Here is a 72,089-nt window from a genome sequence, read left to right as displayed (position 1 = left end):
ATCTTTTATCATTGCGATAAAGCGATCACAAGATCGCATATCGCAATGACATAGAAAACACAAATAAGTGACATGTGGGTTCCTGCCGATGCGAAATCGCTATCGGCTATCGGCGATACTTTATACGCAGTCTTAAAGCACCTTAATCCATTCACCTCGATGCGATGCGATATCGCAATCGGCAATCGGCAATATCCTATGCACAATAATAAGGTGCCCAGGTCATACCCCCGATGCGATGCGATATCGGCAATCGGAAATCGGCGATACACTATCTATGCACATTGTTATGCCCATTCACCCCGATGCGATGTGATTTCGCTATTGGCGGTCGGTGGTATGCTATCCATATGTTTATATAACACCAATTCTCCCGATGCGATGCGATATCGCTATCGGCGATCAGGGTTTCAAAATTGTCAACATAAGGATTTAAGTGTTCGTGACGCCCAATTATGATATAGCGTGGATTTCAAAAAAGCCGTTAAATGGAGGGATATTACGATCCATTCATATTTAAAGCTTGATCTCTTAAGTAATCGATCACCTGCACTCAACCGCCAAAATATCCACAGCACGCTTAAGCAGGCCATTCGACCGAATAATGGTATAATGAGCATTTAAGGGGTGGCAGGTCTTAAACGGCCATTTAATGTAATTGTAAGATCTTCCCATGGATTGTATCCGCAGCCATTTTTAAGAGTTAATCTCTCAGCACGCTTTTATCAATATATCTTTCCCATATTGGATTTTCATTAGCATATCTCTGTGTTACGTTTATTTTCGCCGCTGTGCAGAATTCATCCATAGAAGAAAGTTCAAGCAAGATGGGGAAGAAATCCAAGAAGACCACAGGTGCTTCCGCTACACCAGCTACAGGACAAGCTATCGTGGACAAAAAGAAGGGCTTGATATCTGATACTACATGTACGGGTCTCATCAGAGTTAATTGGCAAGGCACTTACAACCTGATTGAAGCCGAAGAACCAGCAAGGACAATAGTAGAAGCTACTGTGGATTTAACTCGGAAGTCTGAGAGTACTCTCAAGGATTTAGCCGACTCTTTCCTTCACAGGATAGCGGCCAAGGAGCAAATTCTCCCATACACAGACGTCGTGCGGTAGGTGATTGAAGAAATCCCAATCTTGGATAGAACTTTCAGCACCAGAGACGGGAGAATTTTCGGATCGTTCAGGGCGGATGATCTAAGGAAAATGTATCATTTTCCTGAGCCAGAGAAGATATATAATAAGGCGTTCCTGGAGAAATTCGCAAACGAAAATGAAGTTGAATCTGAACCCATCCGGGATTGGAGACAAAATCTGGCCAAGCACAAACACGAATCTTCCGGTAAGTACTCGGTTGATTCTCTGGCTTCTCCTTATTGCTATGCTGGAATAATGATGTGTAGATTATGGGGATTGCATGACTCTACCAATTTTACCATAGAAATGGTTCCTCTAATGGAAGCAGCATGCAACAGTATAATTATGGATTGGGCCACCATCCTTTCTGACAAATTAGCACAAGCTGTGCTTGAGTTTAGAAGCAAGACCCGTATTTCTGAAAGGGTAATTCCCCCATTTTACTACAGTGCCTATATTCTAGATACCCTCTATTTTAACTCTGAATTCCCCGTACTCGGTGGTGGGCTCCAGTATTGTAGCAATAATGCTACAACTCCTGGGGCTTCCTATCTCTAATTTTATCAACCCGGTAGTTCGTACAAACTTGGAAGCGACGGTGCTGTATGCACAAGTACTAGCTCTTGTCGCAACTTTCACTTGGTCAGCTGGCACAAGTCCGCTAGGGCTCAATCCAACTTCTATATGCTCTCAAGAGAAGCTTGCTAAATGATGGATGAGGGCTATCTCAAAGGAAGTTACTCTACTTTGCAAAAATGAACTGAAAGCTAACCAAAACATGGAAACCCTAGTAAACCCTAATCTGACTAGCTTAACCTCTATGATGCAATGGGTGGAGTGAAAGTGTCTGGAAATGATGCCATTACTTCTAATGATGTGAAATGCATGAACTTAGACTGCTTCTATTGAAAAGAACATGTTTTTGTATTTTTGCTTAAATAGTTGGAGTGATGATGATTTTGTTTCTTATTAGGGTTTGGTTGTGCAGAGGTGGTGCGAAAGGAAGGAAAGCTTGGGAAAGGTCAGGGGGGCTAGGAGAGGTCCCAAGGGATCCTTAGCATCAGTCCACAGAAGTCCACAATGTTCGGATGCTCGGCAACCAAGTTTGCAGGCTTCTACAGGATGTTTGCAAGGGATCCTACAGGAAACTCAGGAATTCTACAGGAAGTCTGCTAACTTCTACAGGATGCTCTACCATGGGAGTTTTAGGTGATGGTGAGGTGATGGAGTGGTATGGGTGGATAGGTAAGGTGGAGATGGAGCTGTGATGGCTCAGGGACAGAGAAATAATATGGAGAAAGAGTGCATGAAGTTGGTTGGTGGATAGAAGGATGGAAGCAACGAAAGGTCAAGAAAATAGAGTTACATGAGAAGTAGATGGGTTGGAAGGCTAATGAGCTGAACAAAGGTCGAGAAAGTGGCTTCAGGTGTGGTTGAGAATAAGAAGAACATGATAAAGTGATGCTATGCAGTGTAAAAGAAACAAATCCTCTATATCTTGCACAAAACCGAGAATTCCATCAACCTATTCTAACTGTGCTATTAGACCAATGAACAACAATGCAAAGTGTGGATAAAAATCGTGCATGGTGTTGGAATGAAGCAATAGTGCTCAAGAGCGGAGTGCATGTATGGATCTACAACTGAAATGTCTGTGTGGCAGCTTGCATGAGAGCATAAGACTGCGTTTTTGGTGGTTGGTACAACCCACACCCCCAATCTCTAAACAGAGATGGCAGCGAGTGCTCTTTCAACCTTTTTTGGATCTCCACTGAATTACAATCCTTCTACTCTAATATAAACAACTAAAAGCACTTGAACTGTAAACTAATCCTACTCAATCACATAAAAGAAATCAAATCAGCGGACTGTAAATTCTAAATGCATATCAAAACAGAGGAAATAAAGTGCTGCAAGGAAACAAGTAACAATACAAGGAAGAGGAGGTCTATTACTCTCAGGTTGGGCCCTAACCTGAGAGCTATAGCTCCCTTAAAAACTTAGAATTGAATCCAAAGCTGCCTACCTTTATTGAATAATCATGAGTCTAACATCATGCCAAAACTGGCTTACAAAAAGACTAACTGGCTAACCAAATTGACTAACTACTAGCTACAAAAATGACTACCAACTAGCTAACCAAAATGAGGCCCTAAGCCTTCTTATTTATACAATTTGAGGACCCAACAGTCCTCCTAAAATTTAGGGACTTGGCTGCCCAAGACTTGTAGTTAACAGCAGTCCTACTTGACTTGCTTGGCTACCCTTGTGCTCATTGATTTGGTGGCCTTTGAACTCCGAGCTGATGGTGGAGAATTCAAGGTAAGGGCCCATAAATGAGGGGGACACCTTCCTACAAATCCTCTAGCTTGTTCTCCCACGAATTTGGCTGCCAAGTGCTCATTAAGACCTTCAATTTTGTCTCCAAGTTGACCAAAAAGGCTACACAAAGCACCCATTAGACTTGTTGGCATAATGACTAACCAAATTCACTCTATTAACATAAATATAATCAAAACATGCAATAAAATAATGAGAATGGTGGATTAAGTCAAATTAGGAGGTGGAATGAACCCAAATAATTGTCCATTTTTGGGGCTCATCACTCGGCTGGAGGTGGACTGCACAAGACCCCACGCCTATTCATATATATCATCAGAAATTGTGGAAATCTTCTTATAAACATCATCTATACCAAGTCTATAATGGCTTTATGTTGCCTATTTATTATTCCATTTCCGATAAACCTGCTCCCAAGATTTCCTATCAAGCCGGAATTGATTTAACTGGAATAGGTAGATGGTTTGGAGAGGAGAGATTTACCTACATAAGAGTTTTTGGTAGCCAAGCCAGACCGCATGTCCTCCCTTTGTACATACCGGATAAACTACTAGCGAGGGAAATTTCTTACCAAATCATTGCAAAGAGTGTTACACAAACGCTCAAGAAAAATAAGAAGCAAGGCTGGCCCTCTTTTCCTTTGAGGTGTGGTGTATATACCCTGCATGACCTCAAACATGCAGAAAAGGAAGCCACAAAAATTCAATCCTTGACTCTGGCGACTCTCCCAAATAGGCATTTCGATCCAAATAAAGTTGCCTATAATGCATTAGAACAGGCCAAACTGACAAGATTTGATCATAAGGAAGATATCTTTGACGACCTGTTCTCTTCAGCTGAGTCAATAAATCAGGTTAAATCATTCGCCAAAGCGAAATATAATGATGAAGGGTTGACTGAATTTAATAAACTTAGAGAACAGAGGTTGCAAACTCTGCCTCTAGATTTACTAGCAACAACCCCAGCGACATCATCAAGCGAGCCTGGTCGACAACAGTCAAAGGAACCTCCAGTTATAACAAAGGATCATAAGAAGGAACAGGAGGAAAGGAAGAGGAAAGAACAGGAAGAAAAGAAAAAGAGAGCACAGGAGGAAAGACAGAGGAAAGAGAAAGAGGAACAACAAATGAAAGAGCAGGAGGAGCAACAGAAGAAAGAGCAGGAAGAAGTGCGGAAGGAGTCACAAGCCGAAAAGCAAAAACAAACCACCTTTGATGTCAATATAGATACTCGTATTGACCCTAAATTGCTCCAGGAATGGAAGCAATTTGACTCTATCATCAGTGGGTTGGAATGTTCAAAGGATACAGACACTTCCAAGACAAACGATACACAGGACATCACTTCACCTCAGGTTCTAAGTGGAACCAGTGGCCCACCCATTTCTAAGGATGTTGAGGTAATACCAAAAGACCCCTCTGACCAAATCATTCTCCAGGTAGAAGATATTCCTCCCCTGGATGTTTTCTACAGCCTGAGGTATAAAGCAGTGGTAAAACGACAAAGGAAAAGAAGGAAGATTGATCAACCTTCCCTTTTCCCAGAGCAAACTGTTACGGGCAGCGTAGTTTGGAAGGAGGAATTTGACCCCTTCGATGACCTGACAAAACTGTCGCAGTATGTGGGAGCCTATTCGGCAACGACAATCGATAAGGCATCGGAGGTAAGTCTTCTACTGAAAACCAAGGATCAAGAAATTTTCGCATTACAGGCAGAGTTGGCTGAGACAAAGCAGAAGGCAGAGCAGCAATTGTTGGCACAACAGCAAGTGAACAGTCAATTAACTCAGCAATTGCAAGCAGAAAAGCAAAGGATCGACCAAAGCGCGATCCAGAAACAGAAGGAATTATCAGAGGCATTGGCACAATTAAGGGCAGCAAACGAGCAAATGATGAAAACAAAGGATGAGCAAATCGCTCAATTGTCATCGAAGCTCGAAAAAATAAAGGGCGCTCCACAAGTGGATGAATTCAAAGCAGAAGCATTACAAATAAACACTGCATCAATATCCCATATTAAGCTCCCATGTCAACAAATCGCTCAGGCTGAGCCACTGTGTGAGTTAACGACATCCATAAATCAGCAGGTAGAGAAGGCCACAAATGAATTAGATCAAGCCGAAGAGATCATAACTGCATTTCTTGACTGGCAAGATTCTGATCAAGGGAGAGCAGCAAATTTGCCCAGGATCTTAGAAACACATAAAGATATACTCTTCACAGAATGGCAGTCTCAGATGATGAAAGCAGAGAGGGCAGCTTCAAGATGTAAATCAACTTCCAGCAATCTAGTTGAACTAGTTAACAACACTCTCTACTTATCAAATATGATTTCCCAATGTACACCAGGAAAGTTGACAACAACAAACACATTGGAGCAATCATGTTATCCTGATTTAGAGGAAAAGGGGAGATTAATCGCCGGGATTAACAGTTTAACCTTCGAGGCATATTGGCTCTTCCTGATTAAGCCGCATACACAGAGAGCCGCCCTTAAGTGCCTAACAGATGCGATTGGGTATATAATTCCAGATATTCAGGATGCCACCTATGCCGCCCAGCTCAGTTCGCGCCTCAACAAACCTCCTGAAGTAGAGCCAATGCTTGCAATAACTCAGCTCAGATTTAAAGGCAAGTAGCCCACTTGATGAATCATGTCGCCGATTGCCAGATCGCTGAGGAAAATAGGATCAAGATTTATTGATACCGATTTAGTAGGATTTCAGTTTAATAGATATTTAGATTAATTTAGTATTTATAGACCCTTTCATTGTTTTGGAAAGGGTCGTAAAGTTTTGTACCAGACTTAAAAGACTGAAGTTTGCACTATTGTGCTTCAGTCAATATTCTTTTATGAAACTGGACCAGCTGTTCTTAATTCGACAAGGAAGATTTTTATGCAATTGTGCACTATTGTCTTTGTTGAGAATGTTTTTGCGTTGAAGGAAGAACTACAAGTAGCGATTGATATTGGGAATGTCAAGCAGCTCATATGGTATTTCTATCTATGTCTGAATTCATTCCTTTCATATGAATTGTTATGTGATTATTCTTGCTATTATTGATTATATGCATGCGCTTTGACAGCAGATCTATATTCATTCCACTATTGGATGTTTTATGATGTGTTTTTTTTTAATCATATATATGTCAATGATATAAATGATAAGTGTGGTAATATTGCTTTTATCGCTTTGCTTAACTATTTAAGCACAGTAATCATGAATGAAATAATGTCCCTATCTGTTAGATGGAGTCATCTATATGCCTGTTTATAGACACAGATCATCAAGCGCTGCACTTTAAAGCTCAATAAGTTCCCGAGATAGATAATAATTTATGTATTCTTGTTAATAGTTTAGTTATTTGCTCACCGCTAGCTTAGTTTATAAATCATCCATTCATCCCGTTTATCCATTTTTGGGAAACTGGTCCCATTATCCCCAGTCGGAGCCACTATTCCAAACGGAAAAGGAGCTGTACTAAGGTCCGGACCGGGTGGTTATCCCCAATGTTGTTGCAGTGATTTTCGAGGCATCAACAGGAAGCAAGAGCTCATCCCCAGGGAAGGTAGCACAAATTATAGAACTACCATACAAAGGGGGGAGGGCAACCCAAACTATCCCAACAGCCAAGTCTAGAGACATCCAGAAGGCCAACTGTTGAAACGAATTCACCCAATCCAGATCGTCGTGGGCTGTAAACTAAATCTTCATGACGACATTGCTATAAGGCAATGTACACAAACCCATCATCACTATATACAACTCATAACCTTGCGCTGGGTCTATAAATCCAACTGTCGTAGGAAACATATGTACACCTGCGATGGAGTTGCGATGAAACCATTATGGACATGGGAACGTCGTGATATTAAGCTTTTACTTGCGACAAAGAAGAAACTTAGGGAATGAGGGTCAATTGGCAGCAACAGAGAGCATTTTCTTAATCTTCTTATATCAGTGGGAAGATATGAACATTTTTATTTGACACATGACACAGTAGAAGGACTGAGATGAGGATAGTGACAAATTACTATATAATAGCTGCCCCCTAAAGTGTGAAGCCTGAGAGAGTGGGAGGGGTGAAATGCTTTAAGAAACTGTCTAAACTAGAACCACCTTGAAGATCCTACAGGCGCAAGTACAATTGATATCTGTGATAGTGAAATATATATAGTCTAGTCATGGCCGCAGCCATCCATAAGACATATGAAACTTGGTTTGTGGTATGGACACAAACACCCAAGTGATAAGACCATAATAATGACAAAGGTATGGTCACAGCCATCCATCAAAGAGTCATATATGTAATCACGAACCAATCCACGTAGCCCGAACATATGTAATCTTAGTTCAGGGTCTTGAATCCCAACCAATCATAGTACAAATTCTATCATGTGAATAGATGTGCTAAAGTCGAACATGATAGAAAGTCGCTTGATTAACGGTCAATGATGAAAACCATTAACAAGCGCAAGAGAAGCCATCAATAATGCCAATGGCTCTCAAGTTACTGCCCAGTACAATCCACTAAGTGTGAAAATTGAGCTGAAGTCGAACACCCGTGGAATCACCCAATCAAAGACCAATGAGGAAAGTCTTTTGTTAGGCGCGAAGAACTTTCCATTGAGGCATGCAAGTTCCAAGGTACTGAAGAGGATCTCTAGATCAATCTCCTGGATAATGAGCTGGCATCGAGAGGAGATGATCTGTCACAGGAGGGCCATGATGTTTCCCCCATTAATGACATGAGATAAGGAACAAGTGGTAGATGGTGAAATAGAATATTCAAGGAGGTAAGGATGTGAATTGTAGAAGGATTACACTCTTGAACATATCGGCGACACGACACCGGAATGTGGCATCATTTTGGTACCAAGGGATCAGAGGCTTGATGGAGGCAACACGGATCAGATGGAATGAGGAAAAATGGCAACCCAGAACCACGAAAGGCCAAATGACGATGTGTGGATATCCGAACCCGACAAGAAGCAAAAGTGTCGATGTTCAAGAGTGACTAGCTGCCGCAGATAATCAATGATGATTTCCAAATTTCCCCCCACCATTGCTGGAGGGTACCCTAATTATTTTTGAAAACAAGCTTGAAGGGGATAGCATATGCTTGTAATATAAGTTCAACCTTTGGTCGAATCCAACCTAGTAATAGTTTAACGAGCCCTAGGGAGGAGAATCTCGAGTCTCGTCATGGTGACGAGTCCAATGTCGTCAGGGTTTAACGAGTCCAACATAGGTAAAACTCGGAGTCTTTTTCATGTTTAGAGAGTTTGAAAAAGACACGGAAAAGAAAACTCTAGGGGGGTTCTTTTTCATAGATTTGTGTCCCTCGAGCCTGAAAAAGTATAAAATAATACTCGAGAGAACCGCTTGACCATTACGATCAAGGAGTACTTTTCGTAATTAGTGATCTCGATCCGAAAGAGTATAAAAGCGATTGAAGACACATCGTTTTGTAACCAATATCAAACTTGAAATGGAAAAATTCTAGCAATATTTTCACGTTCATACAGTTGGAAAAGAGCTCAATGTGGACCGCCTCTTATTTTGTTTAACGAGTCAAAAGGAATAACTCGGCAATCTTTTCATCTTTTAAGTTAGAAAAGAGCTTAAATAGGAATTCACAGGAAATACAAACCAAATGTATATGGACCGTGATACGGGCCAGCCATCGCTATTTCTGCACAAAACATTGCATCATAAGATCCATTTGACATAAATAGATTATATATGTGGAAATTAGGTCAAAACCCAAAAAACCTTATTAAAAAATCCAATATAAACAAAAAAACCCACACCCTATAGTGTAATTTCTAATTTTTCCAAAAGAACACTATAAAAAGGCGGTGTGGTAACTCTATTTTTTACATTTACATTGTGCATTTTTACCTTTAGCATTTTGGAGCACAAACCTGAGTAGACTTTTGAAGTCAATTCCGACATCAACGGTCCACAGTTTTGCTTGAAACTTTCTCCAAGTAAGTAAATTCCTCCCTGCGCTACATTTTAGTGGCTTTTTCATGAAATTTGGTGTTAGATAGGTGGTTTTAGGTGGATTTTCAAATCCGAGTCCGCCTCTCGGTTGTCGCGGAATATCTTCTCGGGTTAGCAACAATCGAGCATGGTAACACGTACCACCATCTGGATCGTCGTGAGAGATAGATGTACTCTCGCGATGATCACAGGAAAAATGAACTATTGAGCTCGATCCGTCGCTGCTGTTTGGAAAACGGCCGCAATGGCATCGTAAAGTTGAATTTTTTATAATTTATGGATTTAAACTTATGGAAAGAGTTCTAATTCATATTTCCTTTGATGCAGGGCAACATAGCATTTGTATGGCAAGAAAGAACTCACGATATCAATGACGAACAAGCATTCAATGATCTGGGGTGCCGAAGAGCTTTACTCGATTGCGGATTATTAAAATTCTTCCTCACTCCACATCTTCAGGCCCAACCTAACTTGTTAGAGTTGCTAATTTGCACTTGGAACCCGACGGATGGAAAGTTCGTCATTTGGGGCAAAGACATTGAGTTTGATGCTACGGATATATATTTCCTGACTAGATTGTCTCGTCATGGTGAGAGGCCGATCTTAGAGGGCCAACGAGTCACCAGTGAATCACTAGACATTTTGATAGCATGGGTGTGTCTACGGGCACGCAAATCAAACTGTAGCATGAAATTGCAGATCCCAACAGTAGAGGACTTGATTCTCCACTCGGTTTTATTTATGGTGACAAGAGTAGCGGGCTCTCAAGCCCAACACAAGGCAACAAAGACCCATCTTTGGTTGGCTTTTGATTGCCTTAACCTGACCATGCACAACTGGGCTGAAGCAGTGGCCTGTAACATGAAAAGGCAGCTCATTAAGTGCCATCGCGGGGAGGTGAAGCAATTCAGTTACGGGTCTATTCTGATCCCGCTCATGCTAGAGCGAGTGTTTTCACTTCAGTTATAGGACATTGACTTAGACAGACCTAGACTGCAGGAGACCTGGATCACTCATTGGGCACATGTCATGCCGCGAGGGGGTGGCAATCGACCAATGTCATTTGGGACACTATTCCGAGAGTGGCTAGATCGCCAGATGATCTTTGTCGAGGATTAGCCATACGCGGGTACAGATTTTCGTGGGGACCCTGACATGATGCTTCCTACTGGTGAGCAGTGGGATGATGGAGGTAAAACACTTGATCACACTATTTTGTATTTTGTTTTTTATGATGTTTTTTGGAATTTTATCATGCATATGTCTTAATGATGTATCTTATGTTACTTGTAGATGTGGGACTAGCTCCCGAGGCATGGACGGATCCAAAATGCATCAGAGTGTTGGCCTTGGTTCCCCCAGCTAGCAGTTTAGTGGAGACAGTAGCCCGTAATCTTGAGGGCCTGACAGAGGGGATCCCATATTACGGGGGATCGAAGAGGTCCCCATAGAGTATCAGATACATATAGTAGGAGTGATACCTAGGGTGCATAGACTCTTGAGACGAGTCACACGAGTAGTGTTTTGCTACAAAGAGCATAACCCACCATAGTAGATTCTTAGGTTTTATCTTCTGCTGATTTTTTGAGAGACATGTGTCTCGGATGTACACAGACTCTATTTTTTGCCATATACACTTATTTTTTGAGTGCCTTGGTGCACCACACGACATATGTATATATACATGCTATCTTATGGTTCATTATTGTGTTCAAATACTTCTATATAATTTTTTATTACATGCTGTGTAAATGTCTGTCTAATAAATTATCTGCTAATGCATCAGTTAATGTGTTTAATCTCCTTGGAATGTGTTGATATGTAATAAAATCAAAACTTCTTTCCAATAATTTAACACGTAAATACAACCTTAAAATTCGATGATCTCTGATGGAATAACGCTCGTTAAGTTGGTGGAAAACAAGTTGAGAATCCAGGTTCACAACCAATGCACGAATACCGAGGTTAACCGCCTCGGTTAGCAATTCAATAACAACGCTGTATTCAGTGACATTATTTGTGGTGCAACCCAAAAAAATGGCCTTAAGGTCTACTAACTCACCGTGAGGATTGTAGAACACCCATGTCGTAGAGGAAAGATTCCAGGTACTACGGCAGGCACCATCAGCGAAACCAACATAAGGTGTAGCACACATCTGCAGAAGAAGTAAAAAAACACAATAAGTGGCGATTTCGCCTACACACCAAGCCATACAAGAAAACACACACTAAAAACACACATGCTGAAAATGCAAGTATGTACAAATTAGATGCACGAGATTCATGCATAATATTTTTTTAGATAAAGCCCATTTCGGGGCTTATCTAGTGGATTCCCTTCGTAATCGATCAGCTCATAAGCCCCTTTTTGCAAAACACATTTAACAATGTAGGGCCCATGCCACATAGGCTCGAATTTTCCTACCCCCAACTTATCATTCGCTTGATCATAGAGTAGGACTAGGTCTCCTTCAACAAAAGAATGAGGACGAACAATTTGGTCGAAGTGAGTTTTCACTCTCTTCTTTTGTACTTCAATGACTAGAGAGGCTAGTCAATGGGTCTCGTCTAACCATTCTTGGTAAATAAGACATTCTTCTATCGGAGTAGTGTTCGGAAGCAATTCGACGACTAATTTAAGTGAAGGGATTTCACACTCAATTGGAAGAGTGGCCTCCATACCGTAAGCTAATTGGAATGGGGTGAACCTGGTGGCATCTTTTGTGTAAGTTCGGTAGGTCCATAAGGCAGAAAACAACATTAGATTCTAGTTGGACTTGTGCATGCCAATGGTGCGTTGAAGCATCGTGACCAAAACTTTGTTGACAACTTCTACCTGGCCATTGGCCTGGGGATAACACGGTGTCGAACTATCATGCAGTAAGCCCAGCTGGGTTGTTAACTGGGTCATCAAATGATTACGGGAATGAGAACCATGATCAGTGACAATAACCTGAGTGACTCTGAAATGTGAAATGACATGATTAAATAAAAATTGCACCGTTGTTTTACCGTCATTAGACAGTGTAGGCATCACCTCAACCCATTTCATGAAATAATCAACGACAATGACGATATACCCATGCTCCCCGGCCGAGGGAGGTTTACAGGTCATATAATCAATGCCCCATTTGGAAAAAGGGCCGACGGTAATGACAGGGTGCAAAGGAGCAAGGGGCACACGCACCTTCTGTTGGTAGATTTGGCACGCATGACAAGAGCAGATGACGAGAATGCAATCCTTGAAAATAGATGGCCAAAAATAACTAGCACGAAGGATTTTTTGAGTAGTAGCATACCCAGACATATGACCTCCACAGGTGCTAGAGTGGCAATCATTCAAGACTCATTCGGCCTCTTCGAATGTCAAGCAATGATGGAGAACAGAGTCAGCACCGACCCGATACAGGCTGTCTCCGATAATGCGATAAGGTTGAGAATGATGGTGAATACGTCGTCGAGCATCCTTAGATAAATTAGAACGAAAGGAGGGCATCTGAAGGTAGACAATAATATCCCCGTACCATGGATCGAGGGTGCTAATAAAAAATAGAGACTCTTCTGGAATATGGTCCTTTGATTGAGAGGGCGTAATTGGAGATGGTAGGGAGCAGAGCAACTCAACAAAAACTAGGGATTTCTTGGACTTAGCTGTAGTGAACTCCAAGTCAAACTCTTGAAGGATGATAATCCATTTTGAGTATTTGCCCCCTAGTAACTGACGTGACAAGATGTACGTCATTAGGTTGCAATCAGAAATCACCATCGTGGTGTGCAACAATATATAGTGATGGAAACGTTGGATGGCATGAACAGTGGCCAAGGCCAACTTCTTGACATAGGCATATCGAGTTTCCATATCAAGTAGATTGCAGCTACGATAGTAGACAACATGCTCAGTACCATCATCATTGTCTTGAACCAGAACCATGCCAATAGTGCTATCGGTGGCAGCTAAATAAAGAGTATAGTCATGGTGATAATTAGGCGGACATAACAACAGAGTAGAAACAAGGAGCACCTTGAGCTGCTCGAATGACTCTTGTGCAACAACATCCCAGACAAAAGGGGTATCCCATTTTAATAACCGTGTTGTTATAGACATTTTTGTGCCTTACAGCTATAAGCATGAAATGTCCATAAACCAAGGGATCCTAAGTCCCTAAAAGTGTTGTTCCAGCTCCTAAAGAAACAAGGTCAACAAATTACAGCTTCTCCCAGAAGTTCTCCACCAGAAACTGCTCAGAACTAGTCAAATCAGGATCATTTCAGCTGCTCCACTAGCTAACTGCGTTGCAAAGCACCCAAATACACTGGCTAGGTGTGTTGCAACGCACTTGAATGCACTACCAGGGTGCGTTGAGCAGGAAATGACAAGTGGCAGAGTCATTCCACGAGGTGGAGAGACAATGGAAGCTTCCAGAATCTTCTCCAATGACACTTGCCTCACTGAATTCGACCTGTGATGAGTAAGAGGCTCTCAGTCTCCAAGTGGAAGCAAGAACTGACAGAGAGAGGCCACTAATCAATTCATGAGCTGACTCATCCTCTTTGCATACATCTATATATGGATCCCTCACCAAGAGATCCAGAGGCTGGAATTTTGTACATTGCAGAGAATTGTTGTTGGTTTTGAGATAGATATCAGAGTATTGGGTGATTTATGCTTTGTTGGAGGTGAAGAGGGGATTCTATGTTGGAAGGTTGATGCTGGATCAGGAATCATCGGTTGTAACTCCTCCTGGATCTTCTTGTTTTATCAATAAAACTATTTGAGTTTCTCCTACATGCTTGTATATCATTGATGTGTGTTATATTTGTATGTTTAGCTTAAATCTGATCCTAAGCTTTTTATGAACATAAATCCATGTCTTTGTGTAGTTTCCTTCTTCTGTGATCTTGCAGGAACTTGGTGACGATGGGCAAGTAAGGGAGCAGGTAGTTGGAAGCTGTCAAAGAGAAGAGAGATTGGATCAAAGGACTAGCGCAAGACACAGGTTGGTTCATCCTATTCCTCTTCGTTTATAGTTCATAAAGGAGAATACAAGAGTAGTTTTCCCTGTTTGTTTCTGAGGTCTCTGTCACAACCCAGTGGGATAGGGTTGTTCTGAATAGACACTTTTCCCAATAACAAAATGGCGACTCCGCTGGGGACTGTGTCTAGTTAGTTTGTTTGTGTTTCTCTGATTGTTTGTTTCATAAACTTAGAAGTAGCGAATCGAACTGCATTTGCCATTTACAAATGCAAAGTAGACATCTGCTACTTCAATCCATTCACTGGATCTGTTTATGATTTGAACAGATGATTCACAAATGATCTGATTACCCTTTGTGATAGCTCTTAAACCTCTTTTAAATCAATCCTCTGATTGTGTATTACTGATTGCTTTTACCCGGCCAAAAAACCATATATTAAACTGCAAACCGTGACCCAGAACCCAGATAGAATTCTCGTTTCTGCCCCAGCGCAGGTGCTGTGAAGAGTTCCTGCATTTCAGCGCAGTTCCCGAGAGGGAAACCTGCGTTGCAATCCAGTTTCTCTGTGTACCAGGTGTGTTGATCAGCCTAGCCATGTGCAGCTGAGGTTCTTTGCTCATTTTTTCCAGTTTAGCCTTTAATTTTTTGCAGCCTGTGATCAGTGTGTGTGTCTATTTAAAAGCCCCTTTTCTTTGCCTTAATTCCACCTCAGTTGTATAAAAGGAATTGTATTTGTTTTTGTGTGTTTGTTACGTCATTTACAGTTTCCCATTGCAAAAGTAGACTAGTCATACTGTCGTCCTTGGATTTAGATCTATCGTAAGTGTCGATTTTGATCTTAGGAGAAAGTTTATTTGCTGTTGACAGTCGATTATGCTTTTACTTTTGCCTTTGGCTTGAATTTGTGAATTTCTAGTGTCGAAACAAGTGTTTACTTCAAAATCATAAAGTGTCGTAATCGTCTCTACCTTTTGATTTCGAAAAGAAGCTTGTTTGTTTTTTTCACTTGAAAGCGAATTCAAATTTGTACAACAACTTTCTTTTTAGGCATCAATATTAAGAAAGTGAAAAACAAATACATGCACATGTGCATTTGCATATTGACAGTCTGTTTGGCTTGATTTAGGAAAAGTGCATTTACAGTGTGCTCTTTTCTCTTTGAGAAAAGATTGTGTCTTTCTTTTCCCCTTGTAGCTATGATTTTCATTGCTGAAAAGAGATAAAAGCTTGCTTATCATATTTAGATTGCATTTTAGGAATTACATCTACATCTCGTGGTGAACCCAAAAGGAAAACTTCATAAGAAAGATCAACCTAAAATAAATTCAATGAACTTAACAACGCTTTGTAACTTAACACACAACATTTAGAGGTCTAGGCTAGAGACGTATTCCGACGTCGTAAAGCCTGGTAACTATTGTCCTCACTGTGGTTGGGTGATTCCTCCACTTTGAGACGATAAGTGCCAGTACGGACTTGTGCTCCCACGTACCATCGAGTATATATTGGGAGACCCCTATAGGCATAAAACCTTTATCCATAGGAAGCCGTGTCGGCCGCCCTACTGATCGCAATGCAACGAACACAACATTCGGGAAGATTGATTGCCGTACCGTAAAAAGTATTCTGCAGTTTTGTGATTGGTTTGGTACTCCCTCTACCTAGACCTCTAGAGCAGTCCCTTTCGTTCCTTTTCAGACTCCTTAACGGAAAAGGTCCATCTGAGCACTTGTCACTTCAGGCTCATTAAAAATCGAAGGAGACTAGAGTCATCTTTTGTTTTTTCTCGACTCTTTAAAATTGAAAAAACAAGTTGTGTCAAAGCATGTTAAAATTTATTTTAAGCAGAACATTCATCCCCTTTTCCTACATTGATCTTTGGGTTAAGAAAATGGAGCATACCAACCGAGGAATTCCCCTTGGTGGAAATCCTAGTCCCTTCTTCTCTTGGGGAGATGTTGGTGCGCCCCATATGGCCACATTGTCGCTTCCAGGACTGACAATTGGCTTGCCAGTATGGATCTTCTCAACCAATGTCATTCAGAACACCACTATTCCTGAACAATCGAATCGACAATTAGACAAGTCCAGAGTTACCCACCAGCCTTCTACTTCCTCTAATTATTCCTCTCCTCCTTCCTCTTCGCTTGACGGGATTGGTAAAGCTAAAAACCAAGTTCCTAAGGAGAAGAAGGAAAAGAAGAAGAAAGAGAAAAAGAAGAAGGAGCCAAAGGCGAATGGAGCGAAACGAGTGTTGTCCAACGAAAATCCACACACAGCACCGACCAGGCCTAAATCGCCATGTGTCATTTGCAGAGGAGACCACTTTCACAGAGATTGTCCTTGCATCCCCCGGATACTAAGGGACTGGTCTCCTCGTTTGCACAATCCGGTGTCATCAACCTCTGGAGATCATGTTGAAAGCACACCATCAACTAGTGAAAGTGAAGCCCCAAGACAAAAAGGGAAAGCTATATTTCCTTGTAAACTGTGCGAAGGCGACCATGCCCTCCACCATTGTCCCTTCTTAGACGAGGCTAAAATAGTTTTGGATGATCGTCCGGTTTCACTGTTATGATTTCCTCCTGGATATAAAAAACTCTTACCGAGTCCGTCACTAGTTGAGAACCCAGCTGGCCCACTCAAGTGGTCGGCTGAAGTGTCTATCATTGAAGATAAACCAACTGAATCCATACCAGACGAAAGTCAAAAGGTCGAGGCAGCAGTTGACCCGGTCTTGCCTTCAAAGGTTTTATCTTCGAATGATACCGTCACTGAAGAGAACAAGGATGACACCATCCAAATTCTCTTCATCAACACAGACTCCGATGAACATGGGGGCAATCCACCCATTCCTTTACTGCGTGAAGGAAGTTCGTCAGAGCCATACCCGGCCGTCTACTCGGTCCTACCTCCAAGCAACCTAGTTGTATCCTTCGACTGGAATCAACTAGGCAGACCTCGTTTGCCAGCAAGCATACCATTCCGAATTATCGTTAAAATATATAGAATGGTCATGGCTGGTACCATCATTGATGAGGGGGCCTCTGTGAGTATCCTTTCCTCTATTTCTTGGAAAGCGCTTGGTTCGCCATCACTGTTGCCTGAAATGAGAAATCTGACAGGCTTTGATAAAGGAACCAGTCGACCTTTAGGGATCCTTCCCGATGTGCCCAAAACATTGAGAGGGAAGACAGTTCGCATGAACGTCATGGTCATTCAAGGACCCTTGGATTATAACCTACTCCTTGGACGAGACTATATTTATTGCATGGGAGCCATCGTCTCCTCGCTCTTTAGAGTAATGTGTTTTCCGCACGAAGGAAGAATGGTCAAGCTCGTGGACCAGCTTTCATTTCCTGGATCACGCATAGAAAATAGTCATATACCATCCCTAAATGGTCTCTTCACGCAAGAAATGTCTCAATTCCCAGTCCGTCCTCCCGATGAGTGCGAGTAATTCGGAGGGATATGACTGAAACCTAGGGGGCATGCGTCCTAGTCTGCTTCGGCAGGGAAAATTTGGGTATAGGGTAGGTTTCCGCGGGAGAATATGACTAGTCTGTACCCCGTCCGTGATTGGAAGAGGGGTTATTCTAGAATAAGATTCTCTTGTCAAAGCTATGTCAGGGATGGTCTCACTATATCATCCGTTCACCTTTGTTTATCTCGGTAGACATCGCCGAGGAAGTGTTTTGTTTGCACTGCGAATAGAGCAATCTTTGGGTAACCTGTAAGAGGTAGGCCTCTCCCGATAGAACAAATTTTTTGTCTGCAAATTGAGGGGTAACTTTGAAACCATATTTTATACCTGGGGGCATGCAAACCTTTTGGCATGCAAGCGAAAGAGTGATTATTTATCTGTTTTTTGGATTAGTCATTTCCTAACTTGCATTAAGAAAGGATGTGGGGTAAAAATCTAAAAGTTGTCGTTTTTATATGAGACATTCTTATCATATGACTGGATTAATCGAGCAGTGTTTACCGCGAGGTTCAAGCTCGTTAAAAAATAAATCCGGACCAAGAAAATGTTTCCACCCACGTTTAAGCTCGTTAAAAAATGAACTATCCCCTGGTAAATAACCACCGTGAATGTAGAATTTCAGCCATTAAAGCCTTGGTCGTGTTTGCACCATCACCTCCACTTTTCCATTGGCCGATCATTCACCTCCATTTGTTTGTTTACCCATTTTGAGGAACAGCTGCGAAGAGTGATTTCACTAGCCATCCTTGTGACACTGCCATGATTGGAAAATTCCAAACCTTACCTGGAATCAGCTGCTACCCATTTTATCACTCATTCCTAAAAAGACGAGTCTTCTTTAAGCTCTTTTCATCTGACTCGTAAAATATGAAAAGATTGCCAAGTTTTGGCCTTCCAGCTCGTTAAAGCGACCGGAAGTGCTATCCCTCCTCTAGATTTTAATCTTTTTGGACCTGAGGGATTATTGCACAAAAGGATCGAGCGCTTGTTTTGTTCGGCTCGTTAAAACTATCGAAAACTCATCCCTTCTGTATTGTTTTATACTTTTTCGGACTTAAGGGATTAGATGACGAAAAAGGAACTTTGGAGTTACCTTTACGTGCCTTTTCAGACTCTGTAAAAATGAAAAGGACTGAGTTATCTTTGTCGTTAGACTCGTTAAAAAGATTAATAACAACAAACTTGTCTTTAGGCGAGAACGAGTTTCACTATCGCTAGGGTCGTTAAAACATAGCGATGGGTTTGCCCGAAGGGAAAATTATAGAACAAGCATATGTTATCCTCCTCAAGCTTGACAAAAATAAAGAGGTACTAGTCAGCAATGACTGGGGAAAAATTGAGAAGAAAACTCAAAGAAACTTTATTGGTAGCAAGTCGCTCTTGAACATGACACTTCCACTCTGTGCCTGAGTCGGGTTGGGTTGTTTCATTCATCAGTCACATCACCATGGTCACACCATACCATCCACATTTGGGGTAAATGCTACCAATGCATCACATAAGTGTCGCCGACATGTTCAAGAGAAGTCATCCAGAGAAGTCACTCGTGTCCCATCCACTACCATACATTATACTTCATTCTTTCATGACCGCCACCCTGAACCATATATCACCAGATCGTTTTCACCTCCATCAAAATCATTTGCTCCGTTCCGTGTCATTGATGTGGGATTCATTAAGGCCCTCCTTTGACGGATCGCTTCTTGTCGACATCAGCTCATTATCCAAGAAGTTGATCTAGGAACAACCCCTTCAGTACTTTGAAGCTTGCATGCCTCAATGGAAAGTTTCTCACTTCCGGTGACAGGTATACATCAATGACCTTCGACTGAAAGATTTTGCGTGGTGTTCGACGCCAGGTCCTTTATTCACACCACGTGAATTGTACTGCAGTACCTTGAGGGTCATTATCATTATCGGTGATTCCTCTCGCGCTTGTTAACAGTTTACATCATTGACTGGTAATCAAGCGATGTCTTTCCATGTTCGACTTCAAAACATTTCTCACATGGATCGAATTGTACTTCGAGTGAAGATCGGACGAGATTGAAGACCCCAGATCTAGTTTCATCCATCCGGGATGTGAGATATATTCAGGAAAAATAAAGACATTGAAATGTACAACATTGCAGCACAGATAATCATCCTACCAAAAGGATGATGACTTCATCAGAATCATCAGTCTACCATCAGACGATTGTCTGTCCTATGTACATGAAAATGAATTTATAAAGCTGAGCATGGGAATGCCCACCTCAGCTAGATCATGAAAACAATATGAAGATAATGTATTGTATTGTATCTTATTACAGGTCTCCTCCCAGCATTGAAAGAACTTCAGATCCTCCTAATAAATCATTTCACCCGATAAACGGCCTCATACTTTAGGGGGCAAATGTTAAAGAAATTTTTGTGACTTATAGCTATAAGCATGAAATGTCCATAAACCAAGGGATCCTAAGTCCCTAAAAGTGTTGTTCCAGCTCCTAAAGAAACAAGGTCAACAAATTACAGCTTCTCCCAGAAGTTCTCCACCAGAAACTCCTCAGAACTAGTCAAATCAGGATCATTTCAGCTGCTCCACTGGCTAACTGCGTTGCAAAACACCCAAATACACTGGCTAGGTGTGTTGCAACGCACTTGAATGCACTACCAGGGTGCGTTGAGTGGGAAATGACAAGTGGCAGAGTCATTCCACGAGGTGGAGAGACAACGGAAGCTTCTAGAATCTTCGCCAATGACACTTGCCTCACTGAATTCGACCTGTGATGAGTAAGAGGCTCTCAGTCTCCAAGTGGAAGCAAGAACTGACAAAGAGAGGCCACTAATCAATTCATGAGCTGACTCATCCTCTTTGCATACATCTATATATGGATCCCTCACCAAGAGATCCAGAGGCTGGAATTTTGTACATTGCAGAGAATTGCTGTTGGTTTTGAGATAGATATCAGAGTATTGGGAGATTTATGCTTTGTTGGAGGTGAAGAGGGGATTCTATGCTGGGAGGTTGATGCTGGATCAGGAATCATCGGTTGTAACTCCTCCTGGATCTTCTTGTTTTATCAATAAAACTATTTGAGTTTCTCCTACATGCTTGTATATCATTGATGTGTGTTATATTTGTATGTTTAGCTTACATCTGATCCTAAGCTTTTTATGAACATAAATCCATGTCTTTGTGTAGTTTCCCTCTTCTGTGATCTTGCAGGAACTTGGTGACACTGGGCAATTAAGGGAGCAGGTAGCTGGAAGCTGTCAAAGAGAAGAGAGATTGGATCAAAGGATTAGCGCAAGACACAGGTTGGTTCATCCTATTCCTCTTCGTTTATAGTTCATAAAGGAGAATACAAGAGTAGTTTTCCCTGTTTGTTTCTGAGGTCTCTGTCACAACCTAGTGGGATAGGGTCGTTCTGAATAGACACTTTTCCCAATAACACGCGTATAGCCTTTAGCCACTTCATCATAGTTTGGAATAAAACGACGTAAAAAATTTTCTTTACCTTGCAAACTCTGTAATTTCTACAAAGAAGCAGGGGAGGAAGATTCAAGATGGCTTTGACTTTAAGGGGATCTAAGTGGATGCCCTCTTTGGAGACAACAAACCCAAGAATTCTGTTGGATTCAATGGAGAATACACATTTATGCAGATTAAAGCGAATACGATAGTGTCGACAACGAAGAAAGATTTCGTGAAGGTTTTTTGGATGGTCTGAGCGCCTTGCTAAATGAGCTAGAAGGTCATCCAGGTAAGGCTGTACAATGTGCCGAATATCGTGGAACATGTAAGACATTTCACTATGGAAGGTAGCACCAGAATTTTTTAGACCGAAAGGGAGTTTCTTATAGGAAAAAGTACCCCACAGACAGATAAAGGCAGTCTTGTTTTGATCTGCGGGTGATATATTGATCTGGTTGTAACCGTTGAAGACGTCCATAAATGAATAAATCTCACTCCCAACACACTCATCAATGAGTTCGTCAATGAAAGGTGTGGGGAAATTATCTTTGGGATAGGCATGATTAATGTCGTGATAATCAACACATACCCTAATAGTGCCTTGTTTCTTGGTCACAGGGATAATATATAGAAACCCAATCTGTAAGTGGGATAGAATAAATAAAAACAGCTTTAAGAAGCTTTTCAACTTCTGCTTTGATAGTTGCAACCTTTCGGGGGTGCACGGGGCGTAAACGTTGTCGAACATGTTTAGCACCCGGATACATGGGTATTTCATGCACCACAATGCTAGGATTGATGTCGGGCATCTCTTCATACGACAAAACAAAAACATCATGAAATTCTCGAAAAATATCAGTATAAAGTTGAATCTCCTTTAGAGTACAAGTTACTTTGACATGGATGTGCTCGACAATCCTTGCATTAATAGAGATGGCGATAGGTTGAGTTTGCATAACGTTCCCCATATTTCCCTCAGAAAAAACTTCATGGATTTGAATAGTAGTCTGAAGTGGTTGGGAGGGGACACAGGAAGCAAACTGCTCAAGACAAGTAAGCATAGCTCAATGGGTAGGGAGAAATGAGGAATGATAGTGATGATCAGACCAGGGGGGTTCCTCAGAAGACATAGTCTCAATAATCGCCTCATCCGAAGGGAAGACTTCCTGTAAGGGATTCGAAGAAGTGCCATCTCCAAGCCAAGGGGGTTGTACATATGAGTCGAGAGCCTTACTCAAAGGAGTAGGTTCAGAAAATGAAGTCGATGCAGAAACAATTTCGACGTAGTTGAGCTCAGTAGGACTCAACGGCATAACATCACCCCAAGGTTCTATTCAATCAGTGGGAGGAAGAACCCACGAATCGGAATGAACAGAAATCATATTGATGGGAGCGATGTTTGGAGGTGGGAGTGAAAAAACACCCATGAGGGCAGGACCTTTAAAAATACCAGCACCCACACTCTCATATGGAACAGAGATATGCTCCACAAAAGGCACGTTGCCATCGGAAGAAGAGGAGGTGAAGAAGGACAGCTGGTCTACTATGACAATCTTTCCTTGATGGGGAAAACGAAGGACGCAAAATAGAGATGAGGTCACGGCTCACATTGCATAGGTCCAGCTTTGTCCTAAAAGGAGGTTGTAAGTGAAATTGGCATCAACAACTCCGACCTCAACTTCGACTGTCTTCCCTTCCAGAGTAATACGCAGATGTGGGAGTATACCGTAAGGATGAGAATCTCTCCCATCGAAGGCTTCCAAGGTGTTGGGAGACTGGCTCAGGGTTGGAGAACCAATAGCCTTCCAACAAGCAATAGACATGATGCAAGTAGAAGCAACTTCATCAATAACAGCACAGTGAATAGTCTTAGAATTGATGATGACTTGAATAAGGAAGGCTATTTGGTGAGGCAATCTCGGTACATGATTTTCAAGGTGAAAAGTGATTAAATTCGATTCAGCTAGGGAAATGCCACTAATGGCTGATAGAAATGACTTCCTCTAGGAAGGATAGCTCTGGAGGACCTCCTGTTGTCGACGTAAATCCCCTCTATGGATAGAGGCGATCCCTACTAGCCCAAATGGGGTCTAGCAACAATCAAACAACGCTAACACGCAGGTTCTTAATTGCAAATCAAAGACCGATCATGAGGGCCTACCTAGATTCCAACGCTAATATTTGTAGAAGAGTCGTTGCTCTCGTTCCTTTGCTCCGGCTGGTCACAATCCCCATGATCCTCGTGAACGGACACCTGCACATGCAAAGAACGACACAAATATAAGCATAAAATCTAATAGATGCAACTATATACTAGTCAGAAAGGATATGACTCAATCATCATTACAAAGACAATAAGAGTGGAACCATAATGATAGTTGTCTATTATTGATAAACAACAAAGAATAATACAACCATAGTTCTGACGTCAAATCCTCCTTTGGCTGGGTGATCAACAACACATGCCTTGCAAAGCTTGTTGGGAATGGGGAACAAGCCTTTCTCTCCTTGGTCACTTGGATAAGAATATCCTCACTTAATATTTAGCCTCATGGGAATGAGTAAGGCTCCTTGTAGCATAAGCTTAGCAATTCTCAGACTTTGGGACTTAGAATTTGGAACTTGGAGACTCTAACTTGTCAAAGTCAAAAGGACAAGCTTTCATAAATAGAGGAGAAGGAGTTAGGGCCATCCACAAGATTCATGGGATTGGCTTTATCACTAAGAAGCTTCCATGAGAGGTGGAGAACTACTTCCCTTCTATGGAGATTCGAAGCCAAACTGACCCAACTCAATATAGATCCAGTTCATGAGTGGGTTAGGAAGAACCTTCGTAAGTTTGTTTGTTAAAAACTTTACCCAACTTGGCTAGCGCGAGTGCAACTCTGAGACAGAGCGCCAGCTGGCGCGCCCTCTTTGGAGGATTTCCCCTATTGGCGCGAGTTATACAAAGTGAACCCGCGCCAATGGAAAAAGGGCTATTTTTATGGGTATTTTGCAGAAGGTGTCTTCAGGGCATATGAAGTACATACTCAAGGGGATACAATACAAGTGTTTTCAGGTTATGTTACTTCTCACAGGTCCCGGAATAAGTCCTCCAATGCATGGGAAAAGGGGTAACAGGGACGGTGAAAAATTACTCTATAACAGATGCCCCCTAAAGCATGAAGCCCGAGAGAGAGAGAGGGGTGAAATTCTTTACAAGAACATGGCCACCTGAAAACGCTGCCGCCGGAGAACCTGCATGAAGAAGTACAACTGAAGGGAGTCTGTAGGTCAACTTCCTAGATAATGAGCTGAAGACGACAGGAAGTGACCTTGATCGAAGGTGGGCCATAGTGTTTACCACATCAATGACACGAGACAGAGAAGGATAAGATGTTTTGTGTGAGGTATCAGAGGGAGGTTGAGTATTCTGCAGAGGTCAACTTCTCTTGAACATATTGGTAGCACGACAGTGGAATTGGCAGTAATTGACATCAAATGAGCAAGGGTCATGGTGACAAGGCAATGAGCAGATGAGAGGTCAAACAAGATAACCCAAACCCATGGAGGCAAGTGTAAAAACAAGATGAGATGTCCCCACCCAGACACGAATGCAGACAAGTGCCATGTTCAAGAGAAACATACTACCGACATGACAATGATTGTGGTTCTATTTTCCCCACCATTTCTAGCGAGTACCCCGGTTATTTTTTGATGACAAGCTTGACGGGGATAGCATATGCTTGTAAAGCGTCATTTCAATGGAATCCGATGTCATTAAGTTTTAATGAGTCTGACAAAGGAAGAACTCGGTGTCTTTTCATGTTTAGAGAGTTTGAAAAGACAGCAGAAAAGGAAACTCCAGGGGGGTCCTTTTTCGTAAAGTTGTGTCTCTCGAGCCTAAAAAAGTATAAAACAATGCTCAAAATAACCACCCGATCATTATGATCGAGGAGTACTTTTCATGAGTAGTGATTTCGACCCGAAAAAGTAAAAAAGCAGTCAAAACCACGTCGCTTCGTAACTGTTAACGAACCTAAAACGACAAGGGTCCAATGATCTTTTCATCTTTACACGGTCGGAAAAGAGTTTAAAGACGACCGCCTCTCATTTAAGTTTAACGAGTCAAGAGGAAAAACTCGGCAATCTTTTCATCTTTAAATGGTCGGAAAAGAGCTGAAAGTAGAAATCCATTTCTATTCTCTTTAACGAGTCAAAAAGGGAAAATACTCGGCAATCTTTTCATATTTTACGAGTCAAAAAAGAGCTTAAAGGTGACTCGTCCTGGAGGAACGAGTGGTATAAAGTGTAGCAACTGGTTCCGGCAATGGTGGAACTACTTAAAACATGTAATGGTCAAGAGGCTAGCTAATAAAACCAGTCATCGTTGCGGTTCCCTGGGAAAGGAAAAACAACCAAGTGAAAGCATATGATCAGCCAAAGAGATGGTGGCGATGGAATGAAACAACCAAGGCTCATCTAACAGAATTTAGCGGATAAAGCGATAATCACAAGATGTGAATTAGGTTTGGGTTCATTTTTACACAAGCTTGAACCATGGAGAACTTTGCTTGGATTCGGTTTCATGTTTACACAAGCTTGAAAGGAAAAACTATGCTTGTTATATCGCATGCCCCCAGGCATAATGATGCAAATCGAGGTACATTTCCCCCAAGCTTCATTGCATTCAACGAGGAGGATGGAATGAAGGTTCACTTTCGAGATCTTGGAAAGACTCGACTTGGATTTTACGAGATCTTAATCAAAGACTCGATTTGGAAAGGGAGTTGTTTCATTGTTTAATGAGGTTGACGCAGTGACAAAACTATCCTCATAACCCTTGTGTCATTTTTTAACGAGCTTGACACAAGACAAGGAACTGTGCTCCAACCAAACCTAGTTTCATTTTTTAAGGAGCTTGACATAGGAAAGCGAACTGTGCTCCGACCAAACCTAGTTTCATTTTTTAAGGAGCTTGACATAGGAAAGGAACTATGCTCCGCACAACATAGTTTCATTTTTTAAGGAGCTTGACACAGGGAAGGAACTATGATCCGACCAGATCCAGTTTCATTTTTTAGGGAGCTTGACATAGGAAAGGAACTATGCTCCGACCGAACCTCATCATAATGAACAGGAAGTTGGGGCTTCCAAGAGTGCCACTCCCGGTGGAAGGACAACATCTTGGAAGTCAGGGCCCAATGCCCCCAGGACACTATGCATGATGGCGACATCACTGGATACAGGCATGGGGTAAGTAGCCATGTAGTTGACCTGCAGTGGGGCAAATATAACTGGTGGATAAAAACCAGGAGGGGATGACCACTGCGCAGGAGGCACCGGGGGACTAAAGAACGATAATTGATCGATAGTCACGATTCTTCCATCGTGTGGAAAGCAAACCACACCGAAAAGTGAAGAGACAAGGGCCCCCATGGCATAAACATAGTCACGACCAAGGAGAAGACTGAAATCTAAAGCACCTTGGGTAACCAGTATGTCTATATAGACGGTTTAGGTTGACTAGTTCCCCCGTCAAAAGCTAATAGATTTTGTGCGACTGGCACAAGCTGTGGGGAGCCCAAAGCTTGCCAAGTAGTGAAAGGCATAAGACTGACAGATGCACCCTCATCCAAGACAATGCCAGGTACTGCCTTATCATAGGCATGTACTGTAATCTAGAAAGGTACATGGGATGGAAGGTGGAAGGTGGTCAGGTAATTTCAATCAAAGGAAGCAACCAGACTACTTGCTGGGGGAATCGTATGATTGCCTCCATGCTCTAAAGGAACCGGAGGACCTCCTTGATCAGCGAGGATAGGACGCTCGTTCTCGGACTCAGGAGAATCTGATGAGACGAGAAGATCATGAGCATGATGCTCTTCCAAAACAGAGTGATCGACGGGTGGTGAGCTTGAGTCGACACTCTTTTCAACCAATGGTTGGTCTGGAGCAGGCTTGGCACAGCCAGGTTCAGAAGGAGGAGGACAGACAAGAGAAGATTCTGAGTCGATCTCTTTGTCCACAGGGAGGGGGTCAGAAGAGAGCCTCTGATAACCGATAGGAAGTTGGGGTGAAGAAGCTGTAAGACTTTCCAAAACAGCGGAAGCTTTATCCATGAGCGGACAAAGGTGAAGGGGATGATTGCCCTCACATAGTCTACAGGGGATTCAAATCTTCCCTTTCTTCTGAATGTTGTCAGGTAATAGGATGGCATCGCCATGAACTTTAGAGGACGATGAGGGATGAGCTGGATCACGAGACCATACTTCAAGGATCCTAGGAATGCCAGGACAATCACGAAGAAGGTGTTCATCCTTGCACAATCTACAAGGAAATTTGACCTTCCGTGGAGGAACAGAAGGTGGCTCGACTTGAGTTGTACTTTTAACCTATCACTTAGAAGACTTCATCTTCTTCTTCTTCTTCTTAGCCACCTGGTTACTTGAATCTAGACTTTCACAAGGCGAAGTAGAAGATGAGGACGCAGAAACAGGCGAAGAAGGGGAGAGGTCCACCCTAGAATCAACATGATGTTGTTCGGGTGGAGGAACTGATTGACCAGTAGTTGAGATGGTAGGGACCAAAGAGGTTGAGAACAACCAAACAGGCAACCCAACAGTTAACCCAAGCAGGGACAACGTTGCCATGTAAGGAGCACCAACATTTCCAAAAGGAGGGAAATGACCAGGATTCCCATCAGAGGGGATGCTTGGGTTGGTAAACTCCGGAAAATTTGCCATCACAAACGAGAAAGAACCCTACTCAAACTAACACAAACAAGATCTAACGGGGTAAATGTGAATCGTGGCCGGATAAATTTTAAGACGCAAGGACATAACTTGACCTTTTCATTTTTTAAGAGTCGAGAAAAGGAAAAAAAGATGACTCTAGTCACCTTCGAATGTTTAATGAGCCTGAAGTGACCAATGCTCAGATGGACCTTTTTTTTTAGGGAGTCAGAAAAGGAATGAAAGTGACTACTCTGGAGAGCTAGGCAAAAGGGTTTACCAAACAAATCCGTAAAACTGCATATACACCTTGGCAGTCATATGAAAACCAAGGACTTTCCGTACGGCAGTCAATCTTCCCGAATGTTGTGTTCGGTGCGTTACGGCTTGTAAGGCGGCAGACACAGCTTCCTATGGATAAAGGATGATAACCTAGTGGGGTCTCCCCATATACTCAACGGTACGTGGGTGCTCAAATCCGTGCTAGACCACTATTGCGTCACGGAAGGAGGAATCACCCAACCTTGAGTGAAACAAGAGTGACTAGGTTTAATGACACCAGAGCATGTCTCTAGCCTAGACCTCTAAATGTGCGCGTTATGTTCCAATGCATTTTTAGATTTATTCAGTTCATTTCAAAGTTGATCTTGTATTAGGCTTTAGTTTTCAGGCCTTACCATATGTAATCTCTCAAAATTTCCCTAAATGCAAACTATATGAAAAAATATGTCATTTCATTTGATGAATGCTAGTTACGAGAGGGTTTGAGAGCTTTCACGCAAACGAAATGATCACAAAACAACAAAGAACTTCCCTAATGCAGCTAATGGAAATTAACAAAGTCTTCTTTAAGATCACTAATCACTAATCAAAATGAAAAGTTCTAATCTCATTAACTAACACAAATAAAAAGAGATTTTTTCTTTTGTTGATGGCAAAGTGCATTAAACAAACTTTGAGAAACGATGAAAAAAAAATTCTATTCAATACAAACACATTCAGTTCCCTAAATCACAAATCAAAACTCCAAAGAACCAGAAACATCCCAAAGACACCAATGAGCCACGTAATCTAGGCTCAAAGTGAGATGAAGCGAAATTCAAGCGAAGACAAGCAAGTCACCCAAATAACGCAACAAAATTATTTACAACCACCAAACAAGTGCAAGGGAGCAACCAAAGAATTGACTAGACCACTAGAAGATGAAAACACCTGAGGAAGGCTCGACACACAAAGCCACTAGATTCCCTAGGGCTAGAAATGTGAAATCGACAAAAAAAAGCAAACATCCAAAGGGTAAAGGTAATCTATGCACAATTCACTTGAAAGGTATGCAAATGTAATCTATGCACATTCTGAAAATGAGAATTCTAATTATGCAAGTGTGATCTATGCAAGAGAATTGTAAAACACAAGATGATTCTAATGTAATCCAAGAACCAATCAAGTGCAAATCAAGAAAATTGGGTGAGAGTTCCAAAAAGATCAAAGCCAGTCAAATCACACTCCAACACACTCAAGTAGTCTAAAAAAGGTACCTAGAACAAAAACCAAGCTCAGAGGGCTCACAACCAAGCAAACTTCAAAATTTCCCAGGCATGGCGCGACTGTCAGGCCAAAAAGAGCGCCTTTCAAGGATTGGCGCGAGTTGTCAATGAGCAACTAGCGCCAACTGGCGTGATTGTAACACTATAAAAGAGTGCCAACCGAGTTTGCTATGGAAAAAAAGAAAAAAAAAAGAGCCAAAGCTAAGTCAACAGTACCCAGGTACACCAAGGGGCAAGAAGCAACACAAGGATTCACCTAGAAGGCTAACCAAGTAGGATAAACCAAGAATCAACCAAAAAGAAAGACTAGCTCCCCAGTGGAGTTTCCAAATTGTTGTGGAGGTAAATCCCCTCTGCGGACAGAGGCGATCCCTACTAGCCCAAATGGGGTCTAGCAATAATCAAACAATGCTAATGCACAGGTTCCTAATTGCAAATCAAAGACCGATGATGAGGGCCTACCTGGATTCCAACGCTAATATTTGTAGAAGAGTAGTCGCTCCCATTCCTTTGCTTCGGCCAGTCACAATCCCCACGATCCTCGTGAACGGACACCTGCACATGCAAAGAACGACACAAATACAAGCATAAAATCCAATAGATGCAACTATATACCAGTCAGAAAGGATATAACTCAATCATCATTACAAAGACAATAAGAGTGGAACCATAATGATAGTCGTCCATTATTGATAAACAACAAATAAGAATACAACCATAGTTCTGACATCAAATCCTCCTTTGGCTGGGTGATCAACAGCACATCCCTTGCAAAGCTTGTTGGGAATGGGGAACAAGCCTTTCTCTCCTTGGTCACTTGGATAAGAATCTCCTCACTTAAGATTTAGCCTCATGGAAATTGTTATCACTCAAGAAAAAATTTTAAATTTTTCACATCAGTTCGATTGTTTGTCAAAGGGTTGGTGTCAATTTCGGGTCTAGTCTTTTCATCTGGTTTTAAAGTCTAAATAGTTTGAATAGGAGTCTTGTTAAGAGTATTGCTGGTATGTATAAAAGGGGTCAATTCTCTGTTGTAGTCCATCACTGGTCTCACACCGCACCTAAGTTCCATATGCCAATCATATTTCAAAGTTCATAGCGCACAAACCTCGGTTTAGGCGATTTCATAGCAGAAAACACCAATTTTGCGCTAACTGCGCTACGAAATGGGGAATTCATGCTGATCCATAGCACGTCTCACCCCAGCTGTCATATTTTCTGCAAGAATTTTACGGGGATAACATGTGCAAGGTCTTACATGTCGGTCTTGACACGTGTTCTGTAGCCTTCAAATTTGATTCTTGCCTGTACTATTCAAATCGAGATTTCCATCCAAAACCAAATTTGAAAATTCTCTATTAAGACCGAAACTTCTGATTCTGGTTTCGATTTGTGATCAATCTGGCAGTATGACTTCTGGGAAGAATGGGCTCTTGTCACTTTCCTTTGTTTCTAATTTGCAAAATGTCTTGAAGAACAGAAAGATCAGAAAGGCACAATGCTTGGAGCAGATACAGAGGCCGTACCACCTCCACATTACAGAGATTGCAGTAGCTCGAAAATTGAAGGGTTGCTTTCAGAAATCTTTGTTCTAAATTGGAACGTGAAAATGAATCACCGAAAGGTGATATAGATCATAAGAAAAGGCCAGCCTCGCCACCAGAAGGGAATTCAGAACCCAAGGTAATTGATCGAGAATATGCTGTGGTAGTTTTTCACAAAGACCTCACGGTGGTGACTTTGAAAAGCTTGGGAATAGTTTCAGGTAACTGGGATTTTGCATGGTAGAGGTTGGACTTTTATTGGCTCGACTATGTGATCGGGTTATTGGTGGTATAGATCTGGAGACCACAATATTGAAATCTTTCATAGTAAAGGGTCGTCTCATCCACTATCATTCACTCAGTGAAAGAATTCCATTGATGAACTCTGTAAATACAAAGAGAATTTAAAAAAAAGGGGCTTTCTGCTAAGGATGTTGGATTTCAATTGCGATGTGCACATTCAAGAAACTGTTTGCCAGTGAGTTCAGACCAAAATATCGAAGGGAAAGGTCACCACGCTGTGCTTGAAAAGAATGCTTCATTTCATAAGCAGACTGACATATTGCCCGTGCCCTTCTTTGCCTGAAGTGGCCTTTGTATGGCCGGAAAAATGCATGGCTGCTGACTTTGAGTCATCTGAAACTCCAGTCTTTCACCCTTCCAGGGTTAGTGAGCTTGATGATGTATCATTTGAAAGAGCCTTGGATATGCTACGTTATCATGATGCCCACATGGCGGTGCTGTTTCATGCTTCATGGTGTCCATTTTCACAGTTATGTCGATCTTTATATGATGACCTATCTTCAATGTTTCCAAAGATTTACCATGTAGCTGTAGAGGAGTATGTTCTAATGCCCAGTGTTCTTCCGAGGAATGGAGTTCATATTTTTCCATCTCTTTTTCTACAGAACTAGACATCAAGGGTGAGCTATCAAAGATTAAAAGACCTTGATTCACTTGTACATTTCTATAAGGAGATTACAGGTCTTATTACAGGTCAAACGGTGTCGGTTAAGGCGTATTTGGCATGTAAATTTGGCACTCCTGAGTGAAAATACACCACTTATTTTGAAGCATGCAATGCACATGCTCAACTTGAATAGAATTTGGTGTCGTTTAAAGTTTTCAAAGACAAGAAACTTTCAAGAAGGTGCTAAGAATGCAAGAGTATGGGCATCTCTGGCCTCTGTTTCTCTTGGTTAAGGCCCAGTACATAGACCAGAGTCCAGCTGTTCTGAAAATAGGGAAATGTGGTCTAGGACATGATGAGACAGGGATTTTTTCATTTGTAGATTCTCACAGTGGCAAAGAACTTGAATCATATAGGCTTTCCTATCCCATATCTCAAGCGAATCCTCTACCAATGACAGATTCAACTGAGCAACGGCTACATCTTTTTGTTGATAACAATGCAAGGGCACACTTGTTTCCTAGAACCAATGAAGCACTGACTATGTTTCTTAAACAGATGTCAAATATTTACTTATATTTTGTTGATATAAAAAAAAGGATCAATCCAAGGTTATGGTATCAACAATCAGGACATGTCAGATATAGTGTTTAAGAATTATTGCTTCAAATCTAGAGAACTGTGGTCTGTATTGTTTCCTTCTGAATTGGAAAAAATTGTTGCCACTGTCACAAAAATATAAATGAGGTGTGGAATGTCTATAGTGTGCTCAACTATTTACAGGCTCTTGTTGAGAAGTCTGAGATCATCCAGATCCTAGAGGAAGAGAAAGAAGGTAATTTAACATTTACTGCACCTGATGGATATGACTACAATGGAGGAAGCAATGTTCTGAAGGTTCTGGGATACTTTAGTATTATTGGTCTACTTCGTGTACATTGCCTTCTTGGAGATTATTACAGTGGACTCAAGTGCTTGGCAGCTATAGATGTTAACCAGACAGGTGTCTACAATTCAGTGATTGGAAGCCATATCACAACTATTTATTATTATAGATTCGCCAACCCTATGTTGAGAAGGTATGTTAAGGCAATACGGGCCTTCAATCAAGTTCTGTTGTATATAACAAAGACCAAACAGTTCTATAAAAAGTCTCCATAGTTTGATCAAATTCTGAAGAAAAATGAACAGATATATGCTCTATTTGCTATATGCCTCTTATCTGTCCACAAATGAAGCTTGTTGAGGAAAATGTGAACAATCAGCTGAAAGGGAAGTATGGGGAGAAGATGGCAAGAATGCAGAGAAGTGATGAGGCTGTGTATGATGAATTTTTTTTCATATGTCTATCCTAAATTTATTACTCCTTCAGTACCAAACTATGATGAAGCTCTTGTAAAAAAATAACCAGAATGCATATAGGCATCAGTTGAAGTTGTTCTTATCAGAAGTTATGACATACAAGCATAAGACTCATGCAATTGATCATGATGGAGGAATTATATCAAATGCAGATGTTGGCTTTTATATTGATGAGGATATCGTTCATATTGTTGAATCAAAGCCTTCAAAGCTATATGCTGATAACTTTATGCATCACATTATCAAGTGTGAAGAGATTAATAGTGATTTGGACAGAGTAAGCTTGAATAAGATGGTTGTTGTTTTTGCATTATGGAAATGTCAGCTGTAATGAGGTCAAACATCCAAATTTTGTAATTAGAGAAGAGCAGGCTTAAGCCATGAACAGTGGCGATCATTTAGCTAGTTTTTTGAAATTACATAGCAGTTTCATAGCGCGCTACGAAACTGTTGTAGCTGCATGTTTCAATTCCGTTGATCAATTATGATTGATAAAGCGGCAAATTTTTTTGAAAGATTTTGTCATCACACAGATACATGAAAACGGTGGACAGCACATCAAGGACGTGGCACTCCATCTTTGGTAATTAAAGGATAAATAACATGTCTAATTACTTCCGAATATCTTTGAGGAAAACAAAGGCATAAAAATAGGGACAGTTTCCTGTTTCTCAGCAGAGGTAAAAGGATACGACATTAAAGGCCAGCAAGCAGCTACAAACATCCATCACAGCCACCGCCAGAAGGGAAGCAGATGTCAAAGAACGAAGTTCATTGTAATTAAAGCCATCAAGCATGTAATATGGAGTTAGAGTCATAGTAATTTAGAACTCTTAGAAGACTCCAGTCAGCACTTTATTGTATTTATTAGTTAGTTAAATAGTTGATAGGTGTCATTAGAGGTAGTTATCGAGCTCCCCTCATGCTGGAGAAGGAAGCTCGAATCAGTTAGAATAAGCACTCTATATATAGCTGAAACAGCAAGGTAATAAGGGTTGGAAAATTTTTATACAGAGGACTGTTTTGGCTTATGTAAAGACAGAGTTCAGTAATATAAGTTGACTGTTTTTCTTCTCAGGATTCATGAGGGATTTCCATGTTTAGAATGTGTGATTTTATTCTTTCCTTATTGTCTTTTACAGTTGCATATATGTATAATCACTCAGAATTCACTGATTGTGCTCTGACTTCCTGTATGCATGTATGAACTGTGGTTTTATATGAGTTGTGTTCTGAACATCTAAATGCCAAATGCCCTGACTTCTATGTAAAGGCAGTATCATTATTTACTGAAGTATGGTTGACTCCATAGGCCCAATGGAAATTAGTTTAATATTTGTCCAGCCTTCATATTTGTCAATGTTATTTCACAAGAGTTAGCCATCTTATTATTAGTCAAAATCAATAACCCTTTGAGAGAGCCCTCTCAGGCTAGGGAGGCTAAGCCTTAGTCTAAAGATTGGTTTGAAATAGTTACTTGAAGTCTTCCTGGTTTGCAGCCTTCCAGGGCTTGATTTTGAGATAACATTTTGGTGCGTCTGCCGGGAGCCTGAAGATTATTCATTCCTGAAATCAATGGCTGAACTTCTGAAGGTAGCAGGAGCTCAGAAATCTTTTTGAGGCTGCAAAACTACCTTGCTGACTCCACACATCAAATAAGAAATTGGAAGGTGACTCCACTGCTAGAAGATCAGTAGCTTGATGAAGTTTCAAGATGAATTCCACTGCAAGAATGAATGCCAGGTATGCTCTATGAATTGGTCTCATATCCCTGGTTTTCCAAATCCTATGCCAGAGGTTGATTGGTTAGAGGATCTTCCAATATTCAAAGATGAAAAGAAAGACAATGCTGCTCTTCATTTGGTTAGGTTTCATATGCATGTACGCAGTCTTAAGGTTCATTTTCCTGAGGATTGCCTCATGAGGATGTTTATGACCACTTTAGTAGGAAAATCATGGTCTTGGTATAAAAGTTTGGAAAATGGTTCATTATACTCTCTTGCTAATTTCCATGATATGTTCTGTGACATGTATAAAGAAGGTTATCCTTCCTTATTGCTGCTTAAAGATTGTTGTAGACATTCTTTAAGTCTTATTCAGTATTTGGAGGATTGTTATGATGATGATGAATTTATGGATGAAGAAATTTTAGAGGCTCTCCATAACAATGCATTCCAGCACCAAGAAGAAAGTATAACATCCCATGAAACACAGCATGAAGAGCAGCAGGGGTTGACTTGTGAAAACCATGTTTTATCTTTTGATATGAATGAAGAGATGCAACAGTCTTCTCAGTCTTCGAATCATCATGAGTATGAAATTGATTGCAAACACCAAGAAGAAGTACTGGAAGATAGCTTTTATAACCCTCAGGCAGAAGAAAAGGTTGTTCATTTTTGTAATTCCTTGCAGCAGCTTGCATCAAAGAATGATCACAATAGTGAGGAAAATTACATTGTCTATGGGAATCATGCAGAAAGGCAGTTGGATAGCACATCAAAGGAATTTTGTATGGCTGAGGATCAGTTGTCTAAAGAGATAGAATGTTATGATGATTATCAAAATAACCATGTTTTCTTTAACCCTATAAGTGAATACATGGCAAGGTTTTGCACATCAGTATTTCAATTTCATTTGCATTATGAAGATCATATACATTATAGGTTGATTTGGTCATCTCACTACCATGGTTATTTTGAGGTTGAATGCAGTCAAGATCCTCCAATATCAGAGAAGACAATTGATTGGCTTTATTGGAAATATCATGTTGCTTGAGCTACAAGTGGAGCTTGCAGCTGATAGGGTAGGTAGGTAGGAAAGTGCAAATAAGCTCAAGGTGACTGAGCATTTTTTTTCAGTACTGGTAGATTTCATTTTCCTACAGTGATCATCAAGCTCAAGCCTGAGGTGAAGCCCCCAGAAGCTTGAAAAGGATGCTTGTCAAGCAAATTTCCGTTTGTAATAAAAAAGATAAAGCACTGGACCTACGAGTTCTTAGTGTACTACAGGAGCACACTATCCCAAGTGGAGCCACTGTTATCACTCAAGAAAAAATTTTAAATTTTTCACATCAGTTCGATTGTTTGTCAAAGGGTTGGTGTCAATTTCGGGTCTAGTCTTTTCATCTGGTTTTAAAGTCTAAATAGTTTGAATAGGAGTCTTGTTAAGAGTATTGCTGGTATGTATAAAAGGGGTCAATTCTCTGTTGTAGTCCATCACTGGTCTCACACCGCACCTAAGTTCCATATGCAAATCCTATTTCAAAGTTCATAGCGCAGAAACCTCGGTTTAGGTGATTTCGTAGCGGAAAACACCAATTTTGCACTAACTGCGCTACGAAATGGGGAATTCATGCTGATCCATAGCACATCTCACCCCAGCTGTCATATTTTCTGCAAGAATTTTACGGGGATAACATGTGCAAGGTCTTACATGTCGGTCTTGACACGTGTTCTGTAGCCTTCAAATTTGATTCTTGCCTGTACTATTCAAATCGAGATTTCCATCCAAAACCAAATTTGAAAATTCTCTATTAAGACCGAAACTTCTGATTCTGGTTTCGATTTGTGATCAATCTGGCAGTATGACTTCTGGGAAGAATGGACTCTTGTCACTTTCCTTTGTTTCTAATTTGCAAAATGTCTTGAAGAATAGAAAGATCGGAAAGGCACAATGCTCAGAGCAGATACAGAGGCCGTACTACCTCCACATTACAGAGATTGCAGTAGCTCGAAAATTGAGGGGTTGCTTTCAGAAATATTTGTTCTAAATTGGACCGTGAAAATGAATCACCGAAAGGTGATATAGATCATAAGAAAAGGGCAGCCTCGCCACCAAAAGGGAATTCAGAACCCAAGGTAATTGATCGAGAATATGCTGTGGTAGTTTTTCACAAAGACCTCACGGTGGTGACTTTGAAAAGCTTGGGAATAGTTTTAGGTAACTGGGATTTTGCATGGTAGAGGTTGGACTTTTATTGGCTCGACTATGTGATCGGGTTATTGGCGGTGTAGATCTGGAGACCACAATATTGGAATCTTCCACAGTAAAGGGTCGTCTCATCCACTATCATTCACTCAGTGAAAGAATTTCGTTGATGAACTCTGTAAATACAAAGAGAATTTAAAAAAAAGGGGCTTTCTGCTAAGGATGTTGGATTTCAATTGGGATGTGCACATTCAAGAAACTGTTTGCCAGTGAGTTCAGACCAAAATATCGAAGGGAAAGGTCACCACGCTGTGATTGAAAAGAATGCTTCATTTCATAAGCAGACTGACATATTGCCCGTGCCCTTCTTTGCCTGAAGTGGCCTTTGTATGGCTGGAAAAATGCATGGCTGCTGACTTTGAGTCATCTGAAACTCCAGTCTTTCACCCTTCCAGGGTTAGTGAGCTTGATGATGTATCATTTGAAAGAGCCTTGGATATGCTACGTTATCATGATGCCCACATGGCGGTGCTATTTCATGCTTCATGGTGTCCATTTTCACAGTTATGTCGATCTTTATATGATGACCTATCTTCAATGTTTCCAAAGATTTACCATGTAGCTGTAGAGGAGTCTGTTCTAATGCCCAGTGTTCTTTCGAGGAATGGAGTTCATAGTTTTCCATCTCTCTTTCTACAGAACCAGACATCAAGGGTGCGCTATCGAAGATTAAAAGACCTTGATTCACTTGTACATTTCTATAAGGAGATTACAGGTCTTATTACAGGTCAAACGGTGTCGGTTAAGGCGTATTTGGCATGTAAATTTGGCACTCCTGAGTGAAAATACACCACTTATTTTGAAGCATGCAATGCACATGCTCAACTTGAATAGAATTTGGTGTCGTTTAAAGTTTTCAAAGACAAGAAACTTTCAAGAAGGTGCTAAGAATGCAAGAGTATGGGCATCTTTGGCCTCTGTTTCTCTTGGTTAAGGCCCAGTACATAGACCAGAGTCCAGCTGTTCTGAAAATAGGGAAATGTGGTCTAGGACATGATGAGACAGGGATTTTTTCATTTGTAGATTCTCACAGTGGAAAAGAACTTGAATCATATAGGCTTTCCTATCCCATATCTCAAGCGAATCCTCTGCCAATGACAGATTTAACTGAGCAACAGCTACATCTTTTTGTTGATAACAATGCAAGGGCACACTTGTTTCCTAGAACCAATGAAGCACTGACTATGTTTCTTAAACAGATGTCAAATATTTACTTATATTTTGTTGATATAGAAAAAAGGATCAATCCAAGGTTATGGTATCAACAATCAGGACATGTCAGATATAGTGTTTAAGAATTATTGCTTCAAATCTAGAGAACTGTGGTCTGTATTGTTTCCTTCTGAATTGGAAAAAATTGTTGCCACTGTCACAAAAATATAAATGAGGTGTGGAATTTCTATAGTGTGCTCAACTATTTACAGGCTCTTGTTGAGAAGTCTGAGATCATCTAGATCCTAGAGGAAGAGAAAGAAGGTAATTTAACATTTACTGCAACTGATGGATATGACTACAATGGAGGAAGCAATGTTCTGAAGGTTCTGGGATACTTTAGTATTATTGGTCTACTTCGTGTACATTGCCTTCTTGGAGATTATTACAGTGGACTCAAGTGCTTGGCAGCTATAGATGTTAACCAGACAGGTGTCTACAATTCAGTGATTGGAAGCCATATCACAACTATTTATTATTATAGATTCGCCAACCCTATGTTGAGAAGGTATGTTAAGGCAATACGGGCCTTCAATCAAGTTCTGTTGTATATAACAAAGACCAAACAGTTCCATCAAAAGTCTCCACAGTTTGACCAAATTCTGAAGAAAAATGAACAGATATATGCTCTATTGGCTATATGCCTCTCTATCTGTCCACAAATGAAGCTTGTTGAGGAAAATGTGAACAATCAGCTGAAAGGGAAGTATGGGGAGAAGATGGCAAGAATGCAGAGAAGTGATGAGGCTGTGTATGATGAATTTTTTTTCATATGCCTGTCCTAAATTTATTACTCCTTCAGTACCAAACTATGATGAAGCTCTTGTAAAAAAATAACCAGAATGCATATTGGCATCAGTTGAAGCTGTTCTTATCAGAAGTTATGACATACAAGCATAAGACTCATGCAATTGATCATGATGGAGGAATTATATCAAATGCAGATGTTGACTTTTATATTGATGAGGATATCGTTCATATTGTTGAATCAAAGCCTTCAAAGCTATACGCTGATAACTTTATGCATCACATTATCAAGTGTGAAGAGATTATTAGTGATTTGGACAGAGTAAGCTTGAATAAGATGGTTGCTGTTTTTGCATTATGGAAATGCCAGCTGTAATGAGGTCAAACATCCAAATTTTGTAGTTAGAGAAGAGCAGGCTTAAGCCATGAACAGTGGCGATCATTTAGCTAGTTTTTTGAAATTACACAGCAGTTTCGTAGCGCGCTACGAAACTGCTGTAGCTGCATGTTTCAATTCCGTTGATCAATTATGATTGATAAAGCAGCAAATCTTTTTGAAAGATTTTGTCATCACACAGATACATGAAAACGGTGGACAGCACATCAAGGATGTGGCACTCCATCTTGGGTAATTAAAGGATACAGTACATGGCTAATTACTTCTGAATATCTTTGAGGAAAACAAAGGCATAAAAATAGGGACAGTTTCCTATTTCTCAGCAGAGGTAAAAGGATACGACATTAAATGCCAGCAAGCAGCTACAAACATCCATCAGAGCCACCGCCAGAAGGGAAGCAGATGTCAAAGAACGAAGTTCATTGTAATTAAAGCCATCAAGCATCTAATATGGAGTTAGAGTCATAGTAATTTAGAACTCTTAGAAGACTCCAGTCAGCACTTTATTGTATTTATTAGTTAGTTAAATAGTTGATAGGTGTCATTAGAGGTAGTTATCGAGCTCCCCTCATGCTGGAGAAGGAAGCTCGAATCAGTTAGAATAAGCACTCTATATATAGCTGAAACAGCAAGGTAATAAGGGTTGGAAAATTTTTATAACAGAGGATTGTTTTGGCTTATGTAAAGACAGAGTTCAGTAATATAAGTTGACTGTTTTTCTTCTCAGGATTCATGAGGGATTTCCATGTTTAGAATGTGTGATTTTATTCTTTCCTTATTGTCTTTTACAGTTGCATATATGTATAATCACTCAGAATTCACTGATTGTGCTCTGACTTCCTGTATGCATGTATGAACTATGGTTTTATATGAGTTGTGTTCTGAACATCTAAATGCCAAATGCCCTGACTTCTATGTAAAGGAAGTATCATTATTTACTGAAGTATGGTTGACTCCATAGGCCCAATGGAAATTAGTTTAATATTTGTCCAGCCTTCATATTTGTCAATGTTATTTCACAAGAGTTAGCCATCTTATTATTAGTCAAAATCAATAACCCTTTGAGAGAGCCCTCTCAGGCTAGGGAGGCTAAGCCTTAGTCTAAAGATTGGTTTGAAATAGTTACTTGAAGTCTTCCTGGTTTGCAGCCTTCTAGGGCTTGATTTTGAGATAACAGGAATGAGTAAGGCTCCTTGTAGCATAAGCTTAGCAATTCTCAGACTTTGGGACTTAGAATTTGGAACTTGGAGACTCTAACTTGTCAAAGGCAAAAGGACAAGCTTTTATAGATAGAGGAGAAGGAGTTAGGGCCATCCACAAGATTCATGGGATTGGATTTATCACTAAGAAGCTTCCATGAGAGGTGGAGAACTACTTCCCTTCTATGGAGATTCGAAGCCAAAATGACCCAACTCAATATAGATCCAGTTCATGAGTGGGTTAGGAAGAACATTCGTAAGTTTGTTTGTTAAAAACTTTACGCAACTCTAAGACAGAGCGCCAGCTGGCGCGCCCTCTTTGGAGGATTTCCCCTATTGGCGCGAGTTATACACAGTGAACCCACGCAAATGGAAAAAGGGCTATTTTTGTGGGTATTTTTCAGAAGGTGTCTTCAAGGCATATGAAGTACATATCAAGGGGATACAATGCAAGTGTTTTCAGGTTATGTCACTTCTCACAGGTCCCGGAATAAGTCCTCCAATGTGCAGGAAAAGGGGTAACAGGGATGGTGACAAATTACTGTGTAACACCTCTAATGCAGACATAGCTGAAGGAGCTTGGGCTAAGTCCTCAATGATGGTATAATGCTGAGCAACATGAGCATTAGGGTTGTAAGAATACTTTCAGAGCACTCCTTTAGGAGGAGGTCGAATGACTGTCTCAGTACTAGGTCGCTCGATATGGAGCGGACCCGAGCTAGATGGAGGAACACTAGAGGGGACCTCAAGTTCCTTCCTAGCGGGTGAAGGATACTCTTTTGACCATGTACTGATATGGATGGGAATTTTTCCAGCCATAAAAACTTTAGAGCCAAATGGGGAAGAGGATTGAGATGGATCAGCCACCATTTGAGTCTAGTGTGAGGGAAAAGGCTCTTTAAGCACAGCAAGAGTCCCAGGAGCACCTTTTAAAAAATGACTAACCTCGGAACGCCTTGGGCAGTCTTTAGTATATTGATCCTCATCACAAATAATACAAGGGTACTTAGGTTTGCGCTTGGTACCTTCCTCAGCCAGAGACTTAGGGGGATCCTGCTTGGGTTGATCAGCTTTATTCTTTCCTTTTCCCTTCTTCTTACCTTTCCAAGTTTTGTTCGCCGAGGTGGACTGAATGGCGTTAACCTTGGAAGTCTTACCAAAATTGGATGAATCCTAGGAAGCATTTTCATTTGGAGCATTAGATTTTTGCTTCACAGGGTTGGCAGAAGCTTTTCGAGAGGATGCATTAATGAAACCTATGACACCATCAACAAATGGTGTTGATAGAGCTTGGGAAGTTCCGGGTTGCAGAGCGTATGGGAGATAATCATATAACGTATCAGACTAGGAGTAAACCAAGTCAAGGTATTTATCATGCATAATGGCCTATTCTTCAGTGACACATTCCCCCATAGTGATGTCCCAGGCTATCGGACCAACGAACGAAGTTGTGAACCAGTTGGTCAAAAGTTGGTCAGGGATCCATAACTTAATTAAACGACAACAACGTCTCCATTCATGGATGTGATCTGTTTGGTCAATTTAGTGTGTTCTAAATTTCTATTTAAAATTTCAATCTGGGATTCGTAAACTGACGAATGAAGTGTACTATATGTACTAGATAACCATTTCCTTAGTCTTTTGTCGTTTTTGAGTTTTTTTTAATTTGTTTTTGGACTTATCTTTCCCTAATGTGTGATGGCGGAAATGAAAGTTAAGTATGGAATATGGATGGATGATGATGATGATTTCTACAATGATTTTTCAAAACTTAGAAAGTGCTCAAAAAGAAAGCTTTAAAACAACTGTAATGGAATCAATTCTTAAGAAAAACAGTGAACTAATGACAATGGCCCAGTATCCTTGCTGCTGAATGAAAAGAAAGTAAAAATTGAACTTAAAGCAACTCAAAGCAAAGCAACTAATTCACACTACTTTAACTCTTCTGATCCTTTACCCTTCAGCTCAATCTACCTTGTGGGAAGCAATCATGAACAAGTCAAGCAATATGATATCTAAATGGCAAGAAATTAAATTGCATAAAAGAAACTAGTCACACTACTTAAACTCTTTTGATCCTTTACCCTTCAGCTCAATCTACCTTGTGGGAAGCAATCATGAATAAGTTTAGGCAATATGATAACTAAATGGCAAGAAATTAAATTGCATAAAAGAAACTAGTCACACTACTTCAACTCTTCTGATCCTTTACCCTTTAGCTCAATCTACCTTGTGGGAAGCAATCATGAACAAGTTTAAGCAATATGATAACTAAATCACACTACAATAAGTAATATTTTGATTTCTTACTAATAGAGTCACCTGGCTTAAAGAAAGAAACCATAAACGGATGAGTAGTATGATGTCTAAATAACAGAAAAATAAATAAGAAAATCACAACTTGAAAAAGGACAGTGCTGGAATTAAACTTCAGAAAATGAAAGTTAGCAGGAAGGACAAGATGATCTCATATGCCAATAGTTATCAAAAAGATGAAAATTTGCCTGGGCTGCCTAATAAAACCTGCAGAAAAACATTGATCAGCTGACAGCTACAAGAAAACAGAAATGAAAATATAAATAGCAGTGAATTAAGGAGCATCAAAACAACGTGTTATGTACAGGATAATGATTATGAAAACAGAAACGTAAGTGTTACACAGTAATTTGTCACTTTCATCTAGTCAGTATCCCTACTGTGCCAAGAATTCACAATAACCAAGTCCATGCCTTCTGAACTGGTCAAAAACCCACTTTTTCTAAAGCTTTCCTCATCAGCGTGTCTGTTTCTAAAATTTCCACGCTCACTGGCGCTTTATAACTAACCACGTGCGCTGCCAGCGCGGAAGCACACGTCTTTTCCGCGCTGACTCACCAGCGCTACCTGCGCTTGTATCAACCCGCGCTGATCGAGGCTTTACTATTGATGCCTCGCGCTCTCAGCGCTCCAGGCCCGTTATGCACCCGCGCTGATCCAGTTTAGGCGAATTTGTTCCAACAGCCAGCCTTCCAGATAACTCCAGGCTTGGTTGTTAGTCTTGTGAATGTCGCCTCCCTTCTATGGCATGTCTGTTCGACCCTTTGCAACCTCTCCCCTTGGAGATAAGCTCATCCTTCCACCTTTCTAGGAGACTCCTTCTCCTATATAAGCCTCCACCATTACCATGAGCAGCTAGTTAGTAGTGGGAATATTTGGCATATTTTGTATTGTGTGCTCATTTTGCTGCTGCTGTAGGTAGTTGGTGTGATAGGTGTGGAAGTGATTGGTAGCTTAAGGAAGGTTATGTTGATTTATTTGTGTGAGAGAGAGAGTGTCTTGTCTTGGGAGAACTATCCTCAAAAGTGAATGCTTGAAGAGCTTGCTGACCGGCCCCTCTTGAGAAGGATATCGACATCAGAACGCTTGGTTGTACTCTTCTCCATTTCGATTAATAATAGATGACTGCTATTATTGTTCCATTCTCATTTATCTATGCAATGTATAATGTGAATTACATCTTTTCTGACTGATGTATAGTTGCTTTTACTAGATTTCACGCTTGTGTTTGTCTTCTCTTCGTGCGTGCAGGTATCTATTCGCAAGGATCGCGGAAGGATCGTGACCAGCTAAAGCGAAGGAGTGAAGGTGGCATCTCTTCTCCAAACGACAAGCGTTGGACCCCAAGTAGGTGTTCTTTCCCATATTTTAATTGCAACTAGGAATATGCGTAGTAGCATTGATGATTGTTGCTAGACCTGTTCTGGGCTAGTAGGGATCGCCTCTATCCGTAGAGGGGATTTGCCTCTCCAACAATTTGGCGACTCCGCTGGGGAATAGCCTTTTTGTCTCTTGAGTCCACTTTTGTGTTTGAATTGGATTGTTTTCTCTTTTCGAGATTCTGGGATTGTTTCTCTGCTTATAAACTTTCTGGGTACATCTGGGAAGTGTCTTGATTGTTAAAAAGCTCTTGCCTTTGGTTTGGGAAGTTTTGCTTTGGCTTTACCTGTTTTTTTACCTTCAGCGCGCTTTAATTTAAAACAGACGCGCTGACGTCGCGTCCTTTCTTCTTTGTTCTTCCTGTCATCGTGACTGTACATCTAATACCCGCGCTGACCTCGTTTTTGAGCCAGCACGCTTTTCTCGTGTGCTTCCGCGCTGACGTCGCAAAGTTGCTACAGGACCCTTCTTGTCAGCGCCAAGTTGCTGAAGGCCACCTGTGCTGATCCTGTAAGACTCAATTTTGTCCAGATCAGCCTCCTGAACCTCTTGCTCTGACTTTCCCTTCTTCTTTCCACTTGGTCTATGACTTGTTTTTCATTGCCTGAACTTTGAAATGCTTGTTTGCAAAGTCTCGTTTCGCGAGGTTTCGTTTTTGATCATTTTTCGATTTTGCAAATACCTTCCTCTTGGCTATCGCTGCTTGGTTTGCGTTTCCGCCATCGCTTTTGCAATTGCTGGATTGTGTTGAACCTTCAATTGACTGGTTGTGGCTCACATCCCCCGGGTGTTTGCTCTTTTCTACTGATTTCGCACTCTAACCCTAGGGCATCTAGCGGTCGTGTGTGTGTCAAGTCTTCCGTAGGGATTTCATTTTCTTGTTTGACCAGCCAGCTTCAGTTTTGCGTTTCACACTTGTTCGAGTGATTGTTGAAGTGTCTTTTGGTTGTGTTCCGAGCAGTTTCTTGCTTCCTCCTTGTTTGTCTTCCCGAGCTTAGATCACATAGCTCGTGCGAAGCTAGGGTTTTCGCTTCAATTTGGAGATCTTTTTGGGTGTTTTGAGAACTTCGTGTGCTTTCACTAAGTAATTTGCTTGGTGTTTTGTTTCCTCCAAATTCATTTAGGTGCTTCGTGTCATTGAAAAGAAATCAAACTAGTAGCTTTGCTTTGAATTGAAAAGGAAAAGAACATTTCGTTGATTTACATTTTCAAAAGAAAAGTTTCCTTTCCTCGCTCTTAGCTGCATTAGGTTGTTTGATTGCTTGTATTCGTCTTGTTTGATTAACAAATTCCTTACCTTATCACAGCTAGGATTCATCGAACAAAATGATTTTCTTTGGCATATAGTTTGCATCTAGGTAAATTGTGAGAGAACATGCGATAGAGCCTGAAATCGAAACATAACTCAAGATCAACCATAAAATGAACTGAATTAATCTAAAAACGCATTGGAACTAAATGCAAATATCTAGAGGTCTAGGTTAGAGACGTGTTCCGGCGTCTTTAAACATAGTCACTATTGTTTCACATTACGGTTGGGTGATTCCTCCTTCTGTGACTCGATAGTGGTCTAACACGGACTGTGCTCCCACGTACCATCGAGTATATAGGGAGACCCCACTAGGATTTTATCCTTAATCCGTAGGAAGCCGAGTCTGCCGCCTTGTGAACCGTAACGCACCAAACACAGCATTCGGAAAGATTGACTGCAGTATGGAAAGTCCTTGGCTCTCATACAATTGCTGGGGTGTATAAGCCATTTTACGGGTCGCTTGGTAAACCCTCTACCTAGAGTCTCCAGAGCAGTCACTTTTGATCCTTTTCGGACTCCTTAAAAGAAAAGGTGCCTGTGAGCGTCTTGTCACTTCGTGCTCATTAAACATTCGAAGGAGACTGGAGTCATCTTTTCGTCCTTTTCTCGACTCTTGAAACATGAAAAGGCCAAGTTTGGTTCCTGTGTCTTAAAATTTATTCGGCCATGATAACATTCCTTGGTTAGATCTTGTGTGCGTTAGTTTGAGTAGGGCCTTTATCGTTTTCTACAGGGTCTTGTCATCCTGGCTGACCCGTCAACTCCCGGTCCAAGTGATCAAGGTTCTCCATCTTCAGTTCCCCCTGAGACACCAGTTGTAAGCGGTACTCTTCCTCTTATCCCGAGTATCCAGCCTATCAACGTACGTGCCCCGGGCGACGAGGATTACATAGAAGATTGGAATCCTATCTGGGAGCCTGACAGCGACTATACCCCTTGTACTCCTCTCAGTATGTCGTCTCCGATGTCCACTTCCCAAATGGATGAGACATCACCCAGCACAGGTGAGACACCCATGGTGTCAGATATTGAGTCTCCGATCCCGGCTACTTCTCCGCTCCCTCTGAGATATTCATCAGTGAGGGATAGGATAGCCGCTAGAACTACTTCTACGACTATATGGGATCCTAAGCTTATTGCCACCACGGGACCCTTCATTTTGCGACCTCTTAATACACCTATCTCTTCGGTTCATATTACATCCGTTACCTCAGTTCCTACCCAGCCAACCGTTTGTATAGCGCACTCGACCCCAGTCATTAGTGCCGTGTCAACATCTTCATCTGCAAACGTCGGTGCTGGCCCCTCTCATAATCAGAGCCAGCCACAGATTTCATCTGGAGTCGTTGATCCTACCCAAAGTGCTCAACCCTCTTCTGGTGGCATTCCAGGGGCAGGGCCGTATGATGCTTTTGGGCAGCCCATTACGGACCCCGATTACCAAGGTCCTCTCTTCTATTACGATGCTAACGGGGAATATCTTGAGCTTCACGCTCTACCTCGTCAACCTGTCGTTGAAATCTCGGTACCTCTCGAGATTACTTATGACCCCGTTACTCATATACATATGGGACGCCCGATCTCCCCTGGGAGGCAGCCTCAGGTACCGCCAAATCAAGGCCAGCCATCTAATGTGCAAACCCCTCAGGGGCAACCACTCTATGGCCCACCTTACCCAGGACAATCTGGGGGCCCACAGGGACAACCCTACACAGGACAACCCTCGGCCGTTGGTGGTCCATCATTTGCATATCATAACCAACCTTCTGGTTACCCAGGGCAACCTGGTACCCAGCAAGGTTACCCAACTGGGCAACCAGGGTAGCCTTATATCCAACAAGGTCAACCTGGTCCTCAGCAAGGGTACCCATCTGGACAAACTGGGCAAGTTTACACCCCACAAGGTCAACCAGTAGTCCAGCAAGGGTATCCTCTTGGGCAGGGGGGGAAACCCTACGTTCAGCAGGGCCAACCAATTGTTCAGTCTGGTCATCCTTCTGGGCAAGGAGGGCAACCCTACGTCCAGCAGGGTCAACCCACTGCCCAACCCACTGCTCAATCCATGCATCCTTCTGGGCAAGGGGGGCAACCTACTATACAACAAGGCCAACCCATTGCTCAGCCCGTGTACCAACAGGGGCAACCTGCTATACAGCAAGGCCAACCCTCTGTTCAGTCTGTGCACCATGGGGGGCAGACGAGCCAACCCTCTATACAGCAGGGTCAACCCATTTTCCGCCCTAGTCATCTATCTGGACAACCTGGCCAACCTCAGGGTCAACCAGCCGTCCAATCGACTCAATCATCTGTTCCGCAAGGACAACCCTTGGTGGTCCACGGACAACCTGGCACCCAGCAGGTCCGTCCTACTGGGCAGGTAGGTCCGTCCCAAATCCAACCAAGTCAACCTTCGGGCCAGATGATCCAAGCCCAACCGGTTCAGGGACATTACGCCGGGCCTCAAACTCAAATGAGTTATCAAATGCAAGGTGGGCCTCAGCCCCAACCTTCCTACCAAATGCAGCCTTCTCATCAGGTTCAGTATGGGGCCCAGCAGACATATGGCTACCAGCAACCCCAGGGGAAAACTCAATTTGCTCCTTATCAGAATTATCAACAACCACAGGTCATCCCTTACCAAAATTATCAGTATGCTGCACCTGTAGGCCAAGTTGCTAATACATGGGGAGCTGGGGGGAAGCAACAGGGGCAACTGTCCGCATATGGTCAGAATACGTATGGACAGAACCCTTACGGACAAAATTCCTATGCGCCAGGCCCTTTTGGGCCGGGTCCATCAGGACAGAGTTCGTATGCATCAGGTCCTTTCGGCCCAGGCCCATCTGGACAAAGTTCGTCGGGGCAACCACCACCTGGTTGGAACCCTAATACTGCCTCGAACCCGCAGCCACAAATGTCCTTTAACCCGCAGTTACCATTCTTAGCGACATTGGAACTTCCTGATGTGTCCAAGTTAACAAATGATCCTATTTTGCATAACGCATATTGGCCACCAGTTCCAACCAAAATACCAGGTGATTTTCCAAAGTTTGACGGCAAAGCTGGTGAAGATCCTCAGGCCCATGTAATGACCTATCATCTTTGGTGTTCATCGAATTCGTGGCTTGATGACTCTATCCGGCTCCGCCTCTTTCAGAGAACTCTCACTGGTTCAGCCGCTAAGTGGTATATCGAACTGAATCGTGGCATGTTTCAAGACTTCAACTCGTTGGCTATGGCCTTCTTGACTCATTTTCAGTTACCCATTCGGTACGAGACTGGGACACATCTTCTCACGTCTCTCAAACAGGACACGGCTACGCACATCTCTGATCATATACATGAATGGAGAAGGCATCGTCGCCTGATCAAATTCTGGATCCCTGATCAACTCCTGACCGATTGGTTCACAACTTCCTTTGTCCCCAAAATCGCAAAGGATATTGCAATGGGAGCATGTGTAACTGAAGAGCAAGCAATCGCGCGAGCTCAGTACCTTGACTTAGTGTATTCTCAGTCAGGTACTTTATATGAGTATCTGCCAGATGCCCCGAGGCCTGGGCAGTCCAAGGCTCCACCGAAACCCTCTGTTGATGGAGTCATTGGTTCTGTGAACACGTCATCAAAGAAATCCGCCGCGAACCCTGGGAAGCAGAAACAGAACTCTTCTAACAAAAATGCTTCTCAAGGCCCATCAAATCCTGGGAGTACCTCTGAGGTAAACACCGTCCAGTCCACCACGGCGGATAAATCCTCAAAAGGGAAAAAGAAAGGGAAAGCCAAGGATAAATCTGGACAGCCCAAGCAGGATTCCTCTAAGCCTCCCTCCGAGGAAGGCGCCAAACGAAAGCCTAAGTATCCTTGTCTCATTTGCGATGAGGATCACTATACCAAGGATTGCCCGAGGTGATCCGAAGTCAGTCGGCTTTTGAAAGGTGCTCCTGGGGCTCCTGCTGTGCTTAAAGATCCTTTCCCTTCCCAGCAGACCCAAATGGTGGCAGATCCGTCTCAATCTTCTTCCTCGTTCGGTTCCCAAGTGTTCATGGCTGGAACAATTCCCATCCATGTGACAACTCGAGCGAAAGACTATCCATCTCAAGCCGGGAAAGAGTCGGAGGTTACCTCCAGCGATCCTCCGTCCAGTTCTGGTCCCCTTCACATCGAACGGCCCAACACTGAGACGATCCCCCGACCCCCTCCCAAAGGCGTACTCAGGAAGTCATCTTATAACCCCAATGCTCGTGCCGCCCAGCACTACAGCATTGTCGAGGACTTAGCTCAGGCTCCATCTGCTATGTCCGCATTAGAAGTCCTCTAGAGCTGCCCCTCCCAGAGGAAGTCCCTGCTATCAGCAATTGGTGGCATTGACCCGGCAGATTCGGATTTAATTTCTTTTGATCTCGAGGGTTTCACTCAGAGATTGCCTCACCAAGTGGCCTTCCTTATACAGGTCCTTATCAATGGCAAAATGATCCATCGTACAGTTATCGATGAGGGTGCCTCAACTTGCATTATGTCTGTTGCATGTTGGAAAGCCATTGGGTCTCCTACTTTGAGCCAGTCTCCGACAACCCTGGAAGCCTTCGATGGAAGAGAATCTCGTCCATATGGTATCCTCCAACGATTGCCTATCACTTTAGAAGAAAAGACCGTAGAGGTGGAGGTCGAAGTTGTCGACGCTAATCTCACTTACAACCTCCTCCTCGGACGAAGCTGGACCTATGCCATGCAAGCCGTGGCTTCTTCTTTGTTCCGCGTCGTTCGTTTCCCTCATCAAGGGAAGATCGTCACGGTGGACCAGCTGTCCTTTTTTGCTTCTTCTTCTGAAAGAAACGTGCCATTCGTGGAGCATACCTCCAAGTCGTTAGTAAGCGTGGGTGCTGGATTGTTCAAATATCCCTCCTTAATGGGAATCTTTCCCCTCCCATCTCCAAACCTCGCCCCTGTTAACATGATTTCAGTGCGCTCTGATCCGTGGGTTCTCCCGCCCGTGAATCAAGAAGACACTTGGGGCGATATGATGCCGTTGAGTCCTGCCGAGCTCAACTACATCGAGATTGTTGCTACGTCGGCCCCCGTTCCAGAACCTGCTTCTTCAAGCAGTGTTCCCGATTCATACGATCATTTTCCATGGTTGGGTGATGAAGCCACTTCGGACCCATTGAAGGAGACATTTCCTTCCGATGAGGCTATCATAGAGACCATGTCTCTCGAAGACCTCCCTTGGTCAGATCACCACCATCGCTCTTCATTTCTTCCCCCACCTTCGGAAATGGTCGCATGTCTCGAGCGGTTTGCATCATGTGTCCCATCTCCGCCCCTCCAAACGCCTGTTCAGTTATACCAAGTGACTTCGGAGGGCAATATGGGCAACATCACGCAGACCCAACCTATTGACATCTCTGTCAAACCAGGGATTGTCGAGAACATTTTCATAGGAGTTACATGCACTCCTGAGGAAGTTCATCTCTATACCGCTTTATTTCGCGAATTTCGTGATGTCTTTGCATGGTCTTACGAGGAAATGCCCGGCATCAACCCTAGTATAGTGGAGCACGAAATACCTACTTATCCAGACGCTAAGCCTGTTCGTCAGCGCTTGCGCCCAGTGCACCCTAGAAAGGCTGCCGCCATCAAAGCCGAAGTTGAGAAACTTCTTAGAGCTGGTTTTATCTATGCCATCCCCCTCACAGAGTGGGTGTCCAATATAGTCCCTGTGAATAAAAAGAAGGGTACTATCAGAGTCTGTGTTGATTATCGCGATATCAATCATGCCTGTCCAAAAGACAACTTTCCCACGCCTTTCATCGATCAGCTTATTGATGATTGTGCAGGAAGTGAAATCTATTCGTTCATGGACGGCTTTTCTGGCTATAACCAGATCAACATAGCCCCTGTAAACCAGCACAAGACAACTTTCATTTGCCCTTGGGGTACCTTCGCCTATAAGAAGCTGCCTTTCGGTCTCAAAAATGCCGGTGCTACTTTCCAGCGTGCGATGTCATATGCTTTTCATGATATTCGACACATCGTGCAGCCTTATCTGGACGACCTTCCGGCTCATTCAGCTAAGCGTGGAGACCATCCATCTCATCTACGCGAAATCTTTCTCCGCTGTTGACACTATCGTATTCGACTCAACCCGCATAAGTGTGTCTTCTGCGTAGAATCTGGCCGACTACTTGGGTTCATCGTCTCCCGAGAAGGCATCTGTTTGGATCCACTAAAAGTCGAAGCCATCTTGAACCTTCCTCCCCCTGCCTCTTTGCAGCAATTGCAAAGCTTGCAGGGCAAAGCAAATTTTCTCAGACGATTCATTCCAAATTATGTCGAGGTGGCTAAGGGTTTCACATGGTTATTAAAGCGAGACACACCCTTTCGATGGGATGCCATCGCCCAGGAGTCTTTCGAGCGTCTTAAAAACCTTCTCGTTTCAGCTCCACTCTTAAGACCTCCGAACTATCACCGTGACTACACTCTCTACTTAGCTGCCGCCGACACCACCATCGGCATGGTTCTGGTGCAAGATGATGATGCCGACACCGAGCATGTTATCTACTATCTTAGTCGCAACCTTTTGGATATGGAAACTCGCTATGCATATGTCGAGAAGTTGGCATTGGCTGCTGTCTGCGCCGTTCAACGATTTCGGCATTATATCCTGTTGCGCACAACGACCGTGATCTCTGATTGCAACCCCATGACCTACATCTTGTCGCGTCAGCTGCTGGGGGGAAAATACTCGAAGTGGATTGTCATCCTCCAAGAGTTCGACTTAGAGTTTACTGTAGCCAAGTCAAAGAAATCACTGGTCTTTGCTGAATTGCTCTGTTCCTTGCCATCTCGTTCTGCACCCTCTCGTTTAGAGGAGCATATCCCGGATGAAACATTGTTTCTTATCAGTACCCTCGACCCATGGTACGGGGACATTATCGTATATTTGCAGACGTGTTCCTTCCGTCCTAATGTGTCGAAAGACGCTCGACGGTGAATTCGTCACCAATCTCAACCCTATCGCATCTTGGGCGATACCCTATACCGCCTCGGCGTTGATTCAGTTCTCCGCCGATGTCTGACTCTCGAGGAAGCTGAGAGGGTGTTGAATGACTGCCACTCTGGTGTTTGTGGCGGCCACATGTCCAGATATGCTACCGCCCAGAAAATCCTCCGTGCTGGTTACTTCTGGCCTTCTATTTTCAAAGATTGCATTCTCGCCGTTCGGGCATGCCATGAATGCCAGGTGTACCACCGGAAGATGCGTGCTCCTCCTGCACCACTGCACCCTGTCGTTACCGTAGGTCCATTTGCCAAGCGGGGCATCGATTATACGTCCTGTAACCCTTGTTCGGCCGGGGGGCATGGGTATATCATCGTTGCCGTGGATTATTTCACCAAGTGGGCCGAAGCGATGCCTACATTAAACGAAGACGGTTACACAGCGGCGCAGTTTTTATTCAATCATGTCATTACTCGTTTCGGAGTCCCTCAGGCTATTGTCACAGATCACGGAAAACATTTCCGTAACCACATGATGACGGAACTAACGACCCAGCTAGGCTTGCGCCAAGATAGTTCGACACCGTACTATCCACAATCCAACGGTCAAGTCGAAGCAGTGAACAAAGTTTTGATCACTATGCTTCAATGCACCGTTAATATGCACAAGTCTAATTGGCATTTGATGTTGTTCCCTGCCTTGTGGGCCTACCAGACTTCTATGAAGGACGCCACCGGTTTTACACCATTTCAATTGGTTTATGGACTGGAGGCCACCCTTCCCGTTGAGTGCGAAATTCCTTCATTGAAACTAGCTGTCGAGTTGCTTCCCAACACCACTCCGGTGGAGGAACGACTTCTGTACCTAGAACGGTTAGACGAGACCCGTCGTTTCGCTTCTCTAGCTATCGAAACACAAAATAAGAGAGTCAAGGCTCACTTCGATCAGAATATTCATCCTCGTTCCTTCGTTGAGGGAGATCTAGTACTGCTCTATGATCAAGCTAAAGATAAGCTGGGGGCAGGAAAACTCGAATCCATGTGGTTGGGTCCCTATATAGTGAAACGAGCTTTACAAAAGGGCGCGTATGAGTTAGTTGATTACAAAGGAAATCCTCTTGACAAGCCCCACAATGGGCTTTATCTGAAAAAATATTATGCATGAGTTCATGCACTCAGCCTGTACATACGCGTGTTTAGTGTGTTTTGTGTGCATGATTTCATTTTTGCTTTGGTGTGAAGGCGTGTTCGCCTCTTATTTTGTTTTCTCCTTCTTGTGCAGATGACTAGTACACCTTATGTTGGTTTCGCTGATGGCGCCTACCATAGTACTTGCAATTTGTCCTCTGCGGCATGGGAAATCTACGATCCTCACGGTGAATTGCTGGACCTCCAAGGAGTATGCCTCGGTCGCACCACTAATAATGTCGCCGAATCCAGTGCCGTAATTGAGCTACTAGCCGAAGCAGTTGACCTCGGCATTCGTGCAATGATGGTGAACCTAGACTCCCAGCTTGTCGTTCATCAACTCAACGGGCGATATTCCGTTAGAGACCAACGCATCCTAAGGTTGTACCTGCGTGTTAGATTGTTAGAAAGGAATTTTGATTATATCACATATCAACATATCCCTAGACGATTAAACACGTTGGCTGACGCATTGGCGAATCATGTGTTAGATAGGCATTTGCGAAACAGATAAATATTATACAAGAAACGTAGAAAGCATAATAAGACCATAAGCATATGTAAATAAAATCATTTTAGTTTTCCAAGCATAATTCGCATGCGTGCCGTGTGTGATTTCAAGCTTGCATTAAAAAATTAAAATACATGGGTCATGTGTTGTGCAAATTCATACATAAGATTACAGTTGTATCGAACAAACGCATAACATAAATAAAAGCATCATCACATGTAACAATGATCCATCCCAAAAATCGATATGTACATATATATATCGTGTGGCGCACTGAGGCGCTCAAAAATAAAATGTATGTGTCAAAAATGAAGAGTCACTGTCCTCCGTACATATGAGACATATGTCTCTCAAAACATCAAAAAGAAACCTAGGCGACTACTGCGCTGGGTTGTGCTCTCTATAGCACATAGCCGCTCGGGCCACCCGCCTCAACAAGCGGTGCACCCTGGGTGCCACCCCCACTGTATGGATCTGGTGCTCTATGGGAACCTCCTCGACTCCCTGATAGTCTGGCACCACCACCAGCAACCCCTCAAGGTTGCGAGCTATGGCCTCCGAAGTATCAACTCCTGGAGGGACCAAGGCAAGGACATTAGCTCCCTGCCCCTCTCTCCGTGCCTCTGGGGCTAAGCCGATGGGTCTGACAGGTCCCACATCTGCACAACGTGACAATTATCAAGACATATGCATAAAAAATTAAAAACATTAAAAAACTCAGAAAAATCAAGTATCATACCTCCATCATCCCAATGCTCTCCTGGAGGCAGTGGCATATCAGGATCATTGCGGAAGTCCATACCCGCGTATGGCCAATCCTCCACGAAAACGATCTGATGCTCCAACCACTCTCGAAAGATCACTCCCCATGTAGCTGGCCGTCCACCACCTCCGCGTGGCATAATGCGAGCCCATCGAGTGGCCCTCGTCTCCCGAGGACCTCTAGGTGGATCCACGGCCATAGTCTGCAGCCGCATGATTGGCACCCACTCCAGAATGAGTGGGAGTAAGAGCGACCCATAGCCGAACTGTTTCGACTCGCCGCGACGACAGTTGTTGAGCTGCCTCTTCATGCTGTTGGTCACCGCGGTGGCCCAGTCAAACACTGTAGGCTGTAGACAATCAAGCGCTAGCAGCAGATGAGTCTTAGAGGCCTCGTGGTTGGCCAAACATCCCGCTGCCCGGGTCACCATAAAAAGGATGGTGCGAAGGACTATGTCTCTCACCGTGGGAATTGATACCTTCCCACTCCGCGATTTCTCTGCTGTTGGACACACTCGAGCCATGATTTGATCGAGAGTCTCGCCGCTGGGCCGCTGCCCCTCCAGAATGGGCCTCGCACCTCGGCGCGACAATCCGGTCAAAAAATATATGTCCATAGGATCAAACTCAATATCTTTACCACGGATGGTAAATTTGCCGTCTATTGGGTTCCATGACCGGATCAGGAACTCAAGTAAGTCGTGGTGAGCTCTCAACCGAGGAGTCAAGAAAAATTTCAGGAATCCGCACGCCCGCATGGCGTCTCGGCAATCCGCTCTTTCAAAAGCGGCTACATCCTCAATATCATGAGCCCTCTCTTGCCACTGGAAGGCCATTGCGTCCTGCATGGGCATTAAAAGCAATTAGAGTGCTGACAAGTTAAAAATTCACGTTCAAAATGTAAAAATTGGAATTTGACTGCGCCAGCGCGGCTGTTTTTAAAACAGTCGCGCTGACAATGGCGGATCCTTTGTATTTTCTCCAGGTCAGCGCGGAAGAACACGGGTTTTCCGCGCTGACCCAAAAACTGCTACGTGCAATTTTTATCGGTCAGCGCGGTCCCGAGCGGGAAACCCGCGCTGACCGAGAGCGCACCCTTGGCTCAAAAAATCGCCCAATTGGGCCAATCCGACCGTTAAAATGCCTATAAAAAGACTCAAAACAGGGCACATGGCAAGAGAAACCTACCTGGAGCAAACCGTTTGCCAAATGGTGTCTGCACGAGGAAGAATTGGCTTGTCAACTTCGCAGCTTCACAACGTCCTCAAAGGCTCAATTTGGTAACAATGGTAAAAATGACTATTTACCTTTCTATTTATAGTAAAAATGGCTTAATTAACTATATATGGGTTTTTTGGGTCATATTTTTACCGTGGGCTTAGCACTTCTGTCATGTCGTATGTCTTTATGCATGCTTGACTATATTTTTAATATGTCGAACGGATTTATGCAGGTATTTTTCATTGTGCAGGTTCTCAAAAGCGGTGGAGTCATGATTGTCCTAGATACACTTGGTTTCGAAACTGTCGTCATTAAGCTCTTTTCCGACATGAAACAAGAAAAGATTGCCGAGCCTCCTTTCAGCTCGTTAAAGGGAACGAAGGGCGGTCATTTTAAGCTCTTTTTACGACCGTGGAACTTAAAAAGATTGCCGGGCGTTTGTCGTTTCGCGCTCGTTAATGGCTCTAAAACGACGTGTTTTCAACCGCTTTTTTACTTTTTCGGGTCGAAGGCACTATTTACGAAAAGTACTCCTCGATCGTAATGGTCGGGCGGTTCTTTCGAGCATCGTTTTATACTTTTTCGGGCTCGAGAGACACAACTTTACGAAAAAGGACCCCCCTGGAGTCTCCTTTTCCGCTGTCTTTTCAGACTCCCTAAACAAGAAAAGACGCCGAGTTTTTCCTTTGTCAGACTCGTTAAACACTCGATGACATCAGACATTGTCAACATGACGCCTTTCCAAGCATATGCTATCCCTGTCAAGCTTGTCATCCAAAAATAACCGGGGTACCTGCCAGAAACGGTGGGGAAAATGGAACAGTAAAAATAGTCGTGTCGGCAGTATGTCGCTCTTGAACATGGCACCGGTCTGCATTCGTGTCGGGTGGGAATTCCTCATTCTGTTTCACAATTGGCCTCCGTGGGTATGGGTTATCCTATTTGACCACTCATTTGCTCATTGCCTCGTCATCATACCCTCTGCTCATTTGATGTCAAACACTGCCACATCCACTGTCGTGCCGCCGATATGTTCAAGAGAAGTTGACCTCTGCACGCATACAACCCCCTCTACTATCTCACACAAATCATTTTACCTCTGTCTCATGTCGATGATGTGGGAAACATAATGGCCCACCTTCGATCAAGGTCACTTCCTGTCGACTCCAACTCATTATCCAGGAACGTGGTCTAGAGACTCCTTTCAGGTGCCTTGGAGCCTGCATGCCTCAATGGCAGGTTCTTCGTGTTCTAAGCGAGGTTTACATTATTGGCCTCCGATCGAATGATTCCGTGGGTGTTCGACGCCAGCTCATTGATTCACACGCCGCGGATTGTACCTATAGTACCTTGAGGGCCATTGTCATTATTGGTGGTTTCTCTCGCGTCTGTTAACAGTTCTCATCATTGACTGGTAATCAGACGATGTTCATGCATGTTCGACTTCAACTCATGTATTCACATGTCTGGACTTGTACTTTGTTCGGGTCGAGATGGAGCGCAAGACCCTGGATCTCCATCTGTTCTGGTCCAGGTTGCGATTTATGGATAATCATTACATGACTCATGGATGGATGGTTGCGCCCATACCTGAGTCTTCATGGATGGCTGCGACCATACCTTATCACCATCGTGGTATTTTTAGCTGGGTGGCTGTGTCCATTCCACAGACCTTTCGCATGTCTTTTTGGATGGCTGCGCCCATGCCTAGACTGCATGTACTTGATTATCAGAGATGTTCGGTCCTTCCTGGTGGTGTTCTAGTTCGGCAAAGTCTCGTAAAGCATTTCACACCTCCCGCTCTCTCGGTGTTCATGCTTTAGGGGGCATCTGTTACACAGTAATTTGTCACTATCATCCAGTCAGTATCCCTACTGTGCCAAGAATTCACAATAACCAAGTCCATGCCTTCTGAACTGGTCAAAAACCCACTTTTTCTAAAGTTTTCCTCATCAGCGCGTCTGTTTCTAAAATTTCCGCGCTGACTGGCGCTTTATAACTAGCCACGTGCACTGCCAGCGCGGAAGCACACGTCTTTTCCGCGCTGACTCAACAGCGCTACCTGCGCTTGTATCAACCCGCGCTGACCGAGGCTTTACTATTGATGCCTCATGCTGTCAGCGCTCCAGGCCCGTTATGCACCCGCGTTGATCCAGTTTAGGCGAATTTGTTCCAACAGCCAGCCTTCCAGATAACTCCAGGCTTGGTTGTTAGTCTTGTGAATGTCGCCTCCCTTCTATGGCATGTCTGTTCGACCCTTTGCAACCTCTCCCCTTGGAGATAAGCTCATCCTTCCACCTTTCTAGGAGACTCCTTCTCCTATATAAGCCTCCACCATTACCATGAGCAGCTAGTTAGTAGTGGGAATATTTGACATATTTTGTATTGTGTGCTCATTTTGCTGCTGCTGTAGGTAGTTGGTGTGATAGGTGTGGAAGTGATTGGTAGCTTAAGGAAGGTTATGTTGATTTATTTGTGTGAGAGAGAGAGTGTCTTGTCTTGGGAGAACTATCCTCAAAAGTGAATGCTTGAAGAGCTTGCTGACCGGCCCCTCTTGAGAAGGATATCGACGTCAGAACGCTTGGTTGTACTCTTCTCTATTTCGATTAATAATAGATGACTGCTATTATTGTTCCATTCTCATTTGTCTATGCAATGTATAATGTGAATTACATCTTTTCTGACTGATGTATAGTTGCTTTTACTAGATTTCACGCTTGTGTTTGTCTTCTCTTCGTGTGTGCAGGTATCTATTCGCGGGGATCGCGGAAGGATCATGACCAGCTAAAGCGAAGGAGTGAAGGTGGCATCTCTTCTCCAAACGACAAGCGTTGGACCCCAAGTAGGTGTTCTTTCCCATCTTTTAATTGCAACTAGGAATATGCGTAGTAGCATTGATGATTGTTGCTAGACCCATTCTAGGCTAGTAGGGATCGCCTCTATCCGTAGAGGGGATTTGCCTCTCCAACAGTAAGGAAATCAAATAACAACTATACAGGGCTTTAGTGCGCAGGGGCCCTCTGCCACCTCAGCCAGTCAATGATCAGACACGAGAACGAGCTTTAGCAAAGGAGTCTTCTCATGTATTAAAGCAGCAACATAGATAAAACAAAGTACAGTGGGGTAATAAGAACAACAGTTTAGAAATTACATATCAAAAAGCTTCTACACATCATTCATCAATGCGTTATTTATAATGACAAAATGTTGAAACTAACTAACTGAATCCTACGCTATTAACTGTGTTTCCAAAAACACGTAGATCTCCTCAGCCGGGATCTAGCGTAACTGTCATCATGTCTATTAAATCTTCGGAGTGGTAGTTTTTGGATTCAGGTTACGGGGATGATCTCCAGGTGTGCCGGTGTCTTCGTGGGCTGAGGAATGTGCCACGTAAACGTTCACGTGCCCAAAACAGAGACGTGCCATCGCTGAACTCCTTGGTTGGCTTTGCCTTTGACCCTCGTTGACCGTGACCTTCCATGGATGATTTGGCTAATTTGAAGGGACATGTTCCATGTATCCGTCACCTTTAGCTTGCCCATGTGGCTCGTTTCTTCATAGGACACTTGTAGCATAAATTTTAACAAAATAGTTGCGGAATCCTGTGCTGGCTGCAGAAACCTGTGCTGGCTGCAGAAACTGAGAAGTTTCCGCAGCTGCATGAACAAAAACTAAACCAAACAACAGTCATAATCATAGTCAGAAAACCATGTAAAAGGCTCTTTTTAAACTACAATGCAATGATTTAACAGCTGGGTGGATGAAATAAGTGGAAAAAGAAGGCTGAGAGGGTGTATAGGAAGGTGCAGGTTTGAGGCCCAACATGATCATAAATATGCATAACCGTGTTTTGTTTCAAAGATGTTAGGAGGTGTGTTCCCATTTCATATGGAATCGCCAACTGAAAATGAGTTAAAAATGCCATAGCCAATGAGTTAACGTCCTGAAAAGTTCCATGAGCCAACTCAATAGACCATTTTGCGGCTGAGCTAGTGAGAGTCCGTTGGAATAGGCGAAGTTGGATTGAATCATCAAGCCATGAATTCAACGAACACCATAGATGATAGGTCATGACATGAGCTTGGGAATCCTCTCCAGCCTTATTGTCGAATTTGGGACAATCATCGGGAATCTTAGTTGGAACCGATGGCCAATACGGGTTATGAAGGATAGGATCATTGGTCAGTTTGGACTCCAGTAATTCCAACATCACCAAAAAGGGTAATTGAGGGTTAAAGGACATCTGAGGCCACGGATAAGAAACAACATGAGAATTCCATCTAGTTCTTGGTTGCCCCCATTGATTTTGTCCAGACGGATTTGGCCTATAAGGATTTTTTCCATAGGGGTTATAGTTGTAACTAGATGGTTGACCCTGGATTTCACCCCCTACATTCCACTGATTACCAACCTAACTCACAAGAGTAAGATATGGTTGCTGAAAATTCTGATAAGGGTTAACCTATGGTTGTTGATAATTTTGGTATGGGGAAAATTGAGTTTGACTTAGAGCTGCTGGAAACCATAAGGAAGTTGGGCTCCAAACTGAGCCTAGAGGCTGAGCTATATTTGTTGAGCAGGTTGGGTTTTGGGCCCAACTTGAGTTTGAAGACCAGACTAGGTCTGGAGCCTAGTCTGGGGTTGAAAACTAGGTGGAGCTTAAGAAGCAGCGAGCATTTGAGTGCTCGGTTGAGTAGGCCCAGATGGATGTGCTTGGGAGAACTGAGACTGAGCCATCTAGCTAGAAGGTTGACCTGGTTGAGGCTAAAGTTGACCCATTTACCCAGAAGTTTGAGCTTACTGGGCATTGGGTAGACCTTGCATAACTGAGGGTTTCCCTGACTGACAAGATGGTTGAGCAGACTGGACAATCGGTTGGCCTTGCTGGATCTCAGGCTGACCAATTTTTCCAGAGGGTTGACTAAGCTGGACAGTCGGTTGGCCTTGTTAGAACTGAGGCTGACCAATTTTCCCAGAAGGGTAGCATTGCTAGACACCGAGTTGGCCTTGTTGCATGTAAGGTTGTCTCGGGTTACCAGAAGGTTGCCTGAAGTACGTAAAAGATGAACCACTAAAGGCCGAAGGTTGTCCCTGGAAAGGTTTTCCTTGTGGGCTGACAGGTTTCCCTAGATAAGGTTGACCATAATATGGTTGTCCATGAGGCGGTTGCCCATATGATGGCTGACCTTGATAGGGTGGTCCTTGAAGATTCAAAGGCTATGCTTGGCCACCATGATAAGTGGTGGTACCCCAAGCAACAGATAATGGAACCGAGACCTCAACCGTTGGTTGAGATGGCATAGATCTGAAGTGATAGATATGATACCCTTAAGGATCATAATAATGAAATGGATTATGCAGATCCGGATTCTGAAGAGCCTAGAAATATTGATCATATGCCCCCTTGTTGTAATGGAACCAGAAGAAGGTGGGGCACTGAGTGTAGGATTAACAACTCCAGATGCGGATGCCGACATACCACTATTTGTAGGACCAACTGAAGGTCCAACAACAGTAGTCACCACTGAAGATGCAGTGACAGCACTGACAACAAGGGTTGAAGAAGCCACACAAACGGTTGGAATAGTTGGAACAGATGTGATAGTCACATTGTGAATCTGGGGCGTAAAAGGCTTCGAAGTCAGAGTGACGGTACAAGACCACATGGAACTTGTAAGGGAGATCTAGAACTGATGATATCTGCCAAAGCATTATAGTGTAAAGGCAACGAGCTGCCAAGAGAAGTGACATGGAAGGGTGAAGTTTCCATAGATATATGGATTTCACCTTCTGCCATAAAGGTTTCTTCACTGTAGACGGGGTTCGTCTCATCCATGTCGGAGGAATACATTGGGAACGAAACACCAGGAGGAGTAATGGGAAAGTCTTCTCCGGAAGGCTCCCAAATAGGGTTCCAATGAATATCATAAGACTTGTCCTCTGGAGCATGAGAGTTAAGTGGTTGGATACTTGGAATAACAAGAAGAGTATCACTAACAATCGGTACCTCAGAAGCGAAAGAAGATGGAGATCCTTGGTCACTTGGAACAAGGGACGGGATCGGTGATTCTACCAGGATTATTTAACTCAAAAACCCTAGGGAAAGCTAACGAGCAAGGAAATTAACCCTATGCAAACTAAAATGCAAACAAGATCTAACAAGGTAAATGTGAACGTGGTTGAATAAAATTTAAGACACAGGAACAAAACTTGACCTTTTCATCTTTAGAGAGTCGAGAAAAGGATGAAAAGGTGACTCTAGTCACCTTCGAATATTTAATGAGCCTAAAACAACAAATGCTCAGATGGAACTTTTCTTTTAGGGAGTCAAAAAAGGAATGAAAGTGACTACTCTGGAGAACTAGGCAAAAGGTTTACCAAACAACTCGTAAAATTGCATATACACCTTGGCAATCATATGAAAACCAAGGACTTTCTGTACGGCAGTCAATCTTCCTGAATGATGTGTTCGGTGCATTACAGTTTGCAAGGTGGTAGACACGGCTTCCTAAGGATATAGGATGATAACCTAGTGGGGTCTCCCAACATATACTCGATGGTACTGGAAGCGCAAGTCCGTACTAGCATCTATTGAGTCACAGAAGGAGGAATCACCCAACCTTAAGTGAAAGCAATAGTGACTAGGTTTAATGATGCCAGAGCACATCTCTAGCCTAGACCTCTAAATAATGTGTGTTATGTTCCAATGCATTGTTAGGTTTATTCAGTTCATTTTAGAGCTGATCTTGAATTATGTTTCAATTTCCAGGCCTTACCATATGTATATCAAAACCTAGGATGCGGCTAGGATGAGTAAATAATCTTTCACTTCGATGAACTCCTACTTATAGAAGGGTAGAGAGATCATTCCCAAACCAAGACAAAACCAAGATCAACAAATGCAGTCACTCAAGAGACACAATGTATAAACACATTAATCCCTACAGTGCATCACTACTACTAATGAGAGATTTAAAATTTGCCTTCTAATTTTTCAAACATGAAAAACTTGGAATGAAAAATGTACTTTCACTTTCGAATACTAATGAATGAAATCTTTTGATTTTGATAGCTTTGAATTCTAAAGAAACAAACAAGCAAGCATGAAAATTGATTGATCCAAACAATTGTAATCTATGTCTGGTAGTGAAAATATCGAATCAATACAAAAATTGGTCCAATAAATAACACTTAACATTAATCAGCAAGAAACAAGCAATGGAAAAAACCTCAATCAAACCAACAGGAGGGTTGCGGATGAATCTTTGGATAGAAAAGTAACCAAACCAAATAATTCAAAACTTGAAAAACTACGTCACAAAGCCAGAAAATACAAGATTCACTTCAATGAAACTAGAAAGTAAGCACCTTAACTAAAAACAATTAAAACAAACTAATAGATAAGAGAAAGACAACAAGGGATTAACCAGACTGATGAATTCAGGAGGTAGAATTGAAAAAAACAATTCTACAGGAATCATCACGGGCATAACACCAGCAACTTGTGTCGATCAGTCACTAGCCATAGCAATAGAGTGACGTTGTCACGAAAGTACACGTCTTTCACGCGACGGGATGATTTCAGGAATCGTCACGACTGTGTGACAGGATTCAGCGATGCACAGACTTCCAAAATAGAGACAATGTGACTTCAGCACGACTGTTTAGATTTTTCCAGTGACGACCTTAAAAACAATGAAAGGTAAATGAAAACTCCCAAACAAAGACCAATCTATCCTTACAGGAAACAAAGGGATTTCCCGGATTGACCCAGGTGACCCAAAAGACTGATGGTTTAACCCCAAAATTCAAAATACATTGACTCAAAATCAAGCAAAAGCAAACAAGAGAAAGACAAAGGACAGACTCCCCAGTGGAGTCGCCAAATTGTGATGTAGGAAAGTGTTCCCTATGCAGAGAGAGGCAACCCCTCTAGCCCTATAGTGGGTCTAATCAGAGGAAATACAGATCAATAATTGATTTCCTTAAACAATCATCATTGGAGGCCTATGTCAAACCGGTGGTCGATGGAGTTCTGTTGCACTGCTCCAGCTTCCGTTTCCTTCTCCTCAATGAGAAATTAACCTGAAACAACACAAAGAAAACAAAAAAGCACATAATAGGGAAAAATCAATGATCTATTTACTCACAAAGTCAATAAGTCATGAGCTATCAAGTAAATTACATACAAGACATAGGAAAACATCATTGATTGTATTAATAATGAATCAATAGCAAGCTTACAACCAAGTGTTGATGTCACAAGCCTTCTTAGAGGCTCTAGCCATTATGTTTCTCAAGCATTCACTCTTCAAGGATGAATCTCCCAACATACAATGTCTCTCTCTCACTCATAAGCTTTAACACAAAGTTAAGGGCACTCCACAACCTTCCACAAGCTATCTACAATCCCACACCTGTCACACCCACACCAACTATCTATGAAACTAGAAAGCACTAGCAGCACTGCCCAACCAAAAGAACTAGAAAATCATAGCATAGGTGAGTGCTTTAATAGGAGAAGGGGTCTCCATGAAATGTGGCAGGAGGAGCTCATCCCCAAGGAAGGTAGCACAAATGACGGAACTATCGTACCAAGGGGGGAAGGGTGACCCAAACTATCCCAACAACCAGGTCTGAAGACATCCAGAAGGCCGACTGTTGAAACAAATTCGTCCAATCTAGATCGTCGTAGGCTGTAAACCAAATATTCGCGATGGCATCACTAGAAGGCAATGTACGCAGACCCGTCATCACTATATACAACTCATAAACTTGTCTCGAGTCTATAAATCCTACCATCCCAAGAAACATATGTACACCTACGATGGAGTCACGATGAAACCGTTATGGACATGGGAACGTCACGCATATTAAGGTTTTACTCACAACAAGGTAGAAACATAGGGAATGAGGGTCAATTGGCAACATAGAGCATTTTCTTAATCTTCTTATATCAGTGGGAAGATATGTGTTACACAGCAATTTGTCACTGTCCCTGCTACCCCTCTCCCGTGTTTTGGAGGACTCATTCCGGGACCTATGAGAAGTGACATGACCTACAAACACTTGCATTACATTCCTCTGAACATGAGTTTTATTTGCCCTGAAGACATCTCCTACTGAAAAACCCTAAAAATAGCCCTTTTTCCAATGGTGCGGTTCCATAGTGCAGTCCTCACGCCAGTAGGGGAAATCCTCCAAAGAGGGTGCGCCAGTTGGCGCTCTATAACAGAGTCGTACCTGCACCAACCATAATCAGTGGTGTTTTTTAACAAACCAACGGCAGAAGTTTCATCCTAACAAATTCCTGGACTGAATCTATCTTAAGTTGGGTGGTTTGGCTACGGATTTCCATAGAGAGGAATTGGTTTGCCACCTCTCATGGAAGCTTCCTTGATGATATGGCCAATCCCATGATTATTGTGGATGATCCCAACTCCCCTTCCTCCATCTATAAAAGCTTGTTCAGTTTCCTTGGAAATCTAGTTCTAGAGTTTTTGGATTTGGATAGTTTTTAGTTTTCAGAGATTTAGAATTCCAAATTCCTAAGAGCTTCATGATGCAAGAGCCTTCTTGATTCCCTTAAGGCCAAATCCAAGCAAGGAGATTATTGTCCAAGAGCCAAAGAGAGAGAGAGGCTTGTCCTTATTCTCGACAGGCTTTGCGAGACATGTGTCGCTGACCCGCCAAAGGAGAATCCAGCGTTAGAACTTTGGTTGTATTCTTCTTTGATTGATTATTAATGAACGGCTTTTGGTTATGGTTCCGCTCTTGTTATTATTTGTGATGATGATTAGTTATGTCCTTTCTGACTAACATATAGTTGCATATGCTGGATTTTATGCTTGTGTTTGTGTCGTTCTTTGCATGTGAAGGTGTCTATTCACGGAGTTCGTGAGGATTGTGATTTGCCGAAGCAAAGGAATGGGAGCGCCACCTCTTCTACAAGCACTAGCATTGGAACCTGGGTAGGCCTTCATCACTGGTCTATTAATTTGCAATTGGGAACTTGTGTTGTAGCTTTGTATGATTGTTGCTAGACCCGGTCTAGGCTAGTAGGGATCGCCTCTATCCGTAGAGGGGATTTACCTCCTCAACAATTTGGCGACTCCGCTGGGGAGCTTGTCTTGATTTTTGGTTGTTTCTTGGTTTTTACCTGCTTGGTTAGCCTTCTGGGTTGAGTTCTTTTGTTGTTTCTCACCTCTTGGTTTACCTGGTTATTGTTGGCCTAGCTTTGGATCGCTTATTTTTTATTTTGGCAAAGCAAACTTTACTGGTGCGCTTTTATAGTGTAACAATCACGCCAATTGGCGCTAGTTGCTCATATACAACCCGCTCCAATCATTAAAAGGCACTAGTTACAGCCTAACAATCGCACAAGACCTGGGAACTTTTGAAGTTTTCTTGTCTGTGAGCCCTCTGAGCTTGGTTTTGTTCTGGGTACCTTTTTTTTAGACTACTTGAGTCTGTTGGAGTGTGATTTGACTGGCTTTGATCGTTACCCTTTGGGTGTTTTCTTTTTTCCATCGATTTCACATTTCTAGCCCTAGGGCATCCAGTGGCTTTGTGTGTCGAGCCTTCCTCAGGTGTTTTGATCTTCTAGTGGTCCAATCGACTCTTTGTTTTCTCCCTTGCACTTGTTAGGTGGTTGTAAATCGTTTTATTGCGTTATTTGGGTGACTTGCTTCGTCTTCACTTGAATTTCAATTCGTCTTACTTTGAGCCTAGATTACATGGCTCATTGGTCTCTTTGCGATTTTTCTCATTCTTTGGAGGTTTGCTTCGTGATTTAGGGCACTAAATGTGTTTGCATTGAGTGAAATTTGTGTTTTTACTCTTTTGTTATCATTTATCAAAGTTTTTTAGTACATCTTGCCATTAATTTTTAAAGGAAAAAACAAATCTCTTTTGCTCTTGATTAGTTAATGTGAATTAGAGCTTTTCATTGTTATTAGTGATTAGTGACTTTGAAGAAAAGTTTATTAATTTCCATTAGCTACATTAGAGATATTGTTGATTGTTCTATGATCATTTTGTTTGTGTGAAAGGTATCAACTCTCTCGTAGCTAGAATTCATTGAATGAAGTGATATATTGTGGCATATAGTTTGCACTTAGGAAATTTTGAGACATTACATACGATAAGGCCTGAAAACTGAAACACAATCCAAGATCAACTTTAAAATGAACTGAATAAATCTAACAATGCATTGGAACATAACACACACATTTAGAGTTCTAGGCTAGAGACGTGCTCTGGTGTCGTTAAACCTAGTCACTTTTGTTTCACTCAAGGTTGGGTGATTCCTCCTTCCGTGACTCAATAGTGGTCTAGCACAGATTTGAGCTCCCATGTACCATCGGTATATGGGGAGACCCCACTAGGTTATCATCCTTTGCCTAGTTCTCCAGAGTAGTCACTTTCGTTCTTTTTCGGACTCCCTAAAAGAAAAGGTCCATTTGAGCACTTGTCACTTCAGGCTCATTAAACATTCGAAGGCGACTAGAGTCATCTTTTTGTCCTTTTCTTGACTCTTTAAAGATGAAAAGGTCAAGTTATGTCCTTGTGTCTTAAAATTTATTCGACTATGTTCACATCTACCCTGTTAGATCTTGTTTGCGTTAGCTTGAGTAGGGTTCTTTCTCATTTTCGATGGCAACTTTCCCCGAGTCTACCGGCCAAGGTTTTTTCCCCATATGGAAACGCTAGTCCATTTCCTTCTTTTGGAAATGTCGGTGCTCTGTATATGGCAACTTTGTCCTTGCCTAGGTTAACCATTGGGTTACTTGTTTGGTTGTTCTAAACCTCTATGGTCTCTAATGTCTCAACTACTGCTTAATCAGTTCCTCCACCGAAACAAAATCATGTTGATTTCAAGGTGGACCTCTCCCCTTCTTCACCTATTTCTACGTCCTCGTCTTCTACATCGCCTGGTGAAAGTCTAGATTCAAGTAACCAGGTGGCTAAGAAGAAGAAGAAGAAGACGAAGTAGAAGAAATCTCACAAGTGAGAGGCTAAAAGTGCAACTACTACCCCGAGTACAGCCCTGGTCAAACCTCCTTTCGCTCCTCCGCGGAAGGTTAAGTTTCCTTGTAAATTGTGCAAGGGAGACCATCTTCTTCATGATTGTCCTGGCATTCCTAGGGTCTTAGAAGCATGGTCTCATGATCGGGCTTGCCCCTCATCATCCTTTGAAGCTCATGGAAATGCCACCCTATCAACTGACAACATTCAGAAGAAAGGGAAGATTCGAATCCCCTGTGGACTATGTGAAGGCAATCATCCCCTTCACCTTTATCTTCTCATCGATAAAGCTTCCACTGTTTTGGAAAGTATTATAGCTTCTTCACCCCAACTTCCTGTTGGTTATCAGAGGCTCTCTTCTGACCCCTTCCTTGTGGACAAAGAGATCGACTTATATTTTTCTCTTGTCTGTCCTCCTCCTTCCGAACCTGGCTATTCCAAGCCTGCTCCAGACCAACCATTGGTCGGAGAGAGTGTTGACTTGGGTTCACCACCTATTGATTACTCTATTCTAGAGGATCATCATGATTCTACTTCTCATGTTCTTCTCATCTCTCAGATTCTCCTGAGTCTGAGAACAACCCTCCTATCCTCGCTGATCAAGGGGGTCCTCCTTCGGCTCTTGTAGAGCAGGGGGGCGATCATACGATTCCCCCACCAAGTAGTTCAGTCGTTTCCTTCGACTGGAGTCATTTGACTGCATTCCACCTTCCATCCCATGTGCCTTTCCAGATTACAGTACATTCCTATGATAAGGCAGTACCTGGCACTATCTTGGATGAGGGTGCATCTATCAGTCTCATGCCTTTCACTACTTGGCAAGATTTGGGCTCCTCACAGCTTGTGCCAGTTGCACAAAATATGTTGGCATTTGACAGAGGAACTAGTCAACCATTAGGGATCCTCCCGAAGCTTCCTGTTACTTTGGGAGGCAAGACCGTCCCTATAGACGTACTGGTTACCCAAGGTGCTTTAGATTTCAGTCTTCTCCTTGGTCGTGACTATGTTTATGCCATGGGGGCCCTTGTCTCTTCGCTTTTCCATGTGGTTTGCTTTCCACATGATGGAAGAATCATGACTATCAATCAATTATCGTTCCTTAGTCCCTCGGTGCCTCCTGCGCACTTGCCATCCCCTCCTAGTTTTTATCCACCGGTTATGTCTGCCCCACCACAGGTCAACTACGTGGCTACTTATCCCGTGCCCGTATCCAGTGATGATGCCGTCATGCATGATGTCCTGGGGGCATTGGGCCCTGACTTCCAAGATGTTTTCCTTCCACCAGGAGTGGCACTCTTGGAAGCAACGACCTCCTGTTCATTATGATGAATTTTTTTCATGGCATAGTTCGCGTTCCTATGTCAAGCTCCTTAAAAAATGAAACTGGGTCTGGTCGGAGCATAGTTTACTTTCCTATGTCAAGCTCCTTAAAAAATGAAACTAGGTCCGGTTGGAGCATAGTTCCTTTCCTATGTCAAGCTCCTTAAAAAATGAAACTAGGTCTGGTCGGAGCATAGTTCGCTTTCCTATATCAAGCTCCTTAAAAAATGAAACTGGGTCTGTTCGGAGCATAGTTCGATTTCCTACGTCAAGCTCCTTAAAAAATGAAACTGGGTCTGGTCGGAGCATAGTTCACTTTCCTATGTCAAGCTCCTTAAAAAATGAAACTGGGTCTGGTCCGAGCATAGTTCCTTATCTTGTGTCAATCTCGTTAAAAAATGAAACAAGGGTTATAAGGATAGTTCTTTTACTGTGTCAACCTCATCAAAAAATAAAACAACTCCCTTTCCAAATCGAGTCTTTTGATTAAGATCTCGTAAAATACAAGTCGAGTCTTTCATAAATTTCGAGAGTGAACATTCATTCCATCCACTTTGTTGAATGCAATGAAGCTTGGGGGGCATGTACCTCAATTTGCATCATTATCCTGGGGGCATGCAAACTCATAACAAGCATAGTTTTTCATTTCAAGCTTGTGTAAACATGAAACCGAATCCAAGCAGAGTTCTCCATGGTTCAAGCTTGTGTAAAAATGAACCCATACCCGATGTACATCTCGTGATTGCCATTTTTATCTACTCAATTATGCTAGATGAGCCTTGGTTGTTTCCATTCCATCACCACCATCTCTTTGGCCAATCATATGCTTTCACTTGCTTGTTTTCCTTTCCCGAGGTACCGCAGTTAAGAGTGGTTTTGTTAGCCAACCTCTTGACCATTACATGTTTTGAGCAGTTCCACCATTGCCAGAACCAGTTGCTGCCCTTTATACCACTCATTCCTCTAGGACGAGTCACCTTTAAGCTCTTTTCTGACTCGTAAAATATGAAAAGATTGCCGAGTATTTTTTTCCCTTTTTGACTCGTTAAAGAGAATACAAATGGAGGTCTACTTTTAGCTCTTTTCTGACTGTCTAAATATGAAAAGATTGCCGAGTTATTCCTCTTGACTCGTTAAACATAAATAAGAGGCGGTCATCTTTAAAATCTTTTCCAACTGTGTAAAGAAAAAAAGATTGTCAAGCCCTTGTCATTTCAGGCTCGTTAACAGTTACGAAACGACGTGATTTCGGTCGCTTTTTTACTTTTTCAGTCGAAGTCACTAATCATGAAAAGTACTCCTCGATCGTAATGGTCGGGTGATTCTTTCGAGCATTGTTTTATACTTTTTTGGGCTTGATAGACACAACTTTACGAAAAAGGACACCCCTAGAGTTTATTTTTTTGTTGTCTTTTCAAACTCTCTAAACATGAAAAGATGCTGAGTTCTTCCTCTGTCAAACTCGTTAAAACTTGATGACATTGGATTCCATCAAAATGACGCTTTACAAGCATATGATATCCCCGTCAAGCTTTTTGGATAAAAATAACTGGGGTACTTGCCAGAAATGGTGGGGAAAATGGAACCACAATCATTGTCGTGTCGGCAGTATGTCGCTCTTGAACATGGCACTTTTCTGCATTCGTGTTTGGGTGGGGACATCTCATCTTGTTTTCACTTGCCTCCGTGGGTTTGGGTGATCCTATTTGACCTCTCATCTGCTCGTTGCCCTGTCACCATGACCTCTGATCATTTGATGTCAAATACTCCCAAGTCCAATGTCGGGCCGCTAATATGTTCAAGAGAAGTTGACCTCTACGAAATAACAACCTCCCTCTGATAACTCACATAATCTTGATTCGCAACAACCTTATCGTTCTCTGTCTCATGTCGATGATGTGGGAAACACTATGGCCCACCTTTGATCAAGGTCACTTCCTGTCGACTTCAGCTCATTATCCAGGAAGTTGACCCAGAGACTCCCTTCTAGTGCCTTGGAGCTTGTATGCCTCAATGGCA

At 42.6% G+C, this 72,089-nt stretch overlaps 1 protein-coding gene and 3 pseudogenes across 1 annotated transcript; all 4 read left to right on the top strand.

Moving 5' to 3' along the window:
• Positions 1–31,818: 31,818 nt before the first annotated feature.
• Positions 31,819–32,486, top strand: LOC149152363 (5'-adenylylsulfate reductase-like 5; annotated as a pseudogene).
• Positions 32,487–32,583: 97 nt separating this feature from the next.
• LOC149152362 (uncharacterized) lies at positions 32,584–33,823 on the top strand. Its single transcript, XM_089443456.1, has 4 exons — positions 32,584–32,766; positions 32,914–33,147; positions 33,369–33,451; positions 33,553–33,823. The coding sequence occupies exons 1-4, from the start codon at positions 32,584–32,586 to the stop codon at positions 33,821–33,823; spliced, it is 771 nt and encodes a 256-aa protein (XP_089299582.1).
• Positions 33,824–37,824: 4,001 nt separating this feature from the next.
• LOC149152361 (5'-adenylylsulfate reductase-like 5 pseudogene) lies at positions 37,825–38,476 on the top strand (annotated as a pseudogene).
• Positions 38,477–38,573: 97 nt separating this feature from the next.
• Positions 38,574–39,814, top strand: LOC149152360 (uncharacterized; annotated as a pseudogene).
• Positions 39,815–72,089: the final 32,275 nt, after the last annotated feature.

The sequence above is a fragment of the Pinus tabuliformis genome, chromosome 9 (assembly GCF_031772625.1).
Source record: "Pinus tabuliformis cultivar Carrire ecotype Pingquan chromosome 9, CPIR1, whole genome shotgun sequence".
Lineage (NCBI taxonomy): Eukaryota > Viridiplantae > Streptophyta > Pinopsida > Pinales > Pinaceae > Pinus > Pinus tabuliformis.
The sequence above is the reverse complement of the archived record's forward strand: the minus strand, read 5'-3'. Positions and strand labels throughout refer to the sequence as shown.

What these genes read in the sequence shown, in the direction of transcription:
- LOC149152362 (XM_089443456.1), top strand. Translation starts at nt 32,584, where the DNA reads ATGACAGATTCAACTGAGCAACGGCTACATCTTTTTGTTGATAACAAT. An exon ending in GGTATCAACAATCAGGACAT is followed by an intron (nt 32,767 to 32,913) that starts GTCAGATATAGT and finishes AACTATTTACAG; the next exon opens with GCTCTTGTTGAGAAGTCTGA. An exon ending in CAGAGAAGTGATGAGGCTGT is followed by an intron (nt 33,452 to 33,552) that starts GTATGATGAATT and finishes GAATGCATATAG; the next exon opens with GCATCAGTTGAAGTTGTTCT.